A 71,929-nucleotide genomic window follows, 5' to 3' on the forward strand; every position below is an offset into this window, starting at 1 on the left:
CGGTAACCTTCTTCTTGGCAGTCAGCGTTGACAGTGTAAACAGGGTGGAAGCAGGACAGTCAGGTTCGAGGCTCTAACTCTGCAAGATATTGCAGATGAGGCTAAAGGTTTATGTTTAAGCCATCTAACTGCTAAAGCCGCACTTGTACACTGACTCAACATTTCACACAGTGCTAGCCTGGGTAAACATTTATTTATTATGATCAGGCCAGCAAGTTCATGGGAATTCTTCTGCAGTTCTCTGAAAAAAAAAAAAAAAAAAAAACACCTGAACTTAACAGATTTGTAATTTTTAAAGAACTCGAGGATCATGGCAAAAGATTAACACGAGGATACATTTGAACAACAGTACATGTTTGTTTTTTTGTAGAAGCTTGCAGAAAACGTAGAACCTGTGTTTGACCTTTTTAATCATTCACACTGCTACATGAAAACAGTTACGTGAAATTTTAAAACATGGATTTATTCATTTTTAGAAGCCTTTAAAAAAAAAAAACAATAACAATATCAGTAATAATCACATATTCTCTTTAACACTCTTTGTTAACAAAAAAATTCTCAGTCACATGACGCCTAATGAGAGACGCAGCCTGTGTGATGCAGGTTCAAGGGTTTGATTGCGTAGTCCTCACTGCTGGTGGTTCTGAAATGCTGCTGGACCAGTGGAAACCTGATGTTGCTCTATTTAAACAACAAAAATCAATAAACAGAATAATCAATATTATTTAATGATTCACAGGATAAGACAAAAATGGAAGGAAATAGAATGTATATAATTAGTGCAGTAGTCTTGTCACTAATATTATTTTTACTAATTTGGGAGCAGATATCACAATCCTGGCTCCTTCATACAGTAAAGGGAAGAAATTAATTTTTGCACCGTGTTGATTGACCGATGCAGAGTTTTCCTGTCCGTCTTTAAAAGAAGGTAGTCGTACTTGGTGGTGCTGAGGCCCAACCCTTATTCTGTCAGACACAATGAAAATGTTTAATATATTCACATATCTCTTTGATCAAGAAAGAAAAAGAAAAGAAAAGAAAAAATAGTAGTAGCATCAGATATAACACAGGAGGATCATTACATCAAGCTTAACATAGCAAAATACATCATCATCAAATGTAAGTCCAGGCTCTATGAGTCAAGTTAACCTGAAGTGAAAAACAACCATTCTTTATCTGTTAGTGAATGTGTAAAATACAAAACTAAGCAGGAGGTGTGCTATCTTACATCAGAAAATGAGATTATGTTGGTGGGGACTGACATCCTCTCATCCATCCCTTGTGTAGAGAACTAACATTTTGTGCTTTTGAATCCTAACAACTGGAGCTTCTGTGAAATAAACAAAACAGACGAATCCAGGCAGATAAATGAAGACAGAATAATATATAGCCTTGCATTTTTATCCTAATATCGTATCATAATACTTTTGATTTTAAAAGAAGCTTTTAGTCGCACAGTCAACCTACAGATCATTCAGGTGAAACCCTGCATCAAACTGTAATCTATGACCTCACTCTATTTTTTTTTAGACTTTTTACTAAGACAGAACGATTGGAAACATAATATACAGAATAAACTCAAAAAGATAATCTGGTTTTAAACTTGTAGTCAAATATTAACACTTAAACACTGAGTATAGCAGATGAATGCAGACCATCATCAAGTAAAAGTGTTCCTGCTGAGTCATGTCTCCTCAAATTAGACAAAGAGTATGCGTAACAATGAGCATAGCCTTTGGATGCCAGCCTCTTTCTTGGTATCCAAGGGCCATGAACTTTTGCTTAGCTTGATTTAATAATTCCGGTGTTGTGAATTATTAGTTACCAAGAATGAATACTAGAAAAAAAAAGCCTGTGTGGGCATGGAAGAATATTCTAACCCAGCTTGTGGTAACAATAGTCCTCCCTAGCAGGAGTCCGTTGAAGCAGTGTTTAAGGCTGAGCTGTGCTTGCTCTTTCACCATAGGCTGCCTGTATCAAAAACATAGATAATTAATTTATTATTTGTGTAGTGGGGAGTTCAGAAACTAGTAATAATTTTCATATTTTGCATCATTTTAAAATTACCTTTGAATCAACTGGATGTAAATGTTACTGTACATCTTAAATCTCAAGCAGGACTAGTGCAGGACTACTGCATCAAAAAAGAGCTATAAAGAGAGGCACCAGGCACTATGGCATTAATTGCTTCTACTATTTGACATCTTTGTGTATACAGCCGATCATGTGGAAGGGGTTTTCCAGTGAAGCAGAAAGGTTGCAGACCTGCAGACACCGGGCTGACTGAATGATGTAGCGTGGGTCGTCTGTCTTTCCACAATCTTCACACGATCAAACCCAAAGGCACTGAAGAGGTGTGCTGGAGGGAAACAAAACAACAGCCACCGTTATGATTTGTGTGCTGATAACACCCATGTCCTGGAAAATTTCATGAAAAGGTCAATACTCCTTTCACTTCTGCACATCTACTTTAAGTTGACACTCCAGGTCAGACTATGCACACAGCTGACAATAGACCTGAGAAAATGGGTTCCCTGGAGCAGATGAGGATTTACAGGGAAGACACTAAATTCAGTTATTAATCATGACCTGCAGTTATGGCATTGGGTGCAAATGTATGAGAAACCTGTGGGTAATACATTTATTGCATGTAGTTGAAAAGCTGTAGTCAGTGTTAGGTTATTTTACCTTTATATTATTTTTATTGTTAATTTATTGCTAATTTTATTGTTAATTAATTCAGTGTTATAGCAAGATAACATAAGCATTACGACTTTTATGTGACCTAAATCAGGTATAAGATTGAAAAGTTTAGTTGTGAGAATTTTGAGAATTTCAATTTTTTCATGGAAATTTCTATCAGAGTAAATATTTGTCCTACTAGAACAGTTTATATCAAGCAGTTCAGATTTTCATCCCAGCCACATCGTTATCAGAATATAAAGCTATCATTGCGATGTCTCATGACGTAAGAGATGCTGCACCCACTTTATTACCCGTTTCACTGATTGAGCAGCCCTGCTCCAAGTTCCCTGAAAGGTGTTGTTGTACTCGGAGACAAAGCTGTGATCACACACGTCCCCTGTATTTGTGGGAACTCTGTCTTCTACAGAGAAATTAATGATTTTGTTAAACATTACATTCTCCTGGATTCATAGATGAGTGCTCACAATCACAAGAGGTCCCATACGTGTTATTCGTTACAAGGTGATGACATTGAAAGGACGGCATTTTGAAAAGGTTTACCTTCTTCTTGAGAGTAAACACCCAGATCTGATTAATATTCATGTCAGTCAAATGTCACTTTAGCAAGGAGTCCATTATCTAATGTGGATTTTTCAATTTTACCAGAAAATCCAAAACAATTAATCTGATTATATTTTAATTGTGTATATTTTACTAAGCTAGATGTTTACCTGTAGCTTTAACAAAAGGAGAGCCAGAGTGTGGAATGAAGCTCACTCGGATGGTGCTTTCCAGAAGCTTTTCCACATGCTGGAGCCACATGGTGGCGAATGTTGGTCGGATGGGTCTCTGAGGGAGTTGTAAGGAATGAGCCTGGAAATTCTGGGCATGCGTGGTGAGGAATTCAGCCATCCGAGAGTCTGTTTCCATCTTGAAGATAGTTTTATGCATGGCACGTGGGATCAGGGGAATCTGTGGCAATGAGTGATGCTGGTAGGACACCGCTGTCTCTGTGAAATACTCAGTGTACCCCAAGTCCTTGGCATGCCCCTGGGCTGGGACAGGGTGATGACATGGCTCTACCTTCTTTAAATTAAAATGCTGGAAGTCCTCTTGGAAACAGGTTGAGTATGCATCTGGAACGTTTCTGTACAAAAATGGGATGTTGGTCGATGGGAGCAGCTCTTTCCCCATTCGACGGGCTGAAATCAGTGCTTTCTCCAACAAGACAGTCATACTTAATACCAAAACTGTCCTACTTGAGTTACTGTAAATTGCTTGTTTAGCATAAATATGATTCTGAAGCAGGTAAAGAAAATGCTGCAATGCTTCACCAGAGAAACGTCTGTGCTGTGGAACATGGTAATGTTGATACTGCTGCTTGCTGCTCCTGCAGAGAAAAAAATAAATACTGTGGTGTCCTGTTACTTGTCGAAGACAGTGAGTGGAGTGGACACAAAATTATTCAGCAGGAAGATGTATTTCCATAATAAGGACATGTAAAATGTCTGTGTTATTTTAGGTATGAGAATTTTCCAAAACAGAAAAATGCCTTGCTGAGGACACAGTAGACTCCTCTTTGCCTTTTCTTTGGTGGCGTTAATTCTATAAAGTCTTGTCTATTGGTACCATAATACATAATCATAGATAATAAAAATGCATCAGGCAGTTAACTCATTTTAAAAATATGGGCATAAGCTTAATGGTCTATGTTTTGAAATGATTAAAATATAAAACAAAATAATCCGTCTTTGTCACAAAATAAGCTAAAAAGTTTATTTTTCACAGCTGTAGATTACCTAAAATGTCCTTTTGCAATACAGGTTGATCATTTCAACATTACAGTGGAACATAGGCTTTAGGGAGCATTTTAAATAACGAGAGCTCAATAAAAATACAGAATATATTTAAAAAGCTTTGATAAGACACAAAATTCAAGTTAGATATGGAAATGCATACATATGAAAAAGCAGCCTCTTATTGTTTCATTTATACGGGTTGTCGGTGATCGCAGTCACTTCCAGTTCTTCAACAGCAGGTGTCCGTCAAAGTTCATTTTTGACCAGTCTGAATCTTCACAGGCTCATATAATTCACAATGAGAGTCGGCACTCTGTCAATCGTTATATTCGCTTATTTTATGCCGGTATTATTTAATTAACTGATTTGTATGAAGTGTCAGAGCGAATTACACTGCTCGCTCGAGTTGTCTGTTTATAAGCCTCCGTGGTGTACAGATCTGATTATTACAGCGTTCGTCGGGGCTAAATGAAAGGGGAAATATCTAAGATGTTTTCATAATGAAAAAATAAAGTTTTAAAAATGGTAACACTTTGACTTCAAATCACATTTTATTCTCAAAGAGACAGCAAATTAGGAAGTGACGTATTTCAGCGTCAGCCTCTTCCGCTCTCTTTTCGTTGAGGCTCAGCTAGCGGCCGGGTGGGTAGAACGTTTTGTTCAGCAATATTTAACGTTTTTAAGATTATAATAAATGTTTGAATTTGACTAAAACAATATCGCTTTCATCCTTTAATGACAGCATGTATGTTTGATGTAGTCTTACATTAGTTTCAACGAATAAAATTGACATAATTGTGATTAAATTCCGCGCTGACGATAAGCATGTGGCAAGGCCTGCAACGAGCCTCTTCTGCTAGCGCTTGCTAATGTAATGCTAACTTACCAAAAGCGCCGACAGTCGGCAAAATGATGAAAAGAGTTTATTTATTAGGATAAAAGTTGCGAAATCGTTTATGATCTAGCTTTATTATTCATCTCGCAGGCGATTCGGTTTTTACTGTGGTCAGTCAGCGAGCTAAGTAGCTACACGGCTAAAAGCAAAGCTAACGTCATTTTTCTGTGAACAGCCTGCAAACATGCAGATCTTCGTGAAGACGTTGACGGGGAAGACCATCACCCTTGAGGTGGAGCCCAGTGACACTATTGAAAATGTCAAGGCAAAGATCCAGGACAAGGAAGGTGAGCTAACACGTCTAAAGTGACGTTTGTGACTTCTTGAAAAATAGTTGGCTGCTCAAGATGTAATTGGTCTACACCTTAAATAAAAGGGACAATTCGAGTGAGCCAGACTCTACATTTTAATACATGAAACTGCGAATTGGTAGATATTTAGTGTCCAGAACTCTAGTGGCTGTGGTTTTGAATTAGAAACGTGGGTTTTTTGCCTTTAAGACTGTTATGGCTTAGGCTTACAAGTTGAAATAGATTTGCACTCAAAATCACACATTAGACCACAAAGGTGACATAGATGGACTTGTTTGGAGCAACCTGTGGAGTGATTTGGCTTTAGATTCTGTTGTAGGTAATGTTCATGTTAAAGTGCAGATTGGTTGATTAGTGTTGTGTTTACAGGAATTCCCCCTGATCAGCAGCGTCTGATCTTTGCTGGCAAACAGCTGGAGGATGGCCGCACACTGTCCGACTACAACATCCAGAAAGGTAACGGCTGTGTTGTTTCTGAAATTGGCAGTGGCACACAGTAGACAAGCTGCCTATTATATAAGCGTTATGAGAAAGTACTCATTAAATTTGTTTTATATCACAAATGCGCTTTGCTGCAGTTGCCAGTAGTTTGTATATAACGCCATTTTGGATATGTAGCTATGGTATGGTGTCATTTTTTCTGTGTTAAATGATTTTTGATTGACTTTTAAATAACCAAGGTGTGCATCAATTTTCCTGGTAGAGTAGGCTTTCTGTTTAAATATAAATTTGACATTAACATGATGTATTTACTGTTCACCAGAGTCTACTCTCCATCTGGTTCTGCGTCTGCGTGGTGGCATCATTGAGCCCTCACTCAGGCAACTGGCCCAGAAATACAACTGCGACAAGATGATCTGCCGCAAGTAAGTCCAGTCCTAAGTATGAAAATTTGATTATCCTCAGGACTGCTCTTATTTCTGTTGATATACATTTTAAATATATAATTCAGTGTTGGTAGAGGACCTTATAAACTACATTCGGAGGTCTTTGTATATATTTGAATTGAGAAATAATCAGGTAGATAGAATTACTTTGGTTTGGTTGCACAGTGCTTTAGTGTCACCTGAAATGGCAGTTGAGAACAGCTGACCTTAGTTTTTGGCTGAAGTGGGTTTTCTCAGGATCTTTTTCATTTCTAAACCCTGAATATTTTTAAATTGGTACGCTGACCTTTTTGTTTTGCAGGTGCTATGCCCGTCTGCACCCCCGTGCTGTCAACTGCCGCAAGAAGAAGTGCGGACACACCAACAACCTTCGTCCCAAGAAGAAGCTGAAGTAAACATTTACAACTAAATTGGCACTTTGTGCTATTTTGTGTTAAAATAAATGTAGAAAAAAACTGCTGCTTGTCTGATTTGTGTTATTTAATGAAAATGTAAAGGTGTGTGTTTGTTAAATTCACTTGAAAAGTGACCATAAGGCTGTGCTGGCTAAATTAACAGCCAGGAAAAAGTAACCAGATTAACTGCAGTAAGGTGAAGCTGGTGTAATTGACTATTGGGATTTAACAAGAGCTCCCAATTAAGTCCTGGGATACTCATGAAACCTGCTTCTTGGAACTGGTTTAGGATTAAATTTAAGATCTGTTCCAAAACTAGATGATGATAATTTTGTGTAGTTTACAACAAAACAACACATCAATGTTGGGCAACAAAATACGCAGCTGGTGTAGTGATTTAGAGGTTAGTGTGCCGGTTTTATCTGGCTGATGATTAAATACAAGTTTTCTCACTGATTACTGTTCTAACCCAAGCAACATGAAGGGAATAGTGAACTTGAACTATTTCATAAATAAAAGTGGAAATGTGAGGATTAACACCAGGTTTTCATCACACAAGAACCACAGCAGTGACTTTGCATGACAGTTTTAATGTTTAAAACATTTATGTACAAATCCCATACAAGCACCTGCTCTCCTCAGATTCAGTTTTCGTACCTTGTACTTCACAACACTTCAATGAGACTAACCTGAACTAAACTATTCTGAGGTATTTAGTCATACTGAAAGGTTAAATGTGTCAGAAAGCAATGAATGATGGGTAAAAGCTGACATGAGATGAAGATCAGTGTCACTCATAAATTGGCTGTTTGTCGATTCCAGTTGTGGCTTCTGTTGGACATCTTTGGTACTGCGGTCTCTCAGAGCGGCAACAGACTGTTTTTAAAAAGTCCTTATTCCACCGTATTTTCCGAGGGATCCACACTCAAGTTCAAAAATATATCCTTCAAACATCTGGTGATCTGCATTTCACAAAATGTATTGTGAGACTTTACAATAAGGGGTATCAAAGTGTATTATTAACTCTTCAGGACAGGCATATTTGAACAGAACCATAAAGTGCAGTAGTAAAACGTGGTTTATCATTGCAGCCACAGATGATGATAATAAAACACCAAATCTCTAAAAGGAGACAGAAGTGCAATTTAACTCAACAGGTCCTGAAATATGAGTTGGATTACTCCTTTCATGTTATGTAGCTACACAATAATACTGCACATTAGTCGGTTTTAAGACCACTGATTATATTTTGTATCATAATCACATGTAGTGAATTGCTTAATTATCCTTATTCTAAAAGAAAAAAGTATTTACTCTTGCAGCACACAAGAACTACTCCTAATGTGTTAACACAGTATTATTGTGCAGCACTCAAACACAGGAATAAGGCCGTTTGATGTGTTTCTGATGTCATTCATGTGGAGCTTATTGAGAGGAGCTGCTAGCCTGTTTTCTTCATGCTTACTAAAGGCTGGTAGCAAATTCGCATAATCTGGTGGAGCGATGACAAAAAATGCGTGTATCAACTATTAACAGGCAATTAAGCTAGAAATTTTTTTATTGCTAATTTGTTAATTGTTGCATGTAGCAGCTGATGTTAGAAACCCCCAGACCTTTTGTAACTTGTCAAAGTGATGAAATATCAATCTTTATACCAAGTGTTAATGTGATAATAGCAATATAATGCAGAAATGTGTCATTATTAACATATTTAGTACATTCAGAATTAGAACTGCTGCAGCAATTCTTTTGATTATCTGCACTAAAACTTAAGAGAATCCTAAATCAGTATATCATATACACTGTCAGCTGAACATGCTATAACACTAACAAGGAAAGTAAGAGGGGGTAATAACGGGATGCTATTACATTATATTGTAGTTTATTACATTAACACATTTCACAATTTGACATGTTACGATTCTGGCAGTCACTGCATCACCAGCTGCAAAGACCTGCACCTTATTTGTACCTAGACTATTACTGTCATACGAAGAAATCAATAACTCATTACAGGGCAAGAAGCAAAGATCGATAGATATTGTGCATCAGAAATTCTCATACAGCGCTGACAGACAAGTCAATTAAGTACCAATTTACTAAAACTTATGCAGTTGTGCTTTTAACTGGAGCGGTCCGAGGTTACACGCACACATCCTCGCATGTTTCACCATTTATGTGAGGACACTCGTGCTTAGCAAAGCCTTAAGGGACATTTCACCTCAAAATAAGATACATCTATAGTTTTATTTATCCATCTAAATCTATTTGACCTCAGCTGTAGACATATCTACTTTCTCATCTTACTATAATACACAGATTTTATTATCATATGCAAAATTTGTTTCCTCCAGCTCCTCCTACACGACCAGTATTTGAGCAACTAAAGTTGGCACACAGGTACATCCTAGGAAGGTTCTTATCCATATCACATGACAGCCACCTAGTAATGGGTTAAAACAACCTGTTTTTGTTTGTTTGTTTTTAGCATTTAACACCTTATAAAAGCATCAAATCTTATTATTTCATAACAATAGCATCTGATTTATATCCAAAAAGTTTCAGTTGTTTATGATATAGTATAGATTGCCTGGCAATCAACTAGCGACAGGCTTTTAAACTGACCTGATTTGAGCCTTTACACACCTGTAACACAGCAAACAATCCTACAACACAGGCATGTGCTAGTTAATATAACGGAACTAAAAGGCAGTTTTACCTTGTGAGCAGATTGATGTAGGATTTATATTCTGTCTACTTAACCAAGCCTATCAGCTGTATCACTGGATCTACCTGTAATGAGAAGTTTCTACTCATAACAGTGTGACAGCATGTAAACGTTAACAGCAGCCTCCTCAGCTCTGTTGTAAACTTGACTAGCTGCAATCTTCGTTTGGTTGGTGAGTGCAGTTGGGCAGAAAGAAACTAACTCCTACACAAACCTGCTCACACCAAAGTACCAGGGTCAAACGTTCTGCTATTTCTTTGATTTCAAATGCATTGTTTGTGGTCATTATGTTCAAGAGAATGCAAAGATGCTTCTAATCGTCACCCTCACCAGAGCAAAAACTTGTACATTTTGGGGGTAACTGTCCCTTTAAAGTACCCTTTAAAGTTGTTAGGGTCGTTCCAAATGTCCTCACATCAATGGTTTTGAATCAGTATTAGTAAACACACACACACACACACACACACAGCTTCACATTTCTTGGCAGGTATGGGGCTTCTGCAGAGCTCATGCAGGGCTCTTGTAGTGATCTACTCTGCAGCTCCACCGAGCCTCTCTCTAGGGTTATTACTATTATGGTAACTGATAGTGTTAAGCAACAAGGAAAAAGTACATTAAGCAGAATTGTTATATAACTTTGTGAACACGGACAAATGTAAACAAAATAAAACTTGGCACACACGTTATGAAGTGCAATCTCAGTGTCCGGGTGGGAAAACGGCACGTGTACAGACCAGAGCTGCTGATATTACTCTCCATAACAAACTCAGTTCCTGCAGCTTGAATTTTGCAACATTTGTGGCCGTTTTCTCCATCCTAACTGCGAGTAACTCATCGATGAACATAAATAATAGAGTAAGTGGTGAGAAAGAGCAGTCCTTATAAAACATGAACAAAAACAGTTGTACGCTGGCGATGGAGGAGACAGAATGGGAGCAGGTTGTTGCATCTCTGAGTTTGTAGATGTTCGGGCTGGTGTCAGACCAGTCTAGGCTGATGATGGTGAACTGGAGCAGAGTTTATTCAGGGCCTTTGCTTCCAGAGGCTCTTACACAGCTCACACTTTTACCGGGTGCATCTCCACAGTATCAGCAGAGGATCGTCACTTTTTAAAAGCAGACATGACAAATACGTACATTTAAGAACTGAAAAAAGCAAAAACGCTTCTGCCAAAACTGCACTGAAATAAGCATTTATGGAAAGCCACTTTGTTTCTATGACCCAAATATGGAGATTTATGAAAAGTTGCTTATGTTTAATGTAGCTATAAAATATAAAAGCAGATTATATTTGATTTCACAGCTCTCCCAAGGTTGATGAAACCCTTGCTCTTACAGCGCTGCAGTTTTCATGGTTCGAGGGTTTCAGACTTCCTACTTTGCAGGAAAACAGAACAGTACAAACCCTGTCAGGTAAAAATCTTCCTTCAATATCTGCCTTTGCAAAATTCTACGGTAATCAACTCAGGGTGTTATGTACCATTAGGTTGAAATGCTTCACCTCTCTTCTTTACTACTGAAAATCACAAGGTCAGACTTTGACAAAAGCCACTTTCGGACATGCACTTCTTTCCATTTACCGCACGGCATTTGAATGCATCGGTTTACATCCAAATGAACACTGCAGTAACTTTTCTATGTTGCGACTGCAATCCTACTAGGGTGGGCCGAGTAACATTTACACATCACTTTAGCATAGCAGAGGGAAAAAGAGGACAAAGCTCGCCAAGACGCGAGGTAATCTGAGGAATGCAATGTGGAGGGCGATGCAGGAGGCTCAGTACAAGATCTCTTTTTACTCAGTAATGTTTCAGCATTGGCAGAGTGTGTTTAAGTCACTAAAACTCTCCAATGCTCCATGTATTGCAAAGATTGCATCGCTTTGTGGGTGCGTCTGAGGGAAGCTATAATGTAAATCTGACTCATGTCTGAATGAGGAGATAAAAAAGTCTGAAAAGTGCTCATTTTTATGGCACCAGCAACAGAAGGACTTTTATATGAATGGTGTGAATGGCAAACAGCACAGGTGGTTTGCTCTGCACATAGCACCTTTAAGAGGTTTCCAATGCTGGACTGATGGTGATAAACAAAGAAAGTTCAACTATAGTGTGTTTGCCTCCATGTTGCTCTGATCCCGTCTCTGCTGTTAGATCAGTTAAACTGGAGGGAACGAGACTGTGGAGATGCACCCCAGCTCCTGCTGTGGCTACTTGCTGACCAGTTTTGCCAGACTCTCTCTCAGGTTGTTCAGGTCACCGATTTTGATGTCCAGAACGTCAATGATCCGTTGTACCTCGACCTCCGCGTGCGCCTGCTCCTCCCGGTTGGAGGCCAGGGTTTTTTCTGAGCTTTGAACGCGATCCTCCAGCTCCACATTTCGTCTCTCCAGATCCTGCAGAAGCACGGTTATTAATTCAGGTTTTCATTTTTCTCTTTTCATTTAACCCAGTAATTGCTACCAAAAGTGCATCTTTGCCCACATTCTTATCCACAAAATGCCATAAATGTTAGTTTCTCCAGAATATGTTGACAAGATTGACAAGTTATGTTTTGGGAAAAACCGGATCACAATTAACCGAGTAGAAAAAGTACGGGCCTTTATGCCTTTATATTGTGTTTCTATACATTTAAACTTCAGAAAATATGCTGTAAAACAGATGTATTCCAGGGAGATACTGCGACTGCTGACTGCTATAAAATTTGCTAAAAAACTCCTCTCGGAGTAATTCAGTTTAAACTGTTTATAATCCAAATTCAAATCTGCAGTTTCCTGCTTTATGGGGTAATTCTGTATGCGAAAAAGCACAGATGAGTACTTTATGGAATAAATCCAAGGACAGCAAAGGTCAAATATGAATACAGATAATTCACAACTGATACCCCCGGTAAGAATGATAGAGGACCTAATAAAAGCAATGCAATATGCATCAAGTCTCATCTCAAGCATTAAGAAGGAAATTCAATCCAATTTGTTTTCTCCTTGAAGCCCTCAGTTCACCTTTGTAGATTCTTTGCCACACTTACTGTTGTCTGAACTGTACGGTCTCTTTTATAGCTGTCCCTGATTATTCATATGCCCTGGTTTGGGTAACAGCAAAAAGGACATTCATATGTAACAGATCATGAAAACTGCCAACTAAAAAGAAATCCTTTTTAGGACTAGAGTGCTTTAGGTCAGTGTCATGCACTAACCTCTAAAGGTTATGCATAAGTATTTTAACAGTTTGTTAAAGAAAAAAAAAAATCCCTTTTATGTCTGGTTGTTGTGGAAAATCACAACCGGTCAGATAGCGGCACCAATAATTTTCCATTTTGAAGACTTTGACACACATCAGTCAGCCTGGTAAGCATTTTCATTGCTTATCAGGTTGACGGATGTCACACTTGCAATCCAATATAGGGAACCATTATATTAACTATACACTAATCTGCTGATGACTTTCTAGAACGAGTGGTTACTTATTAGCCAACATACCATCAGAAAACTGACAAATATAAAAGGATATTCTACCAACCTAAAAAGTGACATCATCAAATGTAATCTTTTGTACAGCAAAGAGTAAAAAAGTCCTAAAATGTTCATTTTACTACAGCGTGAGGAAGAAAATCAGCAACTTCAGAACTGATAGTCGTTGAGCTATAAAAATGTGTGACATTTTCCACAAATGTGTTATTTGTGCAGCACGACAAAGTTGTCCAATTTGATGAGTCAGTCACAAAACTGCAGCTTACCTTGAGTCTCTGCATGGCCTCCTCCCTCTCCCTTTCTAGCTCTCCAACATCTGTTTTCTTGCTCTGTAGATTGTGAATTTCCTGAAAACACAGTAACTCCAAATAATTACAACACCATCTTTCCGATTCATGTACATCAATGTCCCGAGAACAAGCAGCGTTCCTCATTAATTTTATAAAGGGGGTCAGTGATAAGATTTGGGACACCTTCATCTTCTTGGGAAGGAGGGAGGGAAACATGCCACTGTGACCTTGCATGAATCCGGCTGCCAAAAGTGGACTGTGTTTAAACGACGGGACAGATGTGGTTATGTTAATGAAGCTGGCAGAGAGCAGCGGGCTGCTTTCAAAGGAGCATTTTGCTTTTATTTATCCTGAGGAAACGTTTCTTGGCTCAGCGTGTCCTGCGTGCATTAGCGGACATTGACTTTACCCACAGAAACATGCAACATTTGACAAGATGATGTGTGTTTTAGAAAGGTTACAGATGCCGTCAGAAATCTGTCATTCAGCACGGAGGAGGCGGTTCGGAACATCTACATCTCGAGTCTCGGCGTTGCTCGGTCGTGTTCTGTAAGACTGTGACATTTTATCAAAGCACTCTTCAATGTGATCAAAGCGACAGACACGACAGAGCCTCAAAGCTGAATCCAGATCTTAGCAGACAAACAAATGAAAAAAGCCAGTGAACACATTCTTCTGTCGTTGTCTGCATGAACTCTGCAGCATTTTATCAAGTAGTTACCTTTTACACAAGTACAAGAAAATATTTCATTTAACGCGTTCAAGATGATTTAGAGAACAGATATTCAAAATGACACTTACTCTTTCAGAGTTTTTATGGCGTAATTGAATATCAGAAGAAGATTCAGGCTCACACATCCAAAAGACTGCTGGCAGTACATAATGTATGCTCTTGTAAATTAAGCTAGTGGTATACACCGAGCTTCCCTTTAAGGTGGCAAATAGATTTGGACAGTGTGCATTGCTGAGAGGAAATTTGGTGTCTTGCCTGGTCTTTGGCTCGCAGCAGGGCTTCCAACTCCTCCAGTGACCGGCTCAGCTCCTCTTTACCAGGCTGTCCAGCAGAAGGACGCCCCAGCTGGGCTTCAAGCTCGGCCACCTGGAACACACACACACACACACACACACACACACACACACACACACACACACAATGAATAACATTAAAAACAACATTATAAGATAAGAAAAGCAAGACTACCATCTAAATCCACCTTCTAAAGGCTTCCATCCAAGGTGAGTTTTGAGAGATATCACAAATCTTAAAAAGACGGGGGCCTTTTAAATGTTGGAAGAGAAATCCAGAAATAGGGAGCGGCGACTGTCACTCCATGTTTAGCTTCTCTAATCGAAAGAGAAGCATGGACGGGAACATGGGATCACAGATTCAGGCTTTTAATGAAACTCAGGCAGAACTAGTGCGATGCGAAATATTATACTTAATATACTGTAAACAGTAATCGAGCATGTATCAAACTGTGCAAAAAGAAGTCTCATTTGTAACCAGCATAGTTACGAGTCTGACTGATGAAAATCGACAGAAAACCAGAAGTATGGTATCTCATTTCCTGAGACGGTCTGATTTAGTTTTAACTAAATCTAATTTAGTCTTGAAGCTAATCAGTCCAGTTTTCATGTTATTATGTTTTCACATAATCTTTCTCGTAGACAGATATGACAAACAAGAATCAGCCTTACAAAAAGACCTAAGAATCCAAAGTTTAATCCTAACGTGTGATATAATTTTCACAATGCACAGAATTAATTCATGCTATTAATGGAAACCAACATGACCACGGCCTATGCACAAACACTTTACTGTCCATCTAACATGTGCAGACACACAACAAGTGAAGTGATTTTCACAGCTAATAAAAGTCCATTTAGTGAAGAATTATCATGCACCACACTGCTGTGCAATTTACAAATGAATCAAGGACATTTTCTTTATTCATTGCCTCTCTCCTGACTCTGCTCCCCACCACACACACACACACACACACTTAAAATGCTTCTGTGGAAAAAAGCTTTGCTGCCAATGGGCACAGCACTGAAGCCTCTCGCCTTGGAGACTTTTTTTTTAGCTGTTCGAGGGGGTTTGACCTTTTGAAAGATTTTGATGAAAGATATTTTCCCAATCTGACCCACTTCCATGCGTTTAGCATATTAATGAAAAAGTCAAAGACCGTCAAGATTTGACAGACGGTTTGACGAAACAAGGACAAACTGTGCAGCATTTGAAGTCTGAACACGATGAGATTCGGCCGTCTTTTAGGCCTTTGTAGTTTAACAGACAGATCGAGGCACAAACAGTGACAGGGCTAGAGGTCATGATAACATATTTAATTTTGCTCCCCATTTGATTAAAGGAATAGCATTTGATAACGAGACACTTGAGCAATAACGAAAGGTTACCGTTTTACTCGAGATCACTTGACCATTTTAATCACTTTGAACAGCCTTTTGCATTGTGTTAAATTAAACGAGCGCATGCCAATGGGGACTAAAACATGTGACTAGACTGCAGCTTCTATTTGATAATTACTTAAAATGAAATGCATCACACAAAATTCTTCCAGTGAAACAATCAGCTCAGTAATTTTATTTAACATTTTGTGCAACCACGCAAGAAAATCTCTGGTTCCAGTTGTTTAAATGTGATTATTTACTCTTTACTGTTCTATGACAATAAATGTATCTGGGGTTTGACTGTTGATGGGAAATAAGAAATGGGAAGATGTCCCTTACATACTTGAGATTTTTGACAAATTATGGCTTCAGTGTGAAAGTTCCAAAATAATACTAGTTTGTGCTTTAGAGTCCCATTTACGATGCATAATAGAGCAGAGCTCAAACAAATCTGAGAAAAAGAAATAGCCGTGGGATTCAAGCAAGCCCTTGATCTTCTACTTTCAGTTTATTTTAATGCCGGTGCTGCAGAAATGGCCGACTTTTCATTTTCTCTCCTTTAAGCGTGTCCTCTGCATTTTAACAGGTAATTTCAAAGTGGCATTTTAAAGATGCCAAGGTATGCTACTCCAGCCAAGCCGAGCTTCACAAAAACCAATGCAGGCTGGGGATGGGGGATGGGGGCTTTGGTTTAACCTGGTCTGTAAGTGACAGCCACCGTCCCCAGAGGCAGTAGCTCCATCTCTCTGAACTCCACACAAATAGCATGAGAAAAAGCCTGTAAGAACTGTGGTATCTGTAATATTCCCACTAAAGTTTAACTGTTTTAAATAACCGAGACGCATCTGCTTACAACAGCAATAGAGCGCTGACATAAACTTTCTGTTAAGTGTAGTTAATTTGATTAATTGTTAAATATTTATATGGTATGTGCCAATGAAACTCAAACTAGATTGGCAGAAGAACAAAATACACTAAAATGGAAAAATATACTATAAAAAAGAACCATTCAAATATCCTTAAATGCATACAAATTGCTGTCAGCCTCTCTGTGGTGGACAAACACAAACATGGCTGAAGCTGCTCAGAGTGTGACGAGGGAGGAGAAAGCCAGCCATCCTCTCTCCTTCTACTCCTGCAGTGATTTATCTTCTTCCACTAACTGGGGCACAGAGGGGGGAGGAGGTGGGCAGTATAGGGTGTCCTACCCTCACCCCCCTCCAGGAAAAAAAAAAGGAGAAAAAAAACAAAACCCTACCACCCTGTTACCAAACCCTGGAGGCCTGCTCTACTTCCAGCCACCTGGTTGACTTTGCTACAGTGTGTGTGTGTGTGTGTGTGTGTGTTTTGGGGGGAGGTGTGTAACTTTCACCTGCACTCAGAAATAGATGAATTGAAGATAATAATAAAAAAAAAAACGCAATCTGAAAAGAGGCAGTACTGTAAAGGTTATAGAGCAGACCCTAAATTAAATATGAAATGTCTGCATTCTGGCCCTGCGACTATCACGGGAGCCCGTCAACAGAAAATATCCCAGGGAGGGGGGGCTGGATGAAAAATGCATCTGCAGTTTGGAGCAGGCCTTGTAGGGATTTTAATGTGATACTGACACATTTGTATAAATGAGTAAAACAAAGTTTTATAGAAGAAACTCGATAGATGCATTTGTGCTAGTTTAGGTTAACATCATACCCATAAATATAATTTCTAAACAATTATCAACAACAACAATGCACAATGGGCTGTATATTCAGTTTACAAGTCCCTCATAGTGCTTACTGTAAATCACACACTGTAGCATACAGCGCAGGAGCATAAAACAGGACACTTACTGTGTTTAAGTTTTTTGGACATTGGCTTTTCAGTCCAGCCTAAAAAAACAAGTCCGCTGTGGTCTTATTGGAAGGTGAAGAAGCTGTTCTTAAGGAAGGAAAATTGGGAGAAATGCTAAGATGTGCCAAAATACACAAGAAATGAACTGAAAAAAATCAGTGGCAACAGGAGTGACGAATCCAAATGTGAGAGCTTTGGTTCAAATCATCATTAATATGTACAGAAGAGGTCAGGGGAGAGCTACAAAGAGCCCAAACACACTGCCAGTCCAGTTATACAGCCTCCCCAGAGCCGGGATCTCAACAGTATTGACGCTGCGTTGAACATGCGTGGGATCATGTTGACAGGAAACAGAACAAGAGGCAGCCAACATCCAAAGAAGAGCTTTGAATGTCCTTCAAGAAGCCTGGAGAACTAGTCCTGAAGACTACTTACAGAAATGATAAGACTTCCTTAAGAAGTGCAAACTCATTAACGTTGTAATTTTACTATATTTCCATGAACTGCTGCACTTACTTCCCATTTTCCTAGAGAAATATAAAACAATTGAGGAGTGGCTTAAGACTTTGATATGGCACTGTACTTTCTTTTAGATCAATAAGTGTCATTGGTCGTCTCATTACCGTCTTTCATAAAGTGACTTCAAATAAAATTCTGTATTAACAAGTCAATCAGGCCCTTATCGTTTTTCCTAAGACTGTGAAAGCATCTTCAGTGTCATCTTCACAGTATAATGTGAATTTCTTCAAACACTGACTGAAAAAGACTCAACTTAAGCCTACTGTAATAACTCCTCTGTGCACTACATAAGGTCACCTGGTCTCGGAGGCGATCGGTCTCTTCCTGGTATTCAGCCAGCTGCTTCTTCCACTGTTCCACGCTGCTGTTAGCTTCCTGCAGTGCTGCCACCAGCTTGGCATTGCTGTCTTGAAGAGTGAAGAGTTCAGCTTCCAAGTTGATCTCACACATAGACCTGAGGACAAGTTCGCCACACACAGACTTCGTTAATTCTCCTGAAGAACTGGTACTCTGATTCTCTTTGTTCACCTGAACCAAATCAATCGAATGAACCAATCTCAACTGTTAAATGATGCTACTTTAAACAGATAATGTTTGACACTGTTGGAACGAAACCTTGGAAAGGAGAAAGCAGAAGATAAAGAGGTAATAGAGTGAAACATTTCTATTATCCTGCAGTAGCTGTGTGATGAAGTTTATTGACATTTAATGAATTTAAGGAGACAGACGAGTTCTGCAAATTATGAACGTTATTATGACTTTATATTTAATGTCTTTTTGGACAAGTGCTACTACAGTGAGCTTTTTTTATTATTATGCCTTTAAAAAGCTTCAGCAAATATTTTTTAGGAATTAAAGTGGACCAGGAAATGCAAAAATAATTATTATGGCATGATAATTTTTCTTGGGTTTTTTAGAATCATTTTGTTCCAAATCTGCAACAGAGCAGAGCAACACTCACCTTCATCAGTGGGAAATTGTACCACAGGGTACTAAAAAAACCCAAAACAACATCGGTAATTTGTTCTGCTTTATTAAGTTGTGGGAAAGATTCAGTGTGCCGGTAAAGGTCATAATTCAGTGGGGATATTTAATAAAGCAGAGAGCTTCCTCTTTAGGAAGCAGAGTCTCCACCATAACGACTAAAACTGGCAACCATAATACCCCTCACCATAGCAACGGGAGAGAAGGGCCTGCATTGGCCTAAAACAATCATAAAATAAAACTGTTGGAATAATGGGCTGTAAAGCAGCTGAGAAGTGCTTCACTGGTCCCAGATGGAAGGTTGAGGGATCAATAATGACCGCTGTGATGATGATGATGATGATGATGATAATTACGAGCTGCAAAATTTAGCACCTTTCAGGCCTGGGTGGTTTTAAGTCATGGACACACATACAGATTAAAAAGAGCACAAACGTTATGGTTAGGCCTCAGGTGATGGTGTTTAATCTGCCTGCTACAGAAGAGGCACAGATATGCACACATACCACACTGCAGACCAGGGGAGAGTCCACCTGTAGAAGAGCTCAGACCGACTCACTGCTGCTTTTCTAGGTAATTAGCTGCAATGTTTGAGCTTATGTGTAAGGAGGGTTCATTTTCAGTCCTTGGCCATTCGCTCTTTTCAAAAATACATACATCAATAAATACATAAATAAAAGACTGTATTTCTTGATTTTTAGTTCCTAGAATAAATCAAAACTAAATATTCCAGATGCGTGGTGCCCACACGCAGAACTATATATATCTCATCACTTGCTACTGTGCTAGCACTCAGTCTCATGTTTCATTTTAAAATTATGTGTTCTTATTGTAAACACTTTGAGGCATCTGTGATTTCGGATTACATAAATAAAAAATAAATAAAAATCACATATTTGCTTGACCTGCTTGACCCATTTAACTTCTGATTGGCTAAACACACCTGATTCCAGCCACTCAGGAGTAAAGCGAGGAAAGCTGACCATAGCGGTGCTCGTTTCCCATGATGCAGCTCGATGCCACAGTGCAGAAATCACCTGAACGTTAAGTGAAATATGAACTAAAAAGGCACAAATCATTCCGGTTTCCACTGCATGTTCACTAATGATGTTAATCTGAAAAGAGAGCATTCAGATGCAGAGTGAGCGCCACTTCTGCCTCCAGGATGAATAACGGTTTTCCTCATCTGTGGAATACATCCACGATACCATCACTACGCGCCAAAGAAGTCATGCGTTCAGTTTCTTTGAATGCGAAAAGCAGAGAAGTGTGACGTCTTAACAATGGCGTGCACTCTATAAAGGCTTTGCAATTTAATGGCTCGTAAGTCCGCCTCAGACAGGATACAGGGGACTTTTTACTCAGTGCTTTGAGTTCTTACATATGCTCGTGCAGCCAAGCTGGGGGTTAGACACTGCATTATACGAGTGGGTACACTGCTACGTGAAACAAAGGACGGAGGATCCAAGTGATGAGCTTAATCAAAAGATAATCCAGTACTTCAATATGATCAAAATCTGGCAACATGCGTATGAATACATTTAGGAGGAGAAACCTGATGTCACTTGTGAATAACAGGGAGTTTTCTTATAGTTAAAGCGTTACTTTATCCATTCTTAGTATAGTATGTAAAAGGAGGGAGTGACTTGTTTAAAATACTTTTGGATTTCCAGTGAAGAAAACACTTGTACTGTGACTAAGTGATACAGAAAAGTTTTCTTAAGGTAGCAAGCTAAAGAGAATGCTTTCTAAAAGTTTCAATACTCCCACATGCACATCTGACAGTGATAGCCCATGGCTGTTTGACACCTATAAAATAATCTAGAACAGTTTATTGCTTTATTTTTATATAAAAATATAGCAATATGATATATTTTTGCTATGTCAGAAAAGACTGAAACATTTTCATTTTATGGGTTTCTTTCTGTCTGTATATGCATCTGTTGAGGGAGTTTTAAGCATTTTGGTGACTCGAGCAGAAACACAATCTGTCATTACCCTTCAGACAACATCTTCTTGACCCTTTCTTTCTCTGCTGTCAGCTCCACTTCAGCACTCTTGCTGCGAAACAGCTTTTCCTCCCCGGGCCCGTTGACTGTCAGCAGCGGCGGTGAATGGCGGTCCTCCGACAGCTCCTGAAACAGACAGCGCATGGACCAACGGGGATAACAATACAAACAGGATCTGAACACTGAAGAGATGACATGATGTCAAACCATCAGTTTCGTGTAGTACAAGAAAAAAGGCTAGATAAACCAGGACCTTTCATGGAAGCGTTATTGGAAAAAAGGGATTCTTCCTTGTTTGCGATTACACCGTAAATCCTCAGGAGCTGCGCTGCAGTTTTCATATCAGACAACAAGAGTGCTCAAGCAGAAAGTGCACGATTAAGTGGCAAGAGCACTTCAACAGGGTACATTTCCAGTATTCTGCATTGTTATATTGAATGTGTGGTAGAAATGACATTGAATGCTTTGATAGACCAGCATGGCCAAATGCAGGCCAATAATTCTACATTTCTGTTGCTCTTTCTTCAAAGCATAGGCTTAAACTGGTGGCCCCTCCGTTAACATCCCTACACCCAAACCTGTCATCAGGACACAACAGACCAAACACAGTAGCAACAACACAGGACAGAGCTCAACATACCGGTGCTTGATATGTCCCATCTGGGCTTCTGTAAACAGGCTCTACACAAAGCGAGCAGCCATGTGTGGAGCCCAGCTGCTTTTATACAGCATCACAGATCTGATTGGACTCTGATTCAACAAGAAGTGACTAAGATACAGCTGCTCCTTCCAAGGGCTCATCTTTCCGTGTGTGTACAGAAAAAGTATGTGCATCGTGTCACCGTGTGTGCATTGGTTAAGAAATGACACATACCGCACATCTGGTAAGAGGCGAATTGGTAGCACAGGTTACATACTGGAGGGATTCAACGTTCATTTTGGAAGCTGGTTTAGGGTTTAGGGAAAATTAACTGTTAATTTCAGACTAGCTTGTGTCATAATAAAAGTAAATAACAGATATAAAAATCAACTTCAAACAACAGCAGCTGTTCAACAGCTGTCTTCCATGTCACATGATCCTCCTCAGCAGATGTCATGGAATATTTCATGTTCAGACTTTTATTCTGTCAAATATATCAGATTCATCACCTTAAATATGAAAGCCAAGTCTATTTTTTAGTCACTGCCTTTTTTGAATAAATATTCACTCGATGAACCAAAAATAATCATCCACACAGTCTCTTTGTCTTTGAATCAAGTGTTTTCAGCCCCATTGCCAAAGGTGTATAAAATCAAGCAAAAACAACAACAACAACAAACATTTATGAAAGAACAGGTCATTTTAAAGAGTTTCCTAAATGCTAGAAGTTCCTCAATCAACCTTAAGTGTTATTATTGAAAAATGTACTGTAAACCCAGTAACTGACCTCCAAACCTCCTTTGATGTTAGTAAGGGACTAAATTTAAGATGGAATTATTAATAGGAGGCTACAGAAATATACCAAGACATCAATGTAAACTATTTGTTTTTTTCTGAAAACTAAATAACAGATGAATTATTGAAATAACAAGAGCCTTCTTAAAATTAACCCACAAGAACCCACCGCTTCTTTACACATTATCTGAGCACAAATATTTGAGATATTTGTTAAGCCGAACATTATACCCATATTTTAGCCCAAGTATTTAGCTTAATCAAACTGAGCAACATAAAGAGAGACCTAAAATCTGACATTATACTTGGCTCGTCTAACCAATCTGCTTTGATATTTACATTCCCTGCTGCCCAGAAAATGGTTCATGCTTCCTGTCACACACTTTTGGGAACCACTCTGGTAAATCTGAGGCTGTGGGCTAAAAGGCAGCTCCACTTGCTTTTTAAAAGCATGCAGATGAATTAGCTCAGGCACATTTCTATACCACCCGTCGCCCTCTTTCTTTCTTCTTCTTCATGGAAACCCAAACCTGAATTCGTCAACGGCCCAGTCTCTCACTGGAGTATCGCAACCCTGCATTTACTGTAGAAAGAGCTTGTATTATTAATTTGAGTGAGCCTGACTCTGTTCCCCTGAGGACAACGGTTTATTATCTACAGCTCAGCAGCTCCGAGTCTATGCTTATGGATGGATATGGAAATAAAACACACAGCTGACTCAATGTGGATGAGCTCTGTGTCCAAAGGAAGGAATGAGAGAGGAGGAAAATCAAAGCTAAAACAACTCCAGTCCGGACCCAACGAATCGACTATGTGTATTGCTGAATAATTCATAGTACAGATCATGTTTAAGTCATAAATGGGATTGCAAATTTACAGCAGGTTCCCCCTTTTTTTAAATTTGGTGTGTTGTTTGCTAACAGACTGAGTGGAAACAAAACAGAGACGCTAAGAACACGGACTAATTAGCCAGAGTTCAAACAACTTCCAGTTTTTAAAGGATGTATTTGTGCATTTTTTGTTTTCAGGAGATGTTGGGGAGAAAAAAGAAATCAATGAAATGTTTCCCCTGATGATGGGGGAGGCGTGATGAATTCAGTTTTCTGTAATACTTAAATTAAAAGAAAAAATACAGAGTCGATTACACTCTTTGTTGTTGTTGTTGTCGTAGCCATACTTAAAGATTGTTTTCCCTTTCACGGCAAACGCTCGGTTTGTTCTGAAACTTTAATTTGCTCTCAAGTCGACTTTGATCAGACTCCAGATAAATTATTGAGCGCGAGTGTCCGTGCAACACCAAGTCTACGAGCAGCAGTTCCTCCGACAAAACAGGAGCTGCTCGTCTTTGTTGTGTTTGTTGTAGGTTGGTGTTTGTGTTTTCACGCACCTGTGAAAGCTGAGATGGATGAGCGTGCGTCCCACGATGCATCAGCAAAAGAGAAAGAAGAGGAGAGAGAGAAAAAATGTTATTATATGATAAAAACCCCTCTTAAAGTAAAGGCAAAGGCAGTTATCAGCAGCATGGCGAGGGATCTTTTTTTTTGCTTGTGGATTTCCTCTGCGTGTCACAGTGAAACAATTTCTTAGACATTTACAAGTGACTTTGGTCTCCTTTTAACAAAAACAGCCTTCACAGTAATAGGAAACTGGTGCTACGCAGCAAGAGAACTTGTGAGTAAGTGCAGCTCGCAGATGAGAAGGGAAAGTTGAAGGTTACAGGCAAGCGGCCGAGGGACGAGACAAGAATTAATCTGCACATTATAGTAAATGATGCTTTCAAGGGCTTTCAAATCTGGCTTAAGCACAGTTATTTTAACTACACGTATACTGTTTTCCAGACATTGCATGCCACTTGTTTGTGTGGAGTTACACAAGGTTATTGGCAGAAGCACTGACTCCAGCTGAAGGACGAACACACGGACAAACTGTACCAACCGCCCACACAGTTCTGACTGACGGACAGTCCATGGACACAACAGCAAGGCGAGCTTAGCAACAAAGAAACAATAAGAGTAAATATAAAAGAAGAATAAACGCAGCACATATTTTTCCACTGTCATCATAAAAGAGAACATTCAGTTTGTGATGCCCAGCTCAGCAGGCACTCATACACGTGCGTGTTGTGTTGTTTTTTTAAACACATAAACAGCAACTTATAAACTTTTCAGGGTCCTGAGAGAATCCCGGCTTGATAATCGGTGGAATCCCAGAAACTGTAAATATTAAATTGCTTTCCTGAGAGCTTTCCTCATGACGGCTCCGCACCACTGTTTGTCTTAAGTAAATCTACACTGTTTACTTATTTATCCCAGCCTCAGTCCATTTGCTTCCTTAGCTCTATAATGCCTCTCTTTCTCTCTCAGTTATACTCCCCACTTGACTTATTCATGTCTCTATGCATCTGAAGGTACCTGCACGGGTTTCCCTTGAAGCACCTGTCCTTACCCACTGAACAACACACAGTCACGCATTCACTTTTCAGCTGCTTTTAATGTCAAGACAGGGGTTTAAAATATTGATAGCTGGCATTTCTGACTCGACATGCATAGAGTGAAGGAGACGAAGAGGAAAAGAAACAAATGTTTGCTGGCCATCAGAGGATGGTAACAGCTTCTGTAGCCTGCTGTGATCACGCTGAGAGAAGCACGAATACATATGGACTGTTTCTGATATACATTTACTGTGCAGTCGTGTTTCAACTCATTTCAAACTGGATATTATTGTAATAATAAAAGAAAATCCTTCTAGAAGCTAATTAATGCCAATAAAATACAGGAGTTTATCTGGGTTGGGGTTTTATTCTCACCGAGTATTAAAACCCTTAAATACAATGAAATATTCTTCCTAATTATTTCTCAGTTCCTTAAAACTATTATCCCAGTTACAGCTCTGTCTGTTTATCATTGTTCATTTATTTTATCTCGCCGGCTTCGCAGTCTCCTCTTTCATCTCATCTTTAAGCTCTGCAAATAAGCCAGAAAGCTGGAGCTCCGCTGCATGCAGATCCCCTGCTGCTATCCACACACACACACGTAGAATATGTGCTCGGTAAAGCCTGAGGCTGCAAAGATACAGCTCTGCAATACCGCAGGGCTTTTACTGACCAACTGTAGGTGATACAAGACCTATTGATGCACTGGCAGGAAAACAAAACAAGACAAAATAACGCAGCTTCTCTGCAGAACTGCACACGGGGAAGTTAGGAAGACATTTGTCGGTTTATTGTGCCTTTGCTCAAGTATTTTTGTATTTTTAATTTAAGAACAATACGTTTCTCAACAAACGCTTGTATAACGCTTTAAACTCCGCTCTGCACAACCGAGCGAGTTGCTGTCAGGCAGAATGTGCCCATGTGTTTGTAGAGAACTTTAAACAGTACTCACACATTGGCAACTGTTTACAAAAGCTTAACAGCCTTAATGGAGCTCTTGACTGGCATTACAGCCACACTGGAGCTGCCATCAATACTTGGCGGCGGCTCAAACCTTCCTCGTCCTCGTGTGCTCGCAGCCTATAACAACGTTGATTGGGTATTATTTCCACATTATACCGCCGCAGACAGTCAGCAGTATGGTGTTTTACAATGCGCTGCGGTGAGCCAGAAGAGAGACGACGTGATAATAGCCACAGCGCCTCTGCGTTTACGGCCTGCCACAAAATCAATGACTGTTGTCTTATTGAGAGATCAGTCCAGCTTGTTCGCCTGCCTCTGACCTTGCAGTTCTAACCGGTGTGTCTGTGGTTGACTTATTGAGACATATTCATGTGTTGAGAGAAGTCTTTTTCTTTTTCAAAATCAACCAGCCAACAAAACAGGTCTCTTGTTGCCATGGCGACTGCAAGTAACACATCTGCTTGTTATTGTGTTACTAACCCTGACCTCTGACCTCCCAGTGATGCAGGCCTTTCACATTACACCAACTGACTGAGAGCTTAAAATCATATCTCTATGCCCAGTGTCCTTACTGCAAATGAAAATGTGTTTTATTTACTTCTTTTCTGGATTTTTCGAATTTGGGAACACTTAGTCGCATTTCAAAATTAATCAGCAAATCATATATATAAAGATATGTTCATGGTTTTAAAGATCAAACTTTAAGCTTTCAAATTAGCTAATAGGGACACCATAGCAACAGTAATTGTAATTTTTTTGTGTTTTCTGTGATACGTTAAGTTAGTTTGAAATAGCCATGCTTTAGCTGGATTGAGGGAAACTGTGATGGCGTTCACACATGCAGACAACACTTGGGAACAAGGTCCAAATTTTGCAAAGTATCATATGTGTCTGAACTTATCAATTCCTCTGCTAACGCCTGCATGTGCTGACAGTGCACACCGACTGCAAAGCAACAATGTCAAACATGTGTTAGAACTAGTGTTGCCATAAAAAAGGAGATGACAACAGAAGTAGTTATAAGCTCTGTAATATGATGAGTTCAAATGGCGAAAGTCCAGCAACATGCCGAAACATCTTTCTACATAACATAGGATTCACTCCCAGGACTGTTGTATTTGATGCTCTATGTTTGTGCACCACAAGTGTTACTGCTACTGTTTCCCAGCTGAGCAGATCATCTGTACAGATGCTGAACACGGGTTTATTAGACTTAAATTAATGACAAAAAATATATTACCTCAATTTTTAGACGTTGACTGAGAGACTGATGACACATGTAGCACTAGGAAGTATTCTGTTTGGGATTTTAGATAATATAGTGTGCTGACACTGGAGTTGTTCATCGAGATGTCCCTTAATGAAGGAAATGTGGAAATGACTTTAATCAAAGCCAAATGAATTTTAATTGCACTCACCTACTGAATATTCCCTCTGATAAATACCCATAGTCTCATCAATTACAAACAGACTATGGGTATTTGCTGCGATTTATTTTGCAGCAAATCAGGACCAAGCATAAATATACTATGAACATATTTATGCAATGTATTTCCTCAGATGGGAATGTACACTCACTGGCCACTTTATTAGGTACGGCTCAACTGCTTATTAGCCTAACTATCTAATCAGCCAATTACATGTTGCAAATGAAATGCATTAAGGCAGGTAGACATGGTCAAGACAACCTGTTGAAGTTCAAACAGAGAATCAGAGGATGAATGATTTTGGTGACTTTGAAGATTGCGTGGCTGTTGGTGCTACACAGCCTGGTCTGAATATTTCAGAAACTGTTAATCTACTGGGAATTTTCCCACACAGCCATCTGTGGGGTTTACAGAGGATAGTCTGAAAAGGGAAAACAACCAGTGAGAAGCAGATCTCTGGGTGAAAATGCCTTTCTGTTGCTGTCAGAGGTCAGAGGAGAATGGTCCAAATTTGGCCTAAAAAGCACCTAACCGTGAATCCATCCCGTCTTGTATCAATGTTTCAGGAGGCTGGTGGTGGGGATATTTTCCTGGCACACTTTGGACTCCTAGGTTCCAACTCAGCATCGTTTAAATGCCACAGTCTTGACCAAAATCTCTGAGGAATGTTTCCAGCGCCTTGCCGAATCTACCCAAGAAAGAATGAAGGCAAAAATGGTAAATGGCCTGTATTTGTATAGCGCTTTACTCAGTCCCTATGGACCCCAAAGCACTTTACACTACATTCAGTCATCCACCCATTCACGGGGCTTGAACCGGCAACCTTCCGATTACAAGACAAACTGCCAACTCTTGAGCCACGATTGCCCAACACAACACTAGCGAGGTGTACCTGATAAAGTGGACGGGGAAGTGGCGTAAGACTGTGGCACTCCAAACATTTCTATCAAAAACTGTGACTATAACCTCCTAAAGAGCAGATTGGGTCTGCAGCAGAACTTAGCACAGTAATCTTGGCAGATTTGTGACAGTGGAGATTTTGGCTTTAACCTCAGCAAACATCACAAACCCGTTCACCTGGTTTCAGAACAGACCCTTCACATCAGCTTGTGTGCAGGTCTATTAGGTACCAGCACACAAATTTAACAAAGGTTTACCATTAACTGTCACATACTTTGATAAAATCCAGCTCTTTCCAAGAATTAATGCTCTGCTTTGCTGTAACCAGGAGTGTTTTCTCTCAGCCTCAACACACTATCAGCTCTTATCTGAGAGTCTCAGTGGTGAGCTTGTGGTTGGCAGCGTGACTCTGCAATCTCCCGGAGCTGCCGAGTGGCTCTTTGTTAAGACTTACGCTCAGTGCACACCTACAAAAGCATAAACAAGCACTTTACTCCGTTTTGAATCTGCATTGCTACAACATCCAAAGCCGCTCTCAACTCTAACACTTGGCAGAAATAAGCAATGTACAAAGGCTGGCAGAGCAGCTCTGAGACTTCCAAATGTTTGCAAGAGATACTGTTTCCTCCATTTGAAAAAGAAAACAGCAACTAATAAATCACAGCTTCTATAAATACCACTCTGTGCCTTAGGCTCCAGCATACAATGTCACAATGGAGCAGCTTTTGTGAGATGACGGACATAAAATTTCCACCGCTGACAAACTTTCACTTCTCCACATGAACCCCTGACTTATCGAGTTCACCAAGAAACTGCCTACTGTGGCAGGACAAAAGCTGCCCATTGTCCTTTCAGCAGCAGCCAGATTCTCTTCAATTATAGATGATTGAGCTCCCACCTCCATCCACCCTTCTTTATCCTCCGTACTTCGGATCTGTCATTCTTCTTCCTTTCTTTGAGTCCCAGCCATTACTGCCCCTCTGAACACCTTCAGCGCTCGCATTTCTTTTTGCCTCCATTTTTCATGCATGAAATCTTTTAATGGAGTTAGCCGGCAAGAGAATAATGGAGCAGCCAGATGGGGATCATATAATCCCTCGTGATTCTGTATATGTTTAAAATAGAAACAAAGGCACAGAGTTTGTCGGGATATTAGCGCTCTGCTGTCATATTGGGGCAAAGGCCACGGAGACCATCAAGTCTGTTTAAAAGACACACAGTAAGTCTACTACTTGAACCTGCTGTCCATGGTTTAATGTTCTCTCGGAGATTCTTATAGATGTGTGTTTAATGGTTTAAAAGAAAACAAATTATATCACATTTTCCTCATTTTATTGTAATGATTTATTAGTTGAAGCAAAACCACGCACACTATTGTTACATAGTGAGATCTCTACCACTCAACAATCCTCCCGGCAGCCCAAAACAGCGCTCATCTGGGACGCTAAAAGCATCTAAAAGCTGCCTTTAAGCAGCTCAGCAGACAGATGTTTGCTCAAAAACCTGCCTCGGCTCCTCAGGATGACACACAGGCAGTTGTTTTTCCCTTCCCTTCACGAAAAAACAGTTCGTGTGCCCAACATGTTTGGAAAGTGAACTTCCACACCAGCAAGTAGAAAACCTTTTAAGCAGTGATTTGTGTTTTGTTTGGCAAGACTGCGTGCATCCCTCCCTCGTCGTATAGCTGAACGCCGATATGTCTTTGATGGTAATTCTCAGATCTGTTATGATTTTTAGCTGCTTTCACTTTGATTCTTGTGAGATACGGAGTTTCGATTTTCTCCCTCTAGGATGCTCCAATCAACCAGAGTAAGAGGACAGCGTGTCTTTTTTAGAGATTTAAGCAAGTGCAGCATCGCTTTACCTGTGGAGCTGCGATGTTGAGTGCAGGGTTGGCCAGTTCAAACCTCTCCTGGGATTTCTCTCTGGCTAGACGGGCTGCCTCCTTCACCTCCTTAAACTGCTCAGCAAACTGCAGATTGAGGAAGAGAAAAGACAGAAATTACACTCGGTTTGAAAACGTCACAAAGCTTCCTCCTGGAGAATATCTAGAGTGTCCGACCAATTTATGTTCTGGCACTAAAGTCTGTCTGATCTCGCAATAAATTATCTAAAGTGCTAAATCTAGTAAATTAAACTCCCTTTAATTCATTTCAGGTAAACAGAGAAATCTTGAAGATGAATGAACGTCACCAAAGGAAACACTGCGGTAAAATGAAAATGCACACGTGTGTTGTGGATGCATTTTAAATATAATCTGAAAGATGTTCAAAACCAAAGAGAAAACGCTGCCCTTGATCATCACAGGAGTGTCCTCTACTGCTTCACAGTCCTCTTTCTTAAATCTCCTCTTTGTTTGCGACATCTAATAAATTAGTGACGCTCTGAAGTGTGTGTGTGTGTGTGTTGTGCTCACCTGCTGCAGCTGCTGCTCTGTGGAGAAGCCTAGACCGTAAACGGTGTTGGCCCGGCTGTCTGCCCACTGGCCAAACTTTTGGGAGGTTTTGGTGAAAGTCATGTTGGGGGTGACGGTGCTGTTGATGATGGCCTGGCGCCACAGAGAGTAAAAACAATAAATCACATGAATAAAGCGCAGAAAGATCCCTGAAGGAAAAGTGGGCTATTTTTTGTGATAAATAAAGCAATGCTGCCAGAAATGTAGGACATAAATAAGAAAGAGGCACAAAAAAGATGTTAAATATGTTGTGTTTGATATGTAGACTGGAGCACATGCAGACTACATCTATAAAGCATACAGAGGACTTACAGATAAACATAAATCTGAGATATGAAATATTTGGGTTTTTTTAATAAACCAATCAAGGTCAGGGTGGATGATCTTCACCATCATAATTAACTAGTGAGATGTTTGGCACTCGTCAAGTTATTTCAAAAGTCTGTTTTCCAAGATCCCTTTCGGGGATAAATGATGATATACAAATCAAACAGAAGAAGGACATTAATAATTACTGCCAACAAAAAACGATTTTTCATTTGTACAAACTGAGTGAAAAGAGAGCATCTATTCACTGTAGCTCATCACAGCAAACAGGGCAGTGTGTGAGCAACAATCACAGCATCACCAAACGAATCATGTGACTATAATCCCTGACATTAAAAATAAATTTGTGTCACATACAGTTGCAATCAGAGACAAAAACAACCTATAACCAGGCCACGGAAAGCGAGCTACGTGAAAAAGCTTGTTCTGTTGTGCAACGATCTCTTCTGTAATATTCTCGAGTGAGCAGTCTGATGAGGTGAATTTGTTGCCAAATGATTTCTTTATTCTCTTCTCCAAAAGCCTACAGTCTCAGGGTGGCAAATTGGCACAACTGGCTGAAAAACAACAAAGTGCAGCGTTTTCTCTGAATTTCTTTCACTAACAAGATATCCTGTTAGGGGTACTCCCAGGTGCTTCAGCGCTGCTGTGGAGGTTGCATTACCAATGTGGGTGCGTTAGAGATTTTCTGCTGACGATGGGTGTGTTTGAGTAATGCAATCCCACCCAAAACAGCCACAAAGCAAACAGATCTTCTTCCAGTGCTTCAAAGAATCTCATTTGCTAAATAAAATGCAGGAGAGGAAAATATAATACTCCACAAACAGTGTCTCTACATCAGTGCTATACTAGTACCAGATGAGGAAAATGCAATTAAGATAAAAGTAAAGTAAAATTATATTTATACAGCACCTTTGAAGAGAAGTATCACAAAGTGCTTCACAACAAAAGTGGTGAGTTTTAGCTGCTAATTCACACAGTCCCACACGTCAGGCTTCCTGTATTTAATAGAAATGTTTTCAATAAATGCAGAAACAAATGTTCATAAAATTCATGGATGCTAAAAGAATTGAGAAAGTTTGTTTAGAAAGTGGTTTCCTTTCATCGTAAAAACCTGAGGACGATTCATTGCCTAATGTGCCTCAACTCCAGAGTTTGTGGTAACACGTGAATGACTCAAAAGTGACCCGATGAGGAATTATAAAAGCAAGCAGCAATTTCAGAGGATTAAAAATAAAATGTGGCAAAAAACTGCAGTTCCTCTAATGGCCAAAAATACATCAACTGCATAGATTCCTGTAAAATATCCAAATTACATTGGCGTGTATGTAAAAATAGTCTATATAAGGAGTTTCTCCTTTCTAACTACTGGGGGTCCTCTTTCACCAGTTGTGCCTTATTAAACTATTAGCTGCCAAGCTAGGCTTTACCTCTGTGTTTGTGGTATTGTTGCCTTTTGAAGTTTTTTTTAATGCATAAAATACAGCACATTTAAAAAGTCTGTGCTGAAATTTTATTTTTTAGTCTTATTAGATTTAGCAAAGCAGGTACCGGAGCATCCGTAGAGTCTATGGATGCAGCTAAAGGCTAGCAGCTGAAAAGTCCGCAAAGCACTGCATGATATGACAGTAGCTACCTCCATTGTTTACATACAGTCTATAATAAAACCCATTCATGCATCTGTGTTTGACACCACTCGGCCCGTACAGGATTCTTACAGCCCCCGTGCAGCTTTGCCTTATGCAGTAGAGCTGTGTTCAAATCTGTCCTGGCATTCTTAAAACTATTCCAGATCTGTGTTTCAGTGACGTGAACAGGCACAGATCTGACTACATGTGTACTCTCTGACTGGATTTAAGAGTCTTGGGCTCCTACCTTAGTTCCACCCACACTGATGATCCGGTACACATTCCGGGTGGCATCATAAAAGAAGGACACAGTGACGGCATGTTTGCTGGCCGGCAGCCAGTTGCGTTTGGTGGCCGGGTCGATCTGGAAGACATGAGCTCTGGCACTGAAGATGGGCTGCTCTCTTTAAAGGAAAAGACAGGAAAAAATTAACTTATGACTGTTTGGTGTCACATTCATTAAAAAGCACAGTGGCACGTACACTTACGATTAAAGGGACTCAGTAAACAACTTGAGCATGTTCAAACGACATTTCTACATATCACATTAAAACATTATTTTTTTTACAAAAATGACAAGTTTAATAAGGTCATGATTATATTTGATGTCTGAATTCTGAAGAAAACAATCCTTAAAGCTGTCAACACATCTGTTCATAACTGGACAATTTAAGAATTATTTATTGTCCAAATCTGCCTGCAATCTCTAAGTTTCTTCATGTTTGAAGTGTTATCTGTAAGCCACATGCTTTGTTGCTTAAGGCCAGCAGGAGTTTATATTTACCAACATGTTGACAGAAATAAATCTTCAGTTATGTACCTTTTTCTTAAAATATATTTATACAGTAAGAGAAATGGCATGAGAGGAAGAAGAATAAAAATTGTTATTTATTTTATGAGCAATACAGCATTTAGCATATGGACCATCAAATTAAATGAAAAATGTTTCGGCACATATGCATATTTGCTCGAGTGCGCCTAATTTGTTTATGTATAGTGCAATCAATCATTTTGTAACAACACGTCACTTCTACCGGGAGGTAAATGTATCACCTTCAGCCTGAACTCTTTACTTGTCACTCAGCTCTATCACAGACAGAGAGGGGAGCCTGAGGTCAGCCGTTACATGCCTGATTTCTCAGGAGACGTAAAGCTGTCTGCATGTGACGCTCTCGGCTGAGCCAGTTTTCACAGAGGAGAAACTCTTTAGGGGCTCTGAATATAAAGAGGAGTGATCTTTGGAGCATCACAGAGCAATGTTGGACTGTCACTTTAAGTGGAACACAGGGTCTGTGTGTAGTAAGATACATATTTATATTTTTCAGTCAAACTAGCTGTGGCTGTATTTGCACAGGCTCGGACAGTTTTGACACTTCAGTCTTCCTGTCACTAATTTCATTTGCAGTTAAACTTGCTCTACATTTTATTTATTTATTTTTTTGTTTTTTTGTTTTTTTGTTTTTGCTTTTTAGGATAATAACACAGGAAGAAAACAATATAAACAAAGCACAGAAACCTTGTGAAATACTCACTCGAAGCATTTTATTTACATCATAGGTATCAACAGCAGGAGTCAGCAGTAACACCCATAACCCTCAAAACTCTCTTAAATGAACTGAAGTGAACTGAAATATTGAACGGATCAGGATATCACTCAAGTAATATCAAATGTTTCTATCAAATTACCAGGATGCAATCTTATAGAATATAATTCTACCTTTTTCACTCAATTTTAATGAGCAGCTGGCTTGAAATTCTAACAGAGGCGGTGCTTTTGAGTCTTCCTGAAACTTGGGTGAAGCTAATTTTGGTTGGAGCAGGTTCTTTTTAGCTGGCAGTCGCTGTATAGATTAATGTTGGATGGAATAATTACAGACAAAATAAGGCCATTCTGTTAATAAGTGTTTGTTTTTTGCTTTTTCTGGAAAAACAACTGTAGTCTGAGTTCTTTTCTGATCTTTTTGAGCCATAGAGAAAATTGCAAATTGTAAAACAGTTTTTAGCTCACTAATCTAAGACTATTCCACCTGTATCCACCACAAACAGTGACTCAGTATCATTATTCTTTGATGTAAAACTGTCAGGATGCAAATCATCAACTAAAATACTCCAATCTCTAAATGTGATTGTGTTTCTCACAGACCTTCAGGTCATTCATGCCATCCTGGTGTAATGAGGCTATTGATGCAAATGAAGCTGAAGATTTGCTATGTGCTAGCGGTCCAATTAGCGCCCCGGCCTCTTTGAAGGCAATGACATAGACTCGCTGTGGGCTGGACAATAAGCGACTACACAGGATCTTTGGAGAATTCACGCAACACTACACAGCTAATAGAGTTTGCACAAAGTCAGTGTAGCCAATGAGCCATTCTCATGGAAAGTCAATTATATAGCAACAATAATGAGAATAATGTGCAACGTGAGTAGGCTTTGGTCCTTCTCCAAGCAGGAGAACAGATATGTATATAGGTCAGCAATGACTATATGAAGAATTGTTCCTGCAGGATTTGCTTGGCATTACTCAACATTTGCATACAAACAATAGTTCTTAGTGTTTCAGCACAAATGCTGAAGTACAAGAGACAATAGACAATAGCAGCACCAGCAAGTGAGCAGATTTCTGTCCTTCAGGTCCAGGATGGCTGCAGCAACAGATATAAGGACTATCACTGACTTCTGATAGAAATGATAGTACCCAAAAGTGGATTCAATCAAAAAACAAGTAAGGAAATATCACAGTCCATGTACACACTGGATTTACTGGTTTCATTCCTATTCTAATAATATTCTGACAACTCGCTAAAGAAACACTAACATTTTTTATCCATAAATGTTCCATCATAATGTCCCCAAGGACAGAACAATGTGAGGCACTGATTTTACACAAGCATTCAGAGAGCAGGAACTCCTTTAATAAAAACCTTTAGACCTCAGAGTTCAGTGGGAACTGCTTTGCTCACATTTTTGTGTGTCATGATCCTGGGCCATATTGGCCCAGCATTCTTAGCTTTCTTGTATTTTTGTATTTTGTTCCTTATTTATGCCGTGGTTCCTAGGTTCTGTTAAGATGTTCCTTATTTGATTACCCCCTGTGTGCCCCTCTGTGTATCTGTGAGTCCTCGTTTCCCCTCCTTGTGTTTCATTCAATGTTTTCCCCAGCCCGTTATGTCTGTGCTCTCTCTCCTCCTGTCTGAACCTCTGTGTACTTCCTGTTTTACTTTGACAGTCTCTCGTCAGTATGCGTCATGTTGTGTTCACTCCTGCCCTGTCTCGTTGCGATTATCTGTGTCAGCTGTGTTCCCCGTGTGTTCCCACTTCCCTCGTTAACCCTCTGTGTATTTATGTCTGCGTCTCCCTCAGTTCAGTGTCGCGTCGTCAATGTCTCCTCCCCGAACCTGTGTGTCTTTCTGTGTTCCCTCGGTCTTCTGTTAGTATTCCCAGTTTAGTTCTGTTTCGTTTTAAGGCCTGCAATAAAGCAGTGATTTTGAGTTCAGTTCCTGTCTCCGTGAGTTTTGTGTTTGGGTCCTCATCTGCCTCCACACAGCCAGTTCATGACATTGTGAGGGACAAAAAAAAAAGAAGTCATTTGACATTGATTATTTTCTTTTTCCAACCATTCTGTTTTTTGTTTGGTGACTTGCTTGTTGTATAACCCAAATTTGGCAAAGCTTTAGTTACTAGACAGATGGCCTCACATTCATTTCTAGAGAAATGTGAGGCCAGTTAAAGAGGCGTTGATGGTTGACTCAGTGACTGCACGGTGCCCAGGTCCTCTGGCTGCAAGTCTAAATCATCACCCCTCCACTACCGTGTTTGGCAGCTGGTTTGACTTTTCTGGTATCCTGTTTGTGGCACCGATTACTTAAAATCATGAAATAAAAAGCTGTGCAGTAATAGTTTTCCACTCTGCTACTATATTTGTTACTTAGTAAGTCACTTCAGAGCACTGATAACATTAGACATGGCTACACAAAGAGGAACATTCAGTCTCAACCCTTAATACTGCAACATTTAAGCTGCACTAGTAACAGTTAGTCACACTTGTACAGTTTTTTGTTTTATCAGTTTTTAATATCGTTTCTCTCTGGCAGTCCGTCACATTTGATCCTATTTCTGATGTTGAAGCTACAAAAAATAAATAAATAAATAAATAACCAAACAGCATTTTTTGCAGCCATCTCTAAAACATGGTGGAGGCTCCATCGTAGTTTGAGGCTTTTCAGTCAGTGGCATTGAGGATCTAGTCAAATTGATGGAATGGTGAATTTAGAAAAGTACCTTTAGATTTTGAACCACCGTGAAATTAAATTTGTTATGCACCTAATTCCACACAGCTTTATTTTTCAATGATCCCAAACACACTGCCACTGTAGTAGAAGAAGAAAAACACACAGCGGAACACTATCAGTCAGAGACGGGCCTCCCCAGAGCTCAGACCTCAACATCTGAAGCAGTGCGGAATCATTTTGACAGAGAAGGTAACAAAAGTCCAAAAGTCAGTCAACATCCAAAGAAGAGCTTCGAAGGTCCTTCAAGAAGCCTGGAGAGCGATTCCTGGAGACTACTTTAAGAAACGACATGAAAGTTTGCCCAACACAGTTCTGACTCTGTTGAAGAATGAAGATGGTCACAAGAAATATTGGCTTTCGAGCTCATTAGAATTAAATTACTTGTTTTAGACAACAATCGCTTTACACTCCATTGTTTTACTTGGTTTTCACTGTTTTCACAATAAGTTGATACGTTGAGACAAACATTTACAAATGTATTATTATCTGTGTCGTTACCACAGACCATTGCCCATTTCTGTAGGGAGAAATTCAGCGCTGTTCCTTCTTGTACATATCGTGATTTTTAATACAATATCATTCATTCATGCCCCTTTCCCCTTCTTGCTGGAGTCAGTGCTTGCCCAAACAAATTACAAGCTCATGTAATGCTTTTATTTTGACATTTAACAGGTCATGAAAACAGATAGTAATTCATTTTACACCAAGCATTTTCCTACTGAAAATGGATAGGTGTGAAATCTATTTTCAATCAAGCAAGACTTTTGTTTTGCATATACTGCACTGCCCTACTTCAGCATGAAAACTGTGAAAACTACGTAGGTTTGACGAGAATTAGCAGAGAAACCGATCAAACGATGAATTGATTCTAGCACACTGAAGTTCCAGCTCTTCTTTCATATGCGATCCACTCCTAATTACGATTCTCCATGTGATACTTGAAGGCAGCAGAAGTTTGGACAAATCTTTAAACTTTAATGCAATGCAGAGAATAATATCACACACGCTTAAACTCCATATCTGATGGTCTTGGAGGTGGAGATTTCAAAATAATTGCTTTCATTCCATTGTTACTGCATCACTGTCAGTTTAAATTTATCTGGGATGTGATTTTCCTCCTAACGGAGGTAATGAACCGTTATCGGAGATGTCTGAGCAGTAATTTGAAACTGAGCACGAATGGCTGCAAAGTGAAAACAGCCACGTAGGTCAGCTGAAGTGTATTAAAGCCGTCTTTTTCGCGGATGGCTTCCTTCTATAGAGCATTGGCACTGTATCTATTACCCGTCACCCAGATGTAGCTATCAGGTGCCTCTGTTTATGGCCTCTGCTGCACACAGCAGCCAAGTAATATTTTTCTGTCGCTGCGAGGAATGATTTCATTGGTGAGAAAAAGTTTGAAGGAGACAGACTGCAGAGATCTGTTTTTCTTCTTTTTGGCTCAGTGAAACATTCGATAAGATCTCTCATTCTGTATGTGCAGCCTTATCCTTGAAATTCATATGAATGTTTCTTGGGAATTAATTTATCACGAAGGTGGAGTGTAGCAGCTGGACTCAGGGCTGAGTGCCCCCTTCTCCATGTGGTGTCAGAGCTGGAAGTTCATGTTGTGGATTAAAAGAAACTTTAAATTTCATTCAAGAGCTCAGACACAGCTGCTTTACTCTTCCATCCTCTGACAATGGCGGGAAATAAAGATTTAAGGCAAACTTCAAGTGACTTTATTGTGGCAAGGTGTAATTCCTAACCTACTATTTTTGGCTGTGCATCAAAATCACCATCCAATTCAGAAGCTGCAGACTTGTGCAGTGCATGGATACAGAGTTCTGCAGAAGGAAAGATAAAATGTCCCAGAAAGGCATGAACAGTGATTGTGCCATTCAGGTTTGAATGGCACTCGAGAATTCAGCCTTGTAGCTCTGCTGGCTGACGTCCCAGCAGAGCTTTCTCTCCCGTATCTGCCAGGTTTTGCCTGTCTGTGTTTTTCCTGACTCTCCACTCTGACCCTGAATACATTTTAAAAAAAACAAACAAACAAGAAATGCAGTAGCTGCTTTTATAACAGAGTATATCAGAGTATCCCCAACAAAACAGTGCTTCAAAGATTCCCGGAAACTCTTTACTGCCATTAAGACATTATTTTATAATTATTTATTGTAATAGATTATTCCCATTATAGCTGAAAGAACTACTTAATCAGTTCAACGACAAATATTTCAGTAGTAATTTTTAGTATTAGTATTAGTATTGATAATAAGTTATAAAGGGATTTGTATGTTTCTGTGTTTCTGTTCTTATATATGTTGCATGAAAATTGTGTTGCACTAGCTCTGCTTGTGTAATGACAATAAACTGAAGTGAACTAAATTAAGAGTCTTAAAAATAGCTGTAATTATCACCAGTGCTGTGTAAGTTCAAGCTTTGCAACAGCTGCCCCCAAGTTCAGTTCATTTGGGAGTTGAGGAAGAACATCATTATTCTGAAAACCCCAATTAACTCAAGTCAGAGAGAGAAAATAAATAAAATACAAGGTGTGGCCGAATCAATAATCTGCATCATTCTTAAACAGAATTCTAGGCTGGAGTGAAAGACCACAGAAGATACCGTATTTCCACACTATAAGGGGAACTTAAAATCCTTTAATTTTCTCAAAAATCGACAGTGCACCTTATGTATGAATTCTGGTTGTGCTTACTGACCTCAAACGGATTTTATGTGGTACACAGCGCTCAAAAATCTGTCAAAAAATGTTTTAGTACGACTTTGATAAGCTACGCTTGATGGATTGTCTAAGCATTATGGCTACCGTAGTCAGGAGCCTCTGGGGCCAAAACTCGGTCCGCTTCAGGCCCCAAAGTCAAACGAACACTGCGGCATCACTGAGAGTTACAACTGTCTAAGTTCTTCCATCTTTAATAAAATGATCAGCGTTGCTGCTTTACCAGGTGTAACAAGTAAGTTTAACATCCAGGCACCCATGAGAACAGAATTTATTAAATTTAATTGAGTTAGAAGTTAGCAGGAAGTTAGCTCGCTAGTTTCCACCTAAACATGATATAGCATGTTCTGGCTGAGAGATTAATGAAAAAATGAAAACGTACAGCTCTGCTATCACTTCCAACATATATGAAGACAGAAAACTAAACAGCAGTGACGTTTGTAGGGTTACTAAAGTTGGGCTAGCTGGTATATAACGATGTGCTACATGATCGCTAGCGACAGCTATGTTAGCATAACAAACACAGTGAAGCTGGAGGATGAACCCTATCTTTCCACTCGATAAAAGTTAACGTGAGGGTTCCCGATGGTTTGGGACAAATGCAATTACATGGCAGGATGCTGTAAACAGACCAAACTTCAGTCAGGAGAACTACTGAGATAACCCATCCACAATATGAGGTTAATCATTAATATACTGCAAAAACATAGGAATAGAGCAGCTGCGAGAGAATTCAGCATTAATGACTCAATGGTACAGAAGTGGAGGAAGCAAGAAGAATGAGTTGAGTAAAGTTTGACTTATCTCATTTTGTTTCGCTTAATGAACCTTATAATCCGGTGCACCTTATGGGACGAAAAATGCGGTAACTAAAGTGGCAGAATTTCCCTGGTTAAGAAAAACAAATTCATAAGAGCACTATTAAGGAGGTAGGTGCATCATTGTCAAGGTCTACAGTCCGAGCAGGCGGCAGAGGAGCCTTCATGAATGGAAATACAAAACATTTACAAACAACATGCATAGGCATTCATTGTCAAACACGGTGGAGGTAGCATTATGGCATGGGCATGTAGGGCTGCCAGTGGGAAAAGTCCTTAGTGTTTATTGAGGGCTGCTGACAGAAGTAGCAGGATGAATTCTGGAGTGTACATGGCCGTACTCTCTGCTCACATTGAGTCAGCTGCTGTCAACTGCTCATCACAGTGCAAATGGATAATGGGATATTCTTCAATGTGCACATCAGTCACCTGAATGCACCCCAAAAGAGCAGCTTTTTAGTTATTAAAATACAAAACTCAAAGCAGAGAGACCCACAACTGAAGGCAGCTGCGGTGAAAGCTCCAGCAAAGCAACTCAGGGGAGGAAACAGTATTTGATGATGTCCATGAGTGCTAGCCTGCAAAAGGATTTTAATCTGAGTATTAAAATTAATCCTTATATTTAAAATGATATTAGTTTGTCCAATCATGCAGGACTGTTTTGTTTTGTTTCTAAAACCACTTCAATTGCAGTTGAAAGTCTCCACTTTAATCACATCTAGATTGTTTGATTTAAAATCCAGTGTGGTGCTGTACAGAAGCAAAACTACAAAAAACAGAAAGAAAAAAAATCTTTATAGACCTAAATGTCTCTTCATGAACTTTTTGCAGCTCATTGTCAGACCTTTTGTTAATGATATCTAATAACTTCATAAAAATGTCACATTTTTGCCAATATGGCATTTTTATTTATTTTTTAAAGACATGTTGGGTATGGTTAGCATCAAAAGGTGAAATTCTTTATATCGCAAGACTAAATGGATAAATATTTTTAGTTCATTTGGTTAGTTTTGTTTGATTACACTAACTAAACAAACCAAAGTACTGTCCACTTCACTCTTTACGTGAACATTACAGCTTTCATCGGCCACTAACAGCTCTGCACAGCTAAGTAGGATAGATAACCCAAACACATTGCCTAGCATATCATTAAATAAATGCAAGTTACCAAAGCTATTTCTCAGAAGCTATTGCTCATCCATTATTTACACACATGCCAAATAAAATCTTAGTAGTACAGTAGGATCTGCAGATTCTTTGTTTTTTTTCCCCTTCATGAATGATATATATTCAGTTCACCAGTGGGTACATGCCTCATAGACTAAAACCCACTAGTTTATGTCCACATCGTATGGTAATGACAGTGTGCACACATTACATTAAGCAGACGTGCATTATAGTGGATTTAATTAAACTGTAAAATTCTCAGTGGAATAAGATGGTGTGCAAAACAACTACGTAAACAATGTGCGATTTGTGGATAACATTTGTGTTTAGTGTTTTGTGAAAAGTTTTACGTGTGCATCGTAAAATGCATTCACAGAGTGTTAAATACAGCAGAAGGCTGAATGCTAAAGACTATTTTCAGAGCAGAGTCAGTAATGTAGGATTTCTTTTCTTGCTGTTGACTTACGATTTTATTTTACAGTCTTATTTTTTTTGTATTATTTTGTCCGTATCCTTCTATCCACTTCTAATAGTCAAACAAAAATCATACAAAGGGTTTGTTTTTTGATTTGTTTTTGCATTTTAGTGTCATATGAAAATTTCACTGTACAATAAAAACATGATCTGACATGAAAATCTGCACTCATCACATAAAGTGCTGCAGATTCAGCAGATTTGAATAGTTTCTGATGATTGCTTTAGAATCTTTTATTGAAGTATACATTTATTTAGACATTGGATCAGCATGCTTCTGCAAATTAAAGCAACAGAGGGAACAATAATTACATACATGAATTTATTTGTGCTTAAATATATTTTTAAGCATCTATATTTCACAGACCAACTCTAATTCACACATAAAGAACAAAACTATATTATATTGTATGAAATATGATGAACAGTGTGCCATCCATCCATCATCCATCCACTCACACTCATTCACGCCTATGGCCAGTGTTGAATTGCCAGTTAACCTGTTAAACTGTGTGAAGCTCATTTTTTTGATTTATGTAACACACATAAATTTGAGGTCTTACATACTTCCTTTTCTTATTTATTTACTTTTTGGCATTCTATTGCCGGCATAAATAGAGATGCATACAGGAAATGAAGGTTATTTCATAAGCATCCCTCTGAACCAAACGTACTGGCCCCCCAGTACCATTTTTGGTGATATCAAATTTAATAGCAGGAAATTAAGTGGGCATATATTCTTTTCTTTCTCTCTTTTTGCCATATTTCAAATAACCTTTATTTGACAACAGCATGATAATACAGCAAACACCATTTTTTTGGTTTGTCACACCAATATTTTTAGTGGCCCCCATATGGCCACCCCTATGAATAAATTCTGGAGGCACCCCTGGAACCAAACCTTGAAATGCAGCCACACATTTGAACCAGAATCTGATCTAGGTCAAGGCAACGCTACTGCAGACCTTCATACATTACCCCAAACACAATGTTTTCATCCAAGGACATTGCCACTTCAAAAATGACTTGCCCCATGACCATTTGTTCCTCTGCTAAACTGGGGTGAAGCCTCAAGCCCTAGGAGAGCTTTTTATGTTTTCAGTTTCCTTTGTTTGTCAGCACGATTACTCGGCTGAATTTTAGAAAATGCAGTGAAGTAGAGCTTAAGCAAAGAGAGTGCCCATTATATTCCACCGTGGAGCCAGAAATGTCTTTAAAATTGTAGTCCTTTTCTTCTTGCCTTCATGGGTCTTAAAATATTGCACAATTTCTGATTGTTCCTCAGCACTAAAAGAGTGCATGAGGACTCTTGTGTTTACTCTGGCAGGCAGCAGCAAATGTGTTACATAGTGATGTCATTGATGAAGTCATTGAAGAATAGTGGTCGACTTAAAATAAAGGTTTCATGTGTTTCAGAATCTGTTTTCCCTGCAGGAGAATCAATACATCTTGCTGTGGACTTTGGAGTTTGTAAGGACATGAAAAACCCCTGAAAGTATAATTTGGGCTTAAGATGCTTTACAGACATAAAGACTGACTAAACAGTGGTTTTGATATTTAACAAAAGGTGTAATGCACCTGGAAGACTGACAATAAATATAACATAAGCATCAGCAAGAAAAGAGGATGTTAAAATAGGCCCAATCAGCATGTGTTTACTTGACTTTCACAAAAGTTGTCCACGTCTAATGATTCATGTAAACTGCAGAGTACAAGTCGGTACAGCACATGCAGACATGCTGCTCTTTACTGCACTGCATTAGTTCAGACGAGGCTTCCCTGACTGCCAAGCTGCCGTGCAGTGTTTTCGCTCGTTCACCTCAGGAGGAATTTAATCCTGTTTTAATCTGCTCATATCATCAAACTTCGACGTGACGCATCCTGTCTGAGCTGATTAGCTTGACAGGCTTTTCACGGAGCGGAGTCAAGGCGGGCCAAATGAACGACGGGACATTAATTTGTGTGTGATCTGCTGTGACGGCTGTGAGCTGACAAGCAGTCACTCATCATTTCTCATTAAAATGAAAATATGATAGAAGGGAAATCCCAACAGAAGCTGCTTTGCTTTGATGTTAATTCTTATTTATTTTGGCTTATTGGTTTATTGCATTTAACATCCCGAGTATCCATTATGGAGCCAGATAATTCGTTTTTATTGAGTCTAATTAAGTACTTTCATGGTGCTGTTAATTTGCTTGATCCATATCTGATGTTTTGAGCAGGATTTTATCTTTTGACGGTGAGAATATAAATATTATTGTCTGCCATAAACATTAGATTAGAGTCGCCCAACTGAAAGCTGTTGGCAGATTGTTTCATATAATAAAGATGAGGAGATGGTTGCTCCTTGAGATACATAAAATGTAAATGACAAGATAATGCAGAGATGAGATTAACATAATGCCAAATGTTGAAACTGAGATATTTATATATGCTTCTGTAAAAACAAACAAACTTCTTCTGTAGTTTTCCATATCTCAGCTGTTTCTTGACAGCCGCCCTTCCACTGAGCCCACTTCTGATGATGGATCAACTGAATGATTAGGTCTTTGCCACACTTCCTATTTCTTATGCATATTTCAGATACTTCTCCACTGAAGTTTTGTTTTTTAGGCCTTCCACTTGTCCAGTTTCCTCAATTTTTTAAGGAGTAATGCGTCACACCATGCCGAGTTGTGTTTTAAATGATTCATAGGTCAAAAAAATGATTCCTCTTACAATCGGCCACAAGAACAGGACTAAAAATGCATTTTTTTTTAAAAAGCAGCCAATGTTTAAAGAAAAGACCTCAAGAAAACCGACTGCTGCTCAAGAGCACTTCAAAAAATTACCAGCAGGTCATGGAAGCAAAATGTAAAGAAATGATGGGTAGCTTAAGATTCTTGTGTTGCACTGTAGGTAAGGAAGTTTTGTTAACAAGTGGTGTCAGTTCAAAATGTAAAATATTTAACTATGAAATATTCCACTATATTGGATATAAATAAATGTGATCTATCCGTGATGTGAAATTTTAAACTGCACTGTTAATGTCAAAGATTGTTCTTCAGTATGGATTTTTCCCATCAGCAAGTCTAAAGAGTTCAGCAAAGTTTGCATAAAGTCAACCAGAGATCCTTCGTGCACTTGGTAAACTTACTGTATATCATGCTAGAAACATTGAAATACTTTCATCCTGATATCTTCTTTGTGCATAAACTTATAACTGTGGACTTTAGCTTAGACTTTTTAAAAAGCATTTCTTATTCAGTCTTGATCTGCCCCACCACACACACACACACACACACACACACACACACACACACACACACACACACACACACACACACACACACACACACACACACACACACACACACACACACACACACACACACACTCTATGGCTTTGCTGTGTGAGCTTCACCCCAAGTCATCACTTTCTAATCCTCTCTCGCTGCTTTCTTCATCTCTCTTCTTAACCTCAGTACCCATTCACCACCACCAGATCTCTGATCTGTTAAACAGGAGCTGCACCCTCCTGTTTGGCCCTGCAGTCAAACATGACCAGTCGCCCATTGAGAAAATACTCCTCTAACTGCCAATAATGAAGCCTTTAAGCTGTATGGGCTGTAAATAGCCTGAGGGAAGTGGAAAGCTGATGAAGTCACTGCCAGAAATCGTATTGGTTGTGCTTAAAAGCCAGTGTTCAAATCTGAAAAGGCAAAGAGGTGAAAGCTTGCAGGAGGTCCAGTAGAGGCGGAGAAGAACAGGAGGTTAAGAAAGGGTCAAAAAAGGAGCATTTACACATTGTGTAGAACAAACACTCCTTGCTGTAAACAGCTGAAAAACGAACTAGATTAACACAGAAGCATGGACCGTCATGCAAACAGTTTACAAGCGAGAGTCTGTGATGGCAGCGACTGTGAGATCTGTAGAAGCCCTGTTAATGCCGAACATTTCTCAAAGAAGGTCTTGGATATTTCGGCAAGACTATCCCACACCATTTGAATACAAGCGCGCTGATCCACACAGGTGTGCACACGGGTGTTCACTGTTCGTAGACTTAAATCACACCTTTCTTGGCTGCTACTTCAAAGCACATTGTGCGCTGTCTGTCCTGCGTGCTGCACAACAACATTCAATGTTTAATATTTACTGCTGTTTACACTTAGCTAGATTAATGCGATGATGTTGTGTTTAGTATGTTGCTTTGTTTTTTTTTTGCTTGTTTTCTATTCTTTTTCTCCCAACAGGTGATCCAGGAGATTTTTTTTTTTTTTCCCCCTTTCTCACTGTCCCTCTCCCCTTCTGTTTTTCTTTTCCTTCCTCTTTCTTTCTCCCTTTCCTATCCCTCACTCATGTCTGTCCCGTCTGTAACAACTGAAAATAAAATAAAATAAATAATAAAAACAAAGATCGATCAAATGGACCAATACGGCAATGCCATGATGATCCATTTGGCAAAATAAATCCATTGGGTATCCTTGTTGGTCTTCAGACAACAATTCTGACGGCTAAAGAACCAAATGGGACAGGCAAAAAAAAAAAAAAAAAGACTATCCCACACCACATTCTGCAAGTATACAAGAACTCACACTATGAAACAAACAAGGTACACAGAACTCCAAAGTTTTTTGATACACCAAGACCAGTAGACCTTAAAAAACACATTTGAATTTGTTAGTTAAGTAAAGGCTTTGATTTTTAAAAATGAAAAAAAGTTATGTTTTAGTAACATTTACCCCAGCCAAGGTGGCAAAGTTTTAAGAAAGGAGAATATAATTTATGACTATGGGAAGCTTTTAAAGACATATTCACTCCTAAGAGGAAGAGAAAGTTTGTTATGAATACTAATGACCGCTGTGAGTAGCCGTTTCCCTCTTGTGCTAACTCCGCAAGAAAAAAAAAACAGAAGTACAGTGTCATGCATTGCACCACACAGAGTGCTGTATCAATCATTCATGGAAAATTATTACTTACTTACATCCAAATTATGTAAGTAATAATCCAAATTATTATGTAAATGATATTTTTCTCTGTTTTTCCTAAATAGTCGATTCAAATGACAGTCGGCATAATTTTCGAGTCATCGACCAATAGAGTATAATTCAAATGTTACTGAACAAAACTCCCAATGAAAACAGTATGTTTTTCAAAAATAAAAAACTTAAAAAGTACTGTTCCAATTTATTATGCACACAGAGTTTCAAAAGATTTTATAGGTTGTAGAGAATTGAAAATGGTCATTTGTTGAATTTGCAGCATTAGTACAGGGTGGGCCATTTATATGTATACACCGTAATAAAATGGGAACGGTTGAGTGATATTAAAGTCCTGTTTGTGGCACATTAGTATATGTGAGGGGGCAAACTCCTCAAGATGGGTGGTGACCATGGTGGCCATTTAGAAGTCGGCCATCTTGGATACAACTTTAGTTTTTTCAATAGGAAGAGGGCCATGTGACACATCAAACTTATTGGTAATGTCACAAGAAAAACAATGGTGTGCTTGGTTTCAACGTAACTTTATTCTTTCATGAGTTATTTACAAGTTTCTCTTTGTTCACAGCCATTGACATATCGAAGAGGTTAAAACGTGAGGAGCGGATCGAAATTGTGTTGATATCTGGTGAACGCAGGAACCGGGTCATTGCAGCAGATTTCAATGCAAGACACACTACGAGACCACCCATCTCCCATGCTACAGTTAGCAAACTGCTTGCTAAGTTTCGTGAAACTGGTTCAGTGTTGGATTTGCCAAAATGTGGACACAAGAAAACTGTCACTAATGAAGAAACATCAGTGGCTGTCCTAGCTTCATTCAGCAGGAGCCCACAGCGTAGCACTCGCCGCATGTCACTGGAGAGTGGCATTAGTCGAACATCCCTTCGGCGGATATTAGCTACTCACAAATGGCACCCTTACAAACTCCAGCTACTGCAGCATCTCAATGAGGATGACCCAGAGCGGCGCACAGAATTTGCAGAATGGGCAAAACAAAAATTGGAACAGGACCCTCAGTTCACACAGAAGATTTTGTTCAGTGATGAGGCAAACTTTTATGTGAATGGTGGAGTTAACAAACAAAACCACCGCTATTGGTCTGACACTAACCCACATTGGGTGGATCCCTCCAAGATTGTTGGAACAACAAAAGTGATGGTTTGGTGTGGTATATGGGGTACAACGATAGTGGGTCCATTCTTCATCAATGGAAACCTCAAGGCCACTGGATATTTGAAATTGCTACATGATGATGTGTTTCCCTCTTTGTGCACAGAAGCTGGCACATTCCCGGAGTTCTTCCAGCAAGATGGTGCACCACCACATTATAGATGCCAGGTCCGAGCAATCCTAGATGAACAGTTTCCTGGAAACTGGATTGGTCGTCGTGGGCCAGTTGAATGGCCCCCAAGGTCTCCCGATCTGACCCCCTTAGACTTTTATCTTTGGGGTCATCTGAAGGCAATTGTCTATGGTGTGCAGATACGAGATGTGCAGCACCTGAAACTACGGATATTGGATGCCTGTGCTGGCATTTCTCCTGCGGTGTTGCTATCAGTGTGTGAAGAGTGGGAGAAGAGGGTTGCATTGACAATTCAACACAATGGGCAGCACATTGAACACATTTTATACGTGGTCAGAAACGTGTAAATAACTCATGAAAGAATAAAGTTACGTTGAAACCAAGCACACCATTGTTTTTCTTGTGACATTACCAATAAGTTTGATGTGTCACATGGCCCTCTTCCTATTGAAAAAACAAAAGTTGTATCCAAGATGGCCGACTTCTAAATGGCCACCATGGTCACCACCCATCTTGATGAGTTTGCCCCCTCACATATACTAATGTGCCACAAACAGGACTTTAATATCACCAACCATTCCCATTTTATTATGGTGTATCCATATAAATGGACCACCCTGTAGATCAATTTCACTGAAATCAAAAGCTATTTCAATCAAAAACATCTTAACAGTTCAAGTTACATATTAACATAGGAGCCCTTATTTGATAGCAGTTTTACAATTCTTGCATCCATGGAACTTGTAAGTTTTTGGAAAGTTTCTACTTGAATGTCTTTGCAGGATGTCAGAATAGCCTCCCAGAGCTGTTGTTTGGATGTGAACTGCCTCCCACCCTCATAGTTTTTTGCTTGAGGATGCTCCAAAGGTTCCCAATAGGATTGAAGTCAGGGAAGAATGGGGACCACACCATGAGTTCCTCTTCTGTTATGCCGATAGCAGCCAATGATGTAGAGGTGTTCCTTGTAGCATGAGATGGTGCATTGTCTTGCATGAAGATGGTTGTGTTGCAGAAGGCACAGTTCTTCTCTTTCTACCATGGAAGAAAGTGGTTGGTCAGAAACTACACATACTTTGCAGAGGACATTTTCACACCTTCAGGGACCCTAAAGGGGCCGACCAGCTTTCTCCCCATGATTCCGGCTCAAAACATGACTCCACCACCTCCTTGCTGACGACGCAGCCTTGTTGGGACATGGTGGCCGTCCACCAACCATCCACCACTGCATCCATCTGGACCATCCAGGGTTGCACTGCACTCATCAGTTAACAAGACTGTTTGAAAATTAGTCTTCATGTCGTTCTGGGCCCACTGCAGCTGTTTCTGCTTGTGAGCATTGGTTAGGGGTGGCCGAATAGAAGGTTTATGCACAACTGCAAGTCTCTGGAGGATCCTACACCTTGTTGTTCGCAGGGCTCCAGAGGCACCAGCAGCTTCAAATATTTGTTTGCTGCTTTGTAATGGCCTTTTAGCAGCTGCTCTCTTAATCTGATGTATTTGTCTGGCAGAAACCTTCATCATTGTGCCTTTATCTGCACAAACACATGTGTGCTCTGACTCAGCCACAAATCTCTTAACATTATGGTGATCACGCTAAAATTTTCGTGAAATATTTAAGGTTTTCATTACGTGGCCAAGGCATTCAACTATTTCACGCTTTTCAGCAGCAGAGAGATAATTTTTCCTTCCTATATTGCTTGAAAATGGTGGTCTGCTTAATAATGTGGAAGATCCTTCTTTAGTAGTTTTTCCTTTAATCGGGCTCACCTGGCAAATATTGATCATAGGTGTCCGAGATTGATTTCAGTGATACAAAGAGTCCTGAGACACAATTCCATCCATGGGTTTAATTGAAAAACAACTTATTTAATCTTTATGAAACTTAAACACAATTTGCATAATAATTTGGAAAGTGGTGTATACTCATTGGCCACTTCAATAGGTACACATTCATAGTGTTGAACCTCATTTCGCTTTGAAGATTGCCTGCATTTTTTGTAATATAGATTATATTCCTCAAAGGTTTTACCCCATGTTGACATGACATTCATGCGTGGATAGATATCCACGCCATCCCAAAGGCGCTCTATTGGATTGAGATCTGGAAGCAGCCATCAGAAGATGGATACAGCGTGGTCAGAAAATGATGAACATGGTCAGCAATGATACTCTGGTAGGCTGTGATGGCTAAATGATGCCACACCATAACATCACCAGCCTGAACCACTGAAACAAGGCAGGATGGATCGTTATTTACACCAAACTCTGACTCTATTATCTGCCACAGTAGAAAACTCAAACTAAACTCAAGTTTTTCTAGTCTTATGTTATCCAGTCCTCTGTTTTTGATGAGCCCATGTGCACTGTAGCCTCAGTTTCCTGTTCTTAGCTGACGTGGTCTTCTGCTGCTGCAGAGGTTTGATACATTTTGTTACAGTGGTTACAGTTACATTCCTAACACTCCTTTGATATTTCTACCCGTTTTCAGACCATCCTCTAAAATCTGGCGTGGGAAACTCCCAGCACATCTGAACTACTCAGACCTGCCTGTCTGGAAAAAACAAATATGTCACATTCAAAGTCACTTAAATCATCATCCTTTTGTTCGGTTTGAACTTCAGCAGGTCTATGTGCATATATGCACCGAGTTGCTACCATGTGACTGGCTGGATAGACGGTTGAATTAATGAGCCATTCAACATGTGTACCTAACAGTGTCCTGTGAGAGTAGTTTTCCTATAATCAGAATATAAATGAACCCAGTTTTATAGTCAAGTCCACTTTACTTTTGAAGCGCCTTGAGGCGACTTTTGTTGTGATTTGGCGCTATATAAATAAAATTGAATTGAATTGAATTGAATTGAATTTACCTATTCTCACAAACCCTGTGTTTGTCAGAGTTCGCCTACAGATCAGTCAGCTGGATGACTTCACCTTCTCCAGTCTGATGTATTAGAGCACCATGTGCCCAACATCAAGTCAGTTTCATTTATAAAGCCCAGTATTGAAAAAAAAAAATCCCAAATGTGCCTCAAGTGGCTTTACAGATTTTAGAGCAAGGACCTTCGATTTGTGGAAATGTACCCTGATTCATGTGGGAGAGAAAATATTTCAAAAGACTGAAAAAACACTGTGTGTGAATTTTAAAAAATGCTGTCAGCTTTGCTACTGCAGGAGATGTGATTGCAAAGACTGCAGATGGTCTAAGGCCATGTCCACATGAATACATTTTCATTTTAAAACAGAATCTTGATGCAAAAGACCTCTTTCCAGAAGAGTGTTTCACATTCATACCATTCATGTCCGTCTGCCTGAAAATGCACCATTCAAGTAGACCGAGTGTACCTCCTGTGCATTTAGGCAGGATTGTCATGAAAGAATGCAGAATTTCCCTGCACAATTATCACAACACAAGGTCGCCGACACCTGCGTTTGATTTTAAATTCAATACTGCTAGCCAAGCCAGAGATGTCTTTTTTTCCTTCCACAAAACAGTTATGGGGTAGAAGCATAGCGCATAAAGGAAGGATAAGTAGTGACTGATCAGACACGATCGGGAAGTATCTCAAAGTTTCAGTTTCAGGCTGTGCAGAAAATGAAAATGGGTCAGCAGTGTTTCCAAAGGCTTCTGCTTTAGGGGTCCTAAAACAGCAGAGAGGTGGGGGATGCTAGTGGCTGCTGATGAGTGAGGTTTTGACCCACAAACATGGATTTGTCCTAATTTCTGCATCCATCTGAAAAGGGTTAAATTCACTCTAAATGAGCACATCAACTGAGCATCACTGTTCACCATCTGTGAATTAAGACAACAAACAACAGGCAGCCTGCTGTGGCTTTGCACCCTCTGGGAGCGTCGGGATTACCAAAACAGGAAAATGTTTTTGCTTCTCTTTGTTCTTCTGACAGTACTTCTCCTTTAAAGGGTCTGCTTCCTCCGACCTCTGAGAGCCAGTAGCCCCGCGTCCACCTTTCCTGAGCCAGCGAAAGTGCCTGGCATGTCCGGGCAACATGACACGCTACAACTACATACCAAAATAGCACAGCTAAGTGAAACACCAGCTCATATTGTAGCTGCAAAACAAGTCCCCATATCTGTCCAAATTTCCAACTCTGGCACAAAGTAAGGAAAGCTTTGGAGGTTTATGGTTGTCACTTCAGATTTTCTTTGATTAGAAGAAGTTGAACAACTCATCAAGCAGCTCCACGGTTCACTGATTTCACTTTAACTGGAAAAACGCCCTAACGTGAACTCCAGCTCTGCTAAACAGCAGCACTGCACTTATGTGAAGGTCAGCTCCTCTTGCAGGAGGCTGACTGTTGTCACGATTTGTGTAGGTGACACAAAGCCAGAGTATTTTCTGTATTCAGGGCATGAAAGAGCTGATTTTTTCCCCCCCATCGTTTCACTTTTATGTACTTTCAAGACAGCAAAACGAGGTAAGATGAATAGAAGTGAGTCAAGATGACTGGTTATTAATTCAATTATGCATGTCTCAAGAACAGCATTTAAGAGGTTATTCTCCCCACAGAGCAGCTGGTTTTGTCCTTGACCAGAGCGAGGATACAGACAATCCACTTTACTATCATTATGCTGAGGGTAAACTGAACATGTTCAAAGTGTAGACACCCTGTACAATGCACATGGAGGCTGCTCTGTGACGTTACAAAATATTTCAACAGTAAATGAGCTTATATTGGTCTGAAATATCTTAATCCTTTCCTATGACTCTACAGTAATTAATCATCATTAATCATAATCATACTCTGCCACGTGCTGTATAACCATGAATTCAGACAACAACAAACTCCAATCCTCTAATGTGCATTTATGTAAAAGCTTCAATTTTTAGATGAGAAACTGATAGCCGGGACCTTAGCTTCTCATAACAACAGGAAGCATGACAACAGCTAGCTTCAGTTGCCTACAGGAAACAGCTTTGATGCACTTTGTTATTTCCACAGACTGTATATATACGATGGATGTAGCATGGAGGGTGTCTCGAAAGTGAAGCAAATTCAGAAATACCTTAAATCTGCATTCTCACTAAGCTTTCTCATTGGCTAATTTTAAGTCTTCACAGGTTCATTTCCTCTGGTCCACACAGAGAAAACTCTAATGTGTCACATTCAGTCCACTTATTGGCCAGATATGGAAATAGAAATAGCTCTGGTAGCTGATGGAAGTCATCTTAAAGAAACTGCTTTGTAGTTCTCTTGGACCCAGACCAAAACCATCTCTTCCAAAGGGGTCTCGGTGTGAATGTTTTGGTGTGCACCGAATTGTGATTAGCATCTTCACAACTGCTTTTCCAAAATTAAAATAGGCAATAAAACGTTGGTGTGTTTTAGCTGGAGGCTCCCTTATGATTGACAAATCACTATTGTATGACCATGAAGTTACCTCGGTTTCTCAATCCTTTACTCATTCAGTGTTTGAACAAAAAAAAAAAAAACTCCTTCTTATGCGGAATTTTGAGAAATTAACTGGCCACTCCTCCAAAGAGTCTACTGTTTAGTTTTTCCAGCCAGTGGCTGTTTTCTTGGAAGCCTGTTTTTCACTTGGCACATCTAGCATCACAAATGTCATTGCAGTGAATAAAAGGATGCACATTCCTAATCCAGCTAGTTAGCTAGCATTGACCTAGCTCTAGCTAGTTAGTTAGCTAGCTGATCAGCTCCATCCTCATCAAACTATATGTTCATGTATGCTGGCTATATCCATCTTACATTAATTACAGCAGTTATCGCCACCTTAAACAACAAATGTAGATGGCTCCACATTTCTGTGTGTATAAAAGGATAAAGAAGCATGATACATGTATTGAAATTGTCTTCATGAGCTAGCTAAATCCAGACCTGCTGCACCTAACTGCTTTATCAATTTCACAAAACACTAAAACAATAAAATCCCACAAGCTAAAAAAAAAAAATCAGAGTTTGCTTTACTCAACTAACAGTTAAAAAGAAGAAAAAAACAATGAAGCTGACACCAGCACTTCATTATTTTTATGATTTAAACATACAACTGATTGTCAAGGCCTAGAAGAGAAGAGAGGACTCAACTTTTGTTTCTTTTAAGAGTCCATTATTTGTCAGTGAAGCTTTCATGTGCCTGAGGCCTTTTATACTGACTGTATTCACTGAGCGGGCAGAGTTGTGTTCAGCCAACCAACAACAGGCTTCTGTGAATGAGGAATGCTGAAAAATACAGTAAAAACAAATTTCCCACACGAGGGACTAATAAAGGTTATCTTATCTTATCTTAAATGTGAAACTCCATCTTTTAAGCTACAAGCGCTAAATTGCTCAAAGAAAGTGTTTCACACAACCCCCCCCCCCAAAAAAAAACAGAGCAAAAAAAACAATGAGTTTAACTTGAGTCAAGAATATACACAGTATATTTTTACACCACAACATTTTTTGTTTTAACATTTGTAGTTATTTTAAACACCGAGGCTTAACATGCAAAACATGCCAAGAGCTCGTACAACACGATGCACTTGCAAAACAATCCAGCAGCGCATGGAACAGCTGAGCTGCGACAAAGTGTGTGACAGGACGACAGCGTGATAAAAGGGACACCAGGTGATGACAGCGAGGGCAGCACAACATGCTGACAACATTTGCACATCACGACAAGCATGAAACCTCCACTCTGCGAATCACATCTTACAGCTTGTTACAGTTTCCACAGATACCGAGCAGAGGATTAACACGATGGGGAGGATGAGATGAGGGTGGATTTTGTTCAAAGGCAAATAAATATTTAATGAAGCAGGGATGGGAGAATTGATCCCCAATGTATTAATACCTGATGTCTTATTTTGGAGAATCAAAAAAAGAACCTAACTGTAAAAATTCACAATTTCATGATGTAATGGTGACATTTCCATTAATAGCTGCTCTACTTTAAATTTTACAAGCGTCCCTATATTCATACTGAGCTACTTTTTACACTTTTTTTTTTTTAAACCAAATAATATTAATAGATACCAAACTTATACGCTTTGAATACCCCAGGCGTTTGTAATTAAGCAGCTTCTGCTGAGTGAAAGGTACACACAGTGACCTAAAGCTCAGCATTAATTGGTAGGAGGTATCACCCATCCCTATCAGACAGAGCAACAACACAGAGACAGCGGTGTGTTTGTACCTCTCTCGGTGTAGCGGGTACATTTTACAGCTGGCAGACAACTCCTCTGCAGCAGAACAAGAAGGAGATAGTTCAAGTTATAAGGTGAAGCATAAAACCTGTTGATCTTACCAGCCACTGCTTCAGGGGGTCCACATCAAGAGGTTGGGACGTTGTGTAAAATGTCAGTGAAAGCAGAATACCGTGATCCGCAGATCTCATAAACCCATGTTTTATTCACAACAGACATTTTACTATTTCAGGAAAAATATTAGCTCATTTTAAATTTGATGGCAGCGACACGTCAATAAGTTGGGACAGGGCCATGTTTACCACTGTGTAGCATGCCCTCTTCTTTTAACAACAGCCTGTAAATGTCTAGGAACTGAGGACACCAGTTGCTGGACTTTTAGGAGAGGAATGTTGTCCCATTCTTGTCTGATACAGGACTTCTCAAAGTGTCTTCTTTTTTGTATTTTTGGTTTCAAGATGCTCTAATTGTTCTCAGTTGATGAAATTTGGTCTCTACTGCAGGCAGCTCAGACTTCTACTATAAAGCAATGCTGTAATAGATGCAGTGTGTCGTTTAGTATTGTCTTAATGAAATATGCAAGGCCTTCCTTGAGAAAGACATGTGGATGGGAGCATTATATTACATGTACACTTTTCAGCATTATTTGATGCTTTTCCAGATGCACATGCTGCCAATTCCGCAGGCACTGATGTAGTGATGAGTGTTGATAACAAGCCGGATGGTCCTTCTCCTCTTAAATCCAGAACAGTGTCCATGTTTTCCCAGAAGAATTTAAAATTTTGATTTGTCTGACCACAGAACATTTTTCCAGTTTTCCTCTGTCCACTTTCAATGAGCTTTGCCCAGAGAAAATGGCAGCATTTCTGGATTATGTTGACATATGCCTCTTCTTTGCATCGTAGACCTTTAACTTGCATTTGTGCATGTAGACAGTGATTTCTGGAAGTGTTGCTGAACCCATGCAGCGATTTCCATGAAAGAATCATATATGTTTTTAATGCAATGCTGCATGAGGGACAGAAGATCATGGGCGCCCTGTATTGATTTTCAGCCTAGTCCCTTGTGCACAGCGATTTCTCCAGACACTGAATATTTTTGAATGATATTATGTACTGTAAATGAGGAGACATTTAAAAGTCTTCATATTTTTTCATTAAATGCAGACCTGTTGCCAAATAACATTATGGCAAAATGTTGTTTCCTTTCAGTAACACTTTTCCAGCATTTTGTTGCCCTGATTCAACGTTTATGAGATGTTTTGCTGCCAATAAATTCAAAATGAGCTAATATTTTCCATGGAAGAGTAAAAGTGTTACAATTATTTGGAACTGGGGAGGTTGTTGTACTTATTAACAGTACCAAGAGAACATGATCATATCCTGCACAAAACACTTTAAGGATCATAAATGTGGTAAAACCAAAGAATTTCATTTAGGTTAGACCTGCTTAAAAACACACATGAAAAAGACTTACACTTAAGACCACAGCTCCATTTAAAAATAGTACTTATACATAGTTCTCGTGTCATTAACACACAATAAACCCATTCATTAGGCTCCTCCAAATGCTGCCCGAAAATGCAGATTTTCTGAACCATTTTAATGTATTGCTGTTACCGAGCATTGATGTTGAATTAATAGAAACTGATCATAAACTTCACCCTGTCTAAATCTGCAGCCTGTTACCTCAAGCTAGAAGGTGTTCATTATATCAAGACTGCATCTCCATCTATTTCCAGGCTACCCATGTCAGAGGATAAGAACAAGAACTCCAAGACAAGCAGCACAGCTTGAAAGCACCTGTGTGAAAATTCATTTGGTTTATGGACCTGAAGCGACTCTTAATCAAGACTCTGCTCCATCTGTCAAGTGTGCAGAAGAGCTGCAGGCTGTCTCTGGATATTATGAGTTCTGCAGACTCCTGTTTGAGAGTACACGGTGGCCCAGTGACTAAATCTAGCTTTCTTTTTTCTTTTTCGCCATTTGGCTCAGGTGACTGAATCCTGCTGCCTCTCTGCTGCTCAGAGGGATGAAGCAGAGTTGATGCCTGGCTTAAGCTTTGACAGTGAAAATGCATCAAACACAGGCCATCGGAGCAGATGTTTGCTTGTTTGTTACTGTCAGAGGACCATTTCCCCGCTGGCATCAACAGAGTGGATACAGTCTACTTTAAGCTTTTAGCGTTGACACTGTGGCACAACGCCACGCTGACTGGGGTTGGGTATTTAGTTCCTAATCTGACTTTTATTGACAGTAACACATTCCAGTGCACCCTCTTCATCTCACACATGGAAAACACGACAGCAAAAGAAACATTTGTGGTTTCAAAGCCCTGAAACCACAAATATTTCCATGACTTTGAAACCTCGAGTCTTGAAACCTAAGAATTGAATGCGTAGGTGCTTTACAGCAGTTTGCAATCACTTTGTAAAAGTACTCCAATCACGTGCACTAACACAAGTGAAATATTACAATTCATACTGGAATTTCAGGTATGTATAGCTACTTGTTGTTGGCCAGTTTACTTTTTTTTTTTTTTAATCGTAATTGTGAACAAAAAAAGAAAAGGTGCCGCTCAGGTGCGTCCTCAGACTATGCCCCGCCACATAAATGTTAACCTGACCAACTCAATTTTGGCCCTGAATCCAACCAAATAAATAAAAGAAAATATTAAGCTCAATGAAAAACTGTTCAAATCCGAGTTTCCTGGATGACAGTTGTCTTACAGTGCAGATTTCTAGTCTTTTCCATTATCACATATTTTCTATCCATCTTCTTCTGACTATCTGGATCCGGGGTCACAGGGCAGCACTTTAAGCAGATATGCCCAAAAGTCCCTCTCCTCTCTCCAGACACCTCTTCAAGCTCGACCCTGAGGCATTTCCAAGCCAAATATTTTGCTGGCAAGAAAATAAATGTTCTTGAAATGTATTTTAGATGACATTTTAGGAAACGGGGTCTAATCTGAGCAGTAAACGGGTAAATATCGGCACTGTTGCATTACTGTGCACTGAGAACGATTACATTAAGTAGTTTAGACTGCAAATAAATAGAATGTAAAACCACAATAATGCAATAATGCAGTGAAATCGGATCCTCCTGCGGGTGCCAGCTTATCGTGGCGCATCAGTGAAATCACATTAAAGATAAAAGATGATGCTCTCGTGCTTTGCATTCATTTAAGGAGCATCTTAAAGCGCCATAGAAGTCTCCCAGAGGTTGGAAGCTAACAGCTTGGACTATGGTAGTGGGAAGAGGGTTCAGGTGTATCTGAAGCCTAGCTGGAGACCTGCACGTATAATTGAACACACGAAAACACACTGACAGAGTTAATGAGATTGAGCGCAGCATGACACCAACAGCATCCCAATAAAAGCCACCCAGGATCCCCTGCAACAGAATCAGCCTGCAGACTCTCTCTTCAGTGAGGAGGAACAGAGTAGAGGAAGTCTCAGCAGTTGGAGCATTTAAATGACCTCCGTGTGCGTCATCATAAAAAATTACCATTACTTTTAAACAAACCGCCAGCGTGACAGCCAGACGGTTACACGTAATACGATTATCTTCGTTGGCACAGCGGTCAAAAAATAGAGTTTTGATCAAAATAAGTTGGGATCTGCGTTTCAAATTAAAGACTCCTTTCTCTCTCGGCAGCTACCGGGATGTAAACAAAGAAAACAGCAGACTGTCACATGTGAACTAACGGTAGAATTGCTCCAAAAGCTTGTACAACATGCCGTCCAACGGAATCAAAAACCCACAACGTCAGAAACGAAGCTGCTTCGTCACAAAGTTCACATTCAGCTTTTCTTTTTTCTTTTTTTAAATTAACACTTGAAGAGAAAAGATTTCAGACACAAAACCACAACTTACCCCATGCTCCGAGGATTTAGATGTTATTTTGGAGGTTAAATCCACTCCTAATTTCCCTCTCGCCAAAAAGATTTTTCCTTTCCTAAAATCCTGGACGTAAGTTACATTTCTGAAGAAAAAAAAAAGACAAATCACTTCCGACTCCAGATTCCTCCAGTTTCCCCTCCAACAGTACTCCTCTCCGCTCAAGTCAGTTGCACTCCAGCCCGCCTGCCCTTCTTTGTCCGCGGGGTTTCCACAGCCAAGAACACCGCGGAACTGTCGTATCCGTGCGTAATTACGCACCGCGAACGTTTGGCTCAGCTTTGCGGCTCGGACAGACGGACGAATGTCGATGAAAAGTCGGGCAGCACAGTGTTCTTGGCTCAAACCTCCTCCAGGACTTGTGTGCTGCGCTCCCCTCCCACCACTGTGCCAGATCACACTGGGATTCCATTCAACTATTTCTGTGGGACCGCGGGGACTCCACAGTGCCATCTAACGGGCTCCGTGGAAATGACTCCTCATTATTCCGACTGTTCATTTATATGCCAGAATGAGAACTATGTCAAAATGGCATAGTTATAGCCTTAAATCCCCCGCCCCCGATAGCTATTTAGACAAAAGCTTAAGCAAACAATCAGTCATGATGCGCACTGCTGCACTTAATGTGTTAATCTCATGTCAAACCAGATTATGGTGAGTATGGAGATGTTTATAAAGAGCTATATGGTAATCCCAATTCTTTCAAATCAGTATAGAAATGTACAAATATATGACAGATTAGATTAGAGTTTTGTTTTGTTTTGTTTTTTAAACTCAGATGCAGGCATTAAGCCTCTGAAAACTGAGAGCAATTGCTGTAGTTTTTATAGCCATATTGGATCTCCTGAGACTAAGTCTATTAAATAGTTCACGCCCTCCTTTGTTGTATTTTTCATTTCATATTTTGCCAAATGCTTTCAGTGCATCGCCGATCTGGGATATAGACAGGTCGGTTAAGCGCTACACAGTCGATTTCTTTTTGGAAAAGCAAAACTTGTTTGCACCATTTTTCTTTCTTGTTAAAGTTCTATATTTCCCCCTAAAAGTGCTGGAAACATTTCTGTGTGCTTAGAAAGAGTCTCCACTGATTTATCTGCATGAATATAGGCTGAACATGGGAGACTGGAGCCTCAAGTGTGGTGGAAGAGCAATGGGAGCGCTAATCATGTTGCTCAGTGGGCTGTTACAGCGATGCAGCTGACTGCGCCTCTGTGCTGCAGGGAGGCAGCAGGGAACATCGGATCCTCGCCTTTGCATTCAGGCAATTTTCCTTTTAATTTAGAGAGACACTTTTCACTCGGTCCAAGGCAGTTTGCAGCACAGCTGGACGGTCTGGACAGGATGGAGCTAAACCTTCAGGCCTTTGCCTTTAACACACAGGGCATTAATCACCTCTGGCAGCCCGGTGTACAGACACAGATGGGTTTTTCTTGGTGAAGCTTCTTCTGCCTCTCTAGTCAAGCAGTAACTGAATTAACTCACACTGTCCTTCGCAAGCCCACAGTGGCAGGTGAAGAAAATACTCGCATGATCATCTGCAAGACATTAACAAATAAATCTATGCAGAGAATCAAATCTTGGATTTTGAAAGGAGATTCTGGAGTTTTCCATGTGAGACTGCTGCAGTTCTGTGCAGCACAGAAGCACAGAGAGCCAGGAAAAAGTCAGGTTTAAGTTCAGGGTTTATGCCCAAGCAGATCAGGATTCGTGGCTGACTGCAAAGCCTCTAAAACCCACACAGACCACCTTCTGATAATAAAAACCATTTTCTGACTGATGTGAAATTTAACAAGTTCTGACCAGAGAAAGTGTATTTTTATGATTCCTGTGAAAGATTCCCTTCATCTTGTTGGTCATTAATCACACGTGACAATGCACCACGAAGCGATCAGTCTGACACAATCTGCCACATAGAGAAAATAACAGGTTTTTATCGATCTGAAACTTTGTCTCACTTCATCATTGTGACGTGAATGGCGAGAACTTTACGACAGGTGATCTCTATCAGAACCCTGAAGGCTTGTGTTTCACAATAAAAACAACATCTTAGAAATCCAGGTAAATATATATATTACTGTAAAGATTGGGGATTTACAGATAGGCACATTTTATTCAATATTTCCTCTAAATGTGCGCTGCAAAGACAAAGTAGAGACAGCCCAGCTCTACAATGAAAATGCTGAGGCTCTGGCAGGTTCAGAGGTCAATACAAATCTGTAGTGCTGGACACAAAGAACTCGAAACCAGGCAAAGCGTCAAGCTCCACTGCGTGTGCATATTTCTTTGTGAATATGCAACGTTTAATTAAATTGAGGCTGTACTACCTTCGAGTCTTACAGAGGGGGCACAAGGTCTCATATATAGTTTCATTACATCATTATTTAGGCACATAAGAACGTTCTGCATGTTCCTGCTTTAATTTTAATGCGTTAAAAACGCTGAATGATGCGCATGTCACAGAGAAACAGCTCATATATGAAGGGTCAGCTTTAGTATCGTTCCAAAATAGATGAGATTGGATTTCTGTGGGAACAGAAATAAATTAACCAATCTATCAACAGCTTTTTTTTGCTCCACTCTCTGCTTTCAGTGTCGTTCGCTACACCGACCAGGAGATGGCAGCAACGCGCACTTTCCTGCAGTGAAGAAGACGCATTCTTGTTACGTAATCAGCAAGCGCCCGCGGACCTGCCACACGAGGATGTGTTAGTGTTTACTGAAATAAGAGTATTTTAGCGATTCTTTTATCATAACGCGTCCACAGCTGATCTCACCGAGCTTCAGAGGACGAGGTAAATCAGAAATGGGCGACTTTTCCTCCCTCGGTCTGTCAGACTGGCTGGTTAAACAGTGTAAACAGCTGGGAATCAACAAACCCACTCCAGTCCAGGAAAACTGCATGCCAGCTATCCTCCAAGGTAAGACAAGACGGGAATACTGTCACATATATGCTTGTAATACCTGCCGGAGGATCTCTGAGTAACTGTGAAGCTGGTGTTGAGGATGTCTGGAAGACTTTCTCTGTTATTTACACAGCGGAAGTGGACTTCCTCTGCAGCTCTACATTTGCTCCATCATTGTTGAGGTGTTTCTTTCCACAGGTCGGGATTGTATGGGCTGTGCCAAGACCGGCAGTGGGAAAACAGCAGCGTTCGTGTTGCCAGTGCTGCAGAAACTCTCAGAGGACCCGTACGGCATCTTCTGCCTGGTGCTCACTCCTACCAGGTCAGTGCAGGGGACAGATGTGGGCATCCAGAGTCTCAGTAATGCCTCATCAGACAAGCTGTAATAATGTTTTTTACCAAGATAAAAGCCAAGGATATTTCCTCCATGTTTGTATTTTATTTTAGTTCGTTTTCAAGTTCACAAAGTCATTTTAATTAGTTTACATTTTTCCAAAAGTCTAGCTAAATTTAGGTAACTAACTTCTTTCATATCTAGTTTTATTATACATTATAATGACCTCGATGTACATTCAAGATTCATGGTGATAATTGAGAATCACTGGGTTGGTGCATAAATACTATTTTATGCTGTGTTATCTTTATTTTCACAGATTTAACTAAAGAAATGGGAAAGAATTATGTGTTTTTAATTAGAGGCAGCTGGTAACAAAGTGCTTAAAGATTCGGTTTAAAATTGCTTCGTTGATCAGCCTGTTATGTGTAGTGTTGGGCTCGTAGTTTTAAAAAAGCAGTACACGTTGCTCTATACTTCTCTTAAAAGTAATGCAGTACTTTGCTTAATTGCACGCCAGAGAAAGTAATTTGGTATACTGCTTTTTTTCTCACAGGCAAGTTACTCTGTAGTAATTATAACTGCAATATGATTACTGAATTTATTAGAGTTACTAAGTTACTGAAAAATCTAATGTTATTACATTAACATGTTACTTTGGAGCGTGTTATTCTAATACTGGTTCATCCTTTGAGCTAAGTGTCTCTTTTATCCTTGAATGAGTCATAGGTCAGTGTTGGCTTAAGAAACCAAAAACATTCATCTGAAAATGGTCAGGTACAAGGACTAGACTGAAAATGAGTGAAAAGCAGTCCAGTGAGTAACTCTGAAAGACCTTCAGAAAGCCCAAAGAACTATTGTTTAAGACCACTTAAAAAAAAAAGCAAAAAAAAAAAGAGAAAGTCTGGCTCTTTGGAAACAAAATATAAAGAAATGAGGGGTCGTTCAAGATTTTTACACAGTACCGTAAATACTCATTATGATGTAAATATGTCACTCAGGGAGCTGGCCTATCAGATTGCAGAGCAGTTTCGAGTCCTGGGGAAACCTTTGGGTCTGAAAGAATGCATCATCGTCGGTGGAATGGGTAACTACTTTCTTATTTCTGGGTTGAGTTTTTTGTTTTTTGCAAAAAAAGGAAAAGAAAGAAAAGAATAAACATCAGAGATTCTTTTCCCCCTGAAATCTCTCATCAGTATTTTTGAAGCAAATAATTGAGCAGCTGACCTTTAATCAGAGTGTAAAAAATGTGCCAAATTTACCTGTTTCTGTTGTGCTTTGAGTGAATTTATTCCACCTGTGCAGAATTCACAGTTCACCATTAAAGGTGGGAGTCCTGCTCAAAATGTGATGATGCTCAGCTGCAGGAACCAAACAGTGTTGCCATTTTCCATGAACTTGGTTTGCTTTTGTCTGATGCTCGTGCTCTGTGCTGACTCTGCTGTGTTGTGGGCAGACATGGTGACCCAGGCCGTGGAGCTGTCCAACCAACCACATGTAGTCGTAGCAACGCCAGGCCGACTAGCCGATCACATCCGCAGCTCCAACACCTTCAGCATGAAGAGGATCCAGTTCTTGGTGAGTTCACCGAAACTCAGAAATAGATCAGATCCAATGATGAGAGTATTGTTATTACATAAACTTCTGTTTATATGAAGTACTTCTGTCACGTACAAGTTGTAATCTTTCACCAGTGTGCACACTATTTAGTATTTTTGCACCTTGTGGAGCCACGGTTAGATGTTCAGTAACTGTGATGTAATTGTATATAATATCTCCTGGTTATAGTGACTGTTTGTGTGTCTCCTTTTCGTCTGTGGCAGATTTTGGATGAGGCAGACCGGCTGCTGGAGCAGGGCTGTACCGACTTCACCAAAGACCTGGAGGTGATCCTGGAGATCCTGCCGGCCAAGCGTCAGACGCTGCTGTTCAGCGCCACACTGACCGACACCCTGCAGGAGCTGAAGAGCATCGCCATGAACGAACCGTTCTTCTGGGAGAGCAAATCGGAGTGAGTGACCTGCATCTGTCTCGCGATTTGCAGGTTATTCATGATCCAGTGAGAAATCGAATAAAACTGTTAGCAGGGTTCAGATTGGGAAACGGCGTGTGCAGATTTTCACCGGATACGTTCACAGAAAACTAAAAGAAACGATGTAAAATGTGAAAGTGTGTACAGAATAAAACAGCGGCTCAGCAGCTGAGCTTTATGTTCTCTCTTCAGCTTTACATGTTTTCTCCTCCTGGTGAGGTTAAATCTGTTATCTGATCTCGGTGGGCAGATAATAGAATCTAACTGCGCATGAGCGCTGTGTCACAGAGGCTCCACAGTGTTCAGTTGTTTCATCACCTGATGTTTCTGAATCCCCATCACCTTCAGCGATGCTGTCTGTTATATTTTTGAAATATCAAATCTAACCAGTGGTCAGTGATTTATCTTTTGTTATTGATGTTGTCAGAACACGAACGGTAGAGGAGCTGGACCAGAGATACATCCTCACTCCAGAGAAGGTGAAGGACGCCTACCTGGTTCATCTGATCCAGACATTCACCGATGAGCATGATGATTGGTCCATCATCATTTTTACCAACACGTGCAAGTAAGAAGCCACGAGGGGTTCAGCATCCAGGAAAAAAACGATCATATGAATGATGTAAAACTTCTGCGTGCAGGTCTTTGAGTGTTCTCGCCTTTTTGTAGCTGTGGTTATGCTCACGTCGCACTGAATACATTTTCTTGACCAATTCAGGAGCTGTCAGATCCTCACCATGATGCTGCGGGAGTTTAACTTTCCAACCATCTCTCTGCACTCCATGATGAAACAGGTGAGGCTTGTGTGAACAGCAGCAAGGGCACAAACTGACATCAGCAGGGCGCCTGCTGAGACATTTTAAGGGCAGCTTCTTTGCAATGACAGCTGAGTGAGGTGCAGTCAATTAACTTTGCACCTACAAAGCATTTGACTTTGCTTTCTGTGTTGGAGATTTCACAATTCCTCAGAGGTCCTCTACAAATATCTGGGAATTATATTTGTGTCATTAAAGGGACAAAGAGTCTGTTGAAAAGGATCAGAGTATTTTACAGCAGATAAATGAACCTGCAGAATAACAGGCTGTGCTTTTTGTTCTTCAGAAACAACGATTTGCAAACCTCGCCAAGTTCAAAGCCAGCGTCTACAAAATCCTGATAGCGACTGATGTAGCTGCCAGGTGAGAATGCACGCAGAGCATTGGAAAGAAATGAAAAGGCCACATTTTTATGACTCTAATCAACAAATCTGACACAAACATTATGTAGTGCGAGCCCGTTTAAGGCTTCTGTCACTCCTCAATGGAGTCACCACAAAGCATTTCAAAGCAGAAACATGCGTTTTCCTGTTACTTCCCACCCACAGGGGTTTGGATATCCCAACTGTCCAGGTCGTCATTAATCACAACACCCCCGGCCTTCCCAAGATCTACATCCACAGAGTCGGGCGAACAGCCAGAGCAGGTTTTGTTTCTGGTTCTTTTTTTCTTCTGAAATCGTCTTCCTCGCGTCTGACATAAACACCACTCATGCACTGTGATGTTTTCCTCCTGCAGGGAGGAACGGAGTGTCCATCACGCTGGTCACGCAGTACGACATCCACCTGATTCACTCCATCGAAGAACAGATTCGTAAGTCGCATCTAGGGCTCAGTTTAAAGACCTGTGAATAAAGCTGGTAGGAAAGCTGCACCTCAGGATAGATTGTAGTCCATCGGTAACATTAATAAGTAAAACTTTTGACTTTTAGAGATTGTATTTATCTTAAACTTGGATGTTTGCACAATTTCTGATTGCAAAAGAGGTTAGATAATGATTTTTGCTTTTTGAGATCTGCAGCTCATCACCATCTTGTAAATATCACAAAGTGTGTGTGTGTGTGTGTTTAAACACTGGCCTCTCGTCTTCTTACAGAAACCAAGCTGAAGGAATATCCTGTGGAGGAGAAGGAAGTCCTGAAGATCCTCACCCAGGTCAACGTGACCCGGCGGGAGTGTGAGATAGTACGGATGTTTTATCACTTATGCTCACCTCTTGCTGTTCACTGTGCTGAATCCAGTTAAAGTGGAACATCGCTGTTGTTTCACACGATGACTGACAGTCTGAAAATTGTCCCGTTAGTCAGGGACGCCTGTTTTTAACCTGCCTCACCAGTTAAGTGTTTTCACTGTAAACTCCATGTTGCAGAAACTCGAGTCAACGGACTTTGATGAGAAAAAAGAGATCAACAAGAGGAAACAGCTGATCCTGGAGGGGAAGGTGAGTGCAGCCTCTTAGTGAACTATTTAAACATTATTCTGTTTTTGATTAGAAGCATCATTATTATATTTTTAAGTCGAGTTGAACGTCTGAACAACAGTGAGGCGTTATTTTCCAGATCTCGGGGTGATTGCTACTTAGGCAGAAGGGACAAAATAATTTTAATATTTTGATATAAATACAAATAGTAAAACTAGACTAGAGTCTATGAAAGGTCTGTAAAAAAAAAAATAAACAGCTTCTTATAAACTCTGAAATATTTATGAGTCATGCTTGATGCCTTTTACTTCACATTTAAGGTTGATTGGAGATCATAAACATTCAGAACAGCAGCGTTACACATCGACTCACCAAAACTATGAATACGAGACAAATTAAATGTTATCCAGTATTTGACAGTCTCCTGATGACATCACCTACTCCTGAAGGGTGAACGGCAAAGCAAGATTAATGACTTGGTGAGCTCTTTTTACTGGGCTAAATCGCCATGGTAACTTATGCTGAATACATCACCTGTGCACAATGTTTTAGCCAAGTTTTAGTTTAAAATGAGCTGGATTTTTTAAAATTATTATTTTTCATTTATTTACAGGATACTGTGTGATATAGATTATGAAGGAATAATATATGCAACTAAAATAAGAGCTAGCTATAAAGTTCCAGCAGTGCAAACTGTGTGTAAGTCTTTTATAGTGCTGTAATTGCAGCTGCTGGAGCAAAATTGACGATGGCATTTGTCACAGCACACAATAATATTTTCCTGCGAGGCTGTCTGAAAGTAACCTGTGACTAAATACATCCAGTTTAAAGTTTCGGAGCTCTGATGTTCACCTGACATAAAGAAGTGAAGCGCAGGATTCAAGTAAATTAAATCAAGTTGAAATGTTTTTATTTTACGCGTCTGCCTTGCAGCAGTGTTGCATTTAACTGTTACATTTTTTTGTTCTTTATAGATTTTAATCGTTTTATCACCGTTGTGATGACAACGTAACGTAACAGTAATGAGCCCACACAGCATGAAGCAGAGAACATTTAATAACCACTCTGTCATCTCTGATTGGGGTTCTGTATCTTGTCAAGCCAGCGACTACAACACAGCTGTGGTCGCTGAGGGTCAAAGGTTATGCTGCTCACACTCACAGGCAGTAGCTTTTTGTGGCCATGTCTACTTTTAGTATGGATTCTTTACAAGAGAAAATCCATCATAAGTGTCCAGCGCCCTTTTGCAGCGGAGAACTGATGGAATAACCAGTAGGTGTTGTGACGACCGTGTACATAACTAGCCTGTGTGAAACAAGCCTTTAGCAGCAGTGTGATGTTTTGGCTGCACAGGTGTAATGAATATGGACACACATGATAGCAGCAGGTGCCTCTCTGTCCACCGTGTTTTAAATAAAGTGTAAAAGACCAAGAGTGCCTAAAATACCTGCCCTACGGTGAGTTTGGCATTCTGGTATTTAAGAAGTCATTTCCTGCCATTTCAGGATCCAGAGCTGGAGGCCAAAAGGAAAGCTGAGCTGGAGAAGATCAGGAGCCAGAAGAAGAAGTTCAAACAGAAAATCCAGGAGAGCATTCAGAAACAGAAACAGCTAAAAAAGAAACTGATGAAGAGAAGACAGATGAAAAAGAAAGAGGCGGCGCAGGCAACTGCATGAAAACCGCCTCATGTATATACTGCACACTGTATAATAACCTGTAATATTTGTACCTGCAAATAAACTTCAAGCCACAGAAACAACTGAAGTTGACAGCGTTTATTGATTCAGTTTAACAAGAGAATCAGCATCTTGTGATGAAACGTCACTGCAAATAAGACTGTTTCAAATATGTATTTACATCACATTGAGACTTTATTTCATGAATTAAATCCCGGCCTAATGACGTGGTGAATGAACGCTCTGCGTGGAACAGAATCACATCTTCAATGATCGCTGCACATGTTGGAATTGACTGTAGCTCAGAAGATGGGAGGAAAAAAAAAATATTACGGCAACATTTTTTTAATAATTTTTTTTTAAAGCTCTAACACATTAGGATTCACCGGAACAAGTTGATATGCTAAAAGAACTCTGTGCACAAATGTCAACTATTTCTAACTCAAACATAACAATGTAAAGCGCAACATGATTGTCACGTGTGTGCAGAAATAAGAAGCAGGTGAGAAACAACGGTGCAGTACATTCTTGCTGTGTTCAGAAAGTGTCATTCCTGGAAGAAGTTACAAAACTACAATCCTTCGGACAGTTTGAAGAGAAGATACAAAAATCGAGAAAGGAAACGGCGTCCCGCTCATTCCTGTACTCAGCAAGTTGCTACGAAAAAAATAGATATATATCCCATATTTCAGTAAAACTACACAACGAAACGATGCACACGGCAGCAAAATGTCTGACGAAAGCAAAGTGGATCAACTCAGGAGGAACTGCTCAGCACAAATCAAACAGCCACAGAAGGGGAAAATAAAATCTAACAACCTCCATTTTTACCTCACAGAGAAGGAAGGTGGCTTTTGTATCCCCTGCCCCTCAATCAGCCCAGCTGCTAGACTCACTCGCTTCATTTTATTCAAACAATAAAAATATATAAATAAAACAAGTCCTTTTCTGTGGGTTTCTTAAGCCCTCTGGTGTCAGAAAGGTTGTTGAAAATGCTGGTCGTTTGACTGGAACTACATTCATGCTTGTGCTGCGGCTGTTTATCTGAGGGTGAGCGGTTATAGGCACTGATTCTGGTCTCATTCGCTGTTTATTTCATCTCTCTGCCACCGCCCGATCAGTACTGGGTGGCATTTTCTGCTGTGAGTGACTGGGGGTTAATAACAGAACAATTTGAATCCACAGGAACCAAAAGTCTTTCGGGTCAAGTTCATTTCTGAATTTCAAACACTTCTTTTCAACCTGATTAGCTTTCGTTGTATTTGGGTGGTCAACGTGACCTTTAATATGGCTTCATTAAGGTGGAAAACACAGTGGCATCTGGTATGAAAAAGTCCACTCTTTTCCCTAAACCTTTGACTTTAACATGTTTCCTTCTCTGCCTCAGCCACCTTCCTTTTCTTCTACTTTCTTGCGGTTGATTGATCGCCACGACTGCCTGTTAGCCTCATCTAAATGTCCCCGTTTAGTTTCTCTTACCTCAAGCAGGGATTCACGTGATGAGTGTGAACAGTCCACAATCCCCTGAGGAAATCACTCAGAGCAAAAGCATTCAAGCATTTGCCAATGTAAGCGTACACAGGGTGTTTTAAAAAGACAGCGGGACGTCAAAGACGCCGTCGTTCGAAAGATTAAAATAAGAGGGGGGGAAAAAAGCCTTCGCTGAAACATCAAATGACGCCGAGCTGAATATTCAATGCTGGTCACGTTTGATAGTTTCAATGACTTTTTTGCAATTTTGTGCTCTGTGGTAAGAAAGGTAAACTGTCCCATGATGATCGCGACATCGTCGGGATTCGCGTCTCATGTCTTGAAAAAGAAGGAAAAAAAAAAAAAAAAGAAAAAAGAAAAAAAAAAGTCTGAAATCCCCATGCCCCTCCACCACTGACGGGTGGTCGAAACCACCCCACTGCAGACCTTGTGAACGAGCCAGTGGTTCTCAAGGCGAATGAAAGGCCTTTCAATATCAGACTCAGACACAGAAACAGAGTTTGTCGTTCCTCTCTGAGAGGGTCCGTCGACTGCCGCTTTCTTTAGAGGCTGCTGAGGTTTGGAGGGTCCAGTAGAAGACAGTACGTAGCACGCTTCTCCCATGTCAAACCTAATTTTAAAAACAGTCCAGGGCACTGCACAGGTTGATAGTCAACCAGCTTTTAAGCATGGGGAAGCAGAACTGCAACCAGGTCGTGAAAGGTTTCTTCAAATTCTGCTGAAAATCTACGATCTTCACCTGAAGACGAGCATATAAACTTTTCTCAGACGCTGTGGATGGGAAGGTGTTGGGAAGATTATTTTATTTGGAGCTCAACCTCATTTGGATTCCCATGAGAGACCGTTTGGACCTCTCGTGTTTCCCTCAGCAGCCCGACCACAAGCCGCCATCTTTTCGACCTCCCTCCTTCACTCTGCATGGGCATTGGTTCCTGCCTCTCACTTGTTCACTCGGCCTCTTATGCCATCTTCCTGCCTGTCTGTTCGTGCTCTCTTCTTCTTCTACCCTCTTTGTTTCTCTCCCTGGTCATTGGTTTGGTTTCGCTATCCCGTCGCTTTCACTTGGTGGTGCTTCGGTTGTAGCAGAGGAAAACAGGTATCCATTTTATGTTTTTATTATTTCCCAGATTAAAAAGCTGATGAACTAAGCTCAGCTCAAGCCTAGCTCCCTTCTTTGGGTAACCTGCAAGACAACACGGATGAGAAAAGTTGAGCTGGTAGAGCTTTTGCATAACATGCTTTATATGCCTGATGTGATTTTAGCTCATCCACAAGTCAATTATTATATAACATTTCCAGTGGATGATCCTGAGGTTTCAGGCACTTTCACCAAGTTTTATGTGCAACTGGACTTAAAATATATTGTAAGTTAGCCAAGATCAGTGAGACACCTGAAGCTTGTGGCACTCAGTCATGAGATCAGCTTTTCTCTGAATACTTTGACACTACACTGCAGCTAAAGACATACTTCATGTACTTACACTTCAGTACTGCGACAGTCCAGTCACGCCGCCATGCTGGTACGCACGTTCACCCTGGTAGGTCGAGTCCTGGGACAAAGCCACGTCGATTTGGGACTTGAACTCGTCACCCAGGTAGCTGTCCTGGAGGACATAACGGTAAACAAATCAGTTGTTTTTCCATCCAAGATTGTTCAAGTTTGTCCACCG

General features: G+C 40.0%; 5 protein-coding genes across 6 annotated transcripts in view; 2 read left to right on the top strand and 3 right to left on the bottom strand.

Moving 5' to 3' along the window:
• Positions 1-573: 573 nt before the first annotated feature.
• LOC146372446 (uncharacterized) lies at positions 574-3,879 on the bottom strand. The gene is given in 7 exon segments (XM_084954388.1): positions 574-681; positions 1,881-1,971; positions 2,266-2,333; positions 2,336-2,359; positions 2,997-3,063; positions 3,401-3,735; positions 3,769-3,879. Coding segments are annotated over 7 exon segments (804 nt in total).
• A 1,155-nt stretch (positions 3,880-5,034) lies between these two features.
• uba52 (ubiquitin A-52 residue ribosomal protein fusion product 1) lies at positions 5,035-7,034 on the top strand. The gene is made up of 5 exons (XM_084954402.1): positions 5,035-5,126; positions 5,555-5,666; positions 6,060-6,146; positions 6,454-6,556; positions 6,879-7,034. Exons 2-5 carry the CDS (start codon positions 5,564-5,566, stop codon positions 6,970-6,972), a joined length of 387 nt encoding a protein of 128 aa, XP_084810528.1. The 5' UTR covers positions 5,035-5,126; positions 5,555-5,563; the 3' UTR covers positions 6,973-7,034.
• Positions 7,035-7,542: 508 nt separating this feature from the next.
• Positions 7,543-59,987, bottom strand: homer3b (homer scaffold protein 3b). Its single transcript, XM_084954403.1, has 11 exons — positions 59,566-59,987; positions 55,681-55,726; positions 33,023-33,179; positions 30,782-30,913; positions 30,230-30,337; positions 24,032-24,040; positions 21,199-21,335; positions 18,514-18,670; positions 14,444-14,554; positions 13,432-13,512; positions 7,543-12,091 (listed from the first exon to the last, which is right to left on the bottom strand). The coding sequence occupies exons 2-11, from the start codon at positions 55,701-55,703 to the stop codon at positions 11,906-11,908; spliced, it is 1,101 nt and encodes a 366-aa protein (XP_084810529.1). The 5' UTR covers positions 55,704-55,726; positions 59,566-59,987; the 3' UTR covers positions 7,543-11,905.
• A 2,260-nt stretch (positions 59,988-62,247) lies between these two features.
• Positions 62,248-68,856, top strand: ddx49 (DEAD (Asp-Glu-Ala-Asp) box polypeptide 49). The gene is made up of 13 exons (XM_084953099.1): positions 62,248-62,507; positions 62,691-62,814; positions 63,828-63,913; positions 64,283-64,404; positions 64,650-64,837; positions 65,286-65,426; positions 65,577-65,652; positions 65,960-66,036; positions 66,222-66,319; positions 66,412-66,486; positions 66,769-66,857; positions 67,042-67,113; positions 68,598-68,856. Exons 1-13 carry the CDS (start codon positions 62,393-62,395, stop codon positions 68,766-68,768), a joined length of 1,434 nt encoding a protein of 477 aa, XP_084809225.1. The 5' UTR covers positions 62,248-62,392; the 3' UTR covers positions 68,769-68,856.
• Positions 68,853-71,929, bottom strand: part of LOC146372450 (regulator of nonsense transcripts 1) — a 14,048-nt gene continuing 10,971 nt past the window's right edge. For both annotated transcript variants that reach the window (XM_084953098.1, XM_084953097.1), the window contains exons 23-24: positions 71,741-71,863; positions 68,853-71,442 (exon numbers count right to left, since the gene is read on the bottom strand). In XM_084953098.1, coding sequence (XP_084809224.1) covers positions 71,744-71,863 — 120 coding nt within the window. In that variant the 3' untranslated portion in view covers positions 68,853-71,442; positions 71,741-71,743. The remainder of the gene's footprint in view (positions 71,443-71,740; positions 71,864-71,929) is intronic.

Source organism: Perissodus microlepis, chromosome 15 (genome assembly GCF_051167445.1).
Source record: "Perissodus microlepis isolate ML-2025 ecotype Zambia chromosome 15, ASM5116744v1, whole genome shotgun sequence".
In the NCBI taxonomy this organism is placed as follows: Eukaryota; Metazoa; Chordata; class Actinopteri; order Cichliformes; family Cichlidae; genus Perissodus; species Perissodus microlepis.

Excerpts from the sequence above, each read along its gene's own strand:
- uba52 (XM_084954402.1), top strand. The coding sequence starts at position 5,564 with ATGCAGATCTTCGTGAAGACGTTGACGGGGAAGACCATCACCCTTGAG. Across the intron at positions 5,667-6,059 it reads AAAGATCCAGGACAAGGAAG|GAATTCCCCCTGATCAGCAG; the intron begins GTGAGCTAACAC and ends TTGTGTTTACAG. Across the intron at positions 6,557-6,878 it reads GACAAGATGATCTGCCGCAA|GTGCTATGCCCGTCTGCACC; the intron begins GTAAGTCCAGTC and ends TTTGTTTTGCAG.
- homer3b (XM_084954403.1), bottom strand. The coding sequence starts at position 55,703 with ATGTACCCGCTACACCGAGAGAG. Across the intron at positions 30,914-33,022 it reads TCAGTGTGGGTGGAACTAAG|GCCATCATCAACAGCACCGT; the intron begins GTAGGAGCCCAA and ends CTGTGGCGCCAG. Across the intron at positions 13,513-14,443 it reads TGCTGCGAGCCAAAGACCAG|GAAATTCACAATCTACAGAG; the intron begins GCAAGACACCAA and ends CTGTGTTTTCAG.
- ddx49 (XM_084953099.1), top strand. The coding sequence starts at position 62,393 with ATGGGCGACTTTTCCTCCCTCGGTCTGTCAGACTGGCTGGTTAAACAG. Across the intron at positions 63,914-64,282 it reads CATCATCGTCGGTGGAATGG|ACATGGTGACCCAGGCCGTG; the intron begins GTAACTACTTTC and ends TGTTGTGGGCAG. Across the intron at positions 66,320-66,411 it reads CGGGCGAACAGCCAGAGCAG|GGAGGAACGGAGTGTCCATC; the intron begins GTTTTGTTTCTG and ends TTCCTCCTGCAG.